A 72089-nucleotide genomic window follows, 5' to 3' on the forward strand; every position below is an offset into this window, starting at 1 on the left:
TGCTCACGCTGTCTCTCTCTCTCTCCTAGAAATAAAAAAAAAAAAAGAAAAGAAAAGAAATAACAAAATTAAATTCTGGAAACATCTACCTGTTCATTAATAGGTGATTATGGATATAGATTAAGATGCATTTATACAATGAAATACCTTGAGCCATTTAAAATAATGTGCTACAATTATGTAAAAGGTATAGTATGTACCAGTATGAAAACTTCCACTATATATTATTAAGATAAAAGAAATGGGGGGCAGAGAACAGTGTTTATAGAGTTCTTTCATCTGTGTGAATGTATCAGATGGGAAGATAGGGCTGTAAGTGTGAGTGTCTGCATTCTTTTTTTTTTTTAATGTTTTATTTATTTCTAGGAGAGAGAGAGAGACAGCGTGAGCAGGGGAGGGTCAGAGAGAGAGGGAGTCACAGACTGAAACAGGCTCCAGGCTCTGAGCTGGCAGTCAGCACAGAGCCCGACGCGGGGCTCGAACCCACGAACCGCAAGATCATGACCTAAGCGAAAGTTGGACGCTTAACCAACTAAGCCACCCAGGTGCCCCTGAGTGCCTGCATTGTAATATTTGCATAGGAATCATGCATAAATTTCCATTTCATTTTGTCTATTTTCTATCAATTGTGTGAATTTCATATCTTGAAATCTGCAGACTTTTACCTGACTAATTTGCTTTGGGATCATTACATACTTGTAGACTATTTTGTTTTCTCTAAAGCATCTTATTTTTTAATTCTTATTCCATATTTTTATACCCTCACATCTTAATCTGACTCTCAAACATACTACACTCCCAATTCTTTCTGGAATAATCCAGAAAGTTGTTCAATTTGTGATTTATTTTCATTTAAATGAAAGACTTTTGTGTTTGGAATTATTGAGTCCAAGGGCTGGATGTCCTGACAGAGAGAAACATAAAGATGCCCTTGGGTCTTTCCCCAGGGCCAGAGAGGTCAGTACTTCCTTTGAGAAAGAGAACTCTAATCCACTTACTCTAATCCAAACTTTGTGCACAATACTCAATGAACAAAATCCCTAAAGTTGCATTTCCTCTGTTGGGTTTGATTTTTTTTCTGATAACCACATCCAGGGGACAAAGAAAAATGGTTGGCCATCAGGTGTGAGCAGGTCTTTGCAGCCCTAGAAAAATACTTACCAGAAATCAGAAAAAAAAAGCATCCTGAAATGTCCAGAAAGAATATCACACTCCATTTGTTCTTCCTCAATGTCAGCTCGGCTTCCCAGGTTCAAGTGTCAGTTTCCCAGTTCACACCATTTACATGGGACATCGCAGAACAATTATTTCAGAAGTTAGGGAGCTCCCCAGAGGCTGTCAGTCCTGATGGGAAGACAGAGCAGCTGGCAAGGGGCTGGTGTCCAACAGCCTTCAGAGAACCAGTAGACAGAGACTCAAGCACCGGAACCACAGAGATGTTTTCTGAATTAGTGCTGGAAGTCATGACTGCAAATTACATGTTAGCACTCTCCTTCTAAATCGTGCTCTTACGAACAGCTACAAAACATTAGAGCAGTCACCCTGCATCACCAAAAAGTCTTGTGAAAGACATTATTAGCCCACAGAGCAGACAGTTGTCTAATTAGAAACATAACATCCCAGCTCAGCTGAAATTTTGGAAATCACAGTGGCAGGGAGCAGCCCACCAAGCAGCATGTCCTGGGAACCATGCATAGGACACAGCCATCCTGGAGGTTCATGATGCCTTTTCTGGTGGAAGAGAGGACTCTGCCACAGGTCATATATTGGATAATAAAAAATAATAACAGCGACAAGCACATATGTTATGTTCCCTGTGTGACAGACTCTATTCTAAGTGTTTTTATGTGATGCTCTTTTAATCTCACAATAACTCTATAATCCCTGTCTCCATTAACACCGCATGTCAGGCAGGAAGCCAAGGCCAAGAGAGACAGAGTCACATGGCGAGGACACACCGCTGGTCAGTGTGTGAAGGTAGGTGACATTGGAGCTCCAGGGGATGGTCACCCTGACCACTAGGCTCTATTACCTCTCTATAACTTAACTACACAGCTCAATCAAGGCCCCTTTCCTCCTCATTTCAAAGCAAGTACAATGAGCACTGATTGAGATTTTATCTATTGCCTCCATCACTTTTTTATTAAGTAGAAAGATCACAGGCTGTGAAATTAGGCCTCTGTTTGGAATTTTTTCAGCCACTTGCTCACTGTGGGACCCTGAGCTGGGTATCTGTTATCTTTGACTCAAGTTCCTCCATCTGGAAAGTGAGAATAGGAGCACTCACCATACATGGTGTCAGAATTAAGTGAGATGTTTGCAATGCTGCTCAGTGCATACTGGTTCCCTCCTCTGTCTTAGCTCTTCCTTCTTCATAACACCATCTCTTATTCACCTCAGAATAGAGATAGTAATAGAAAACCTCCTTATTTTTTCAATAGCACCAGGCACTCCTTGGCTTGAAATGTCAGCATCTCAGTCTCTGCCTCCATGGTCACATGGCGTTCTCTCTCCCCTGTGTGGCTCTCTCCTCATGTGGTGTTCCTCTTTTTTTTATAAGAATGCCAGTCACAACTGGAGTAAGGCCCGTGCTAATGACCTCACCTAAATTTTATTACATGTGCAAAGACCCTATTTTCAAATAAGGTAACATTCATAAGTGCTAGGGTTCAAGAATTCAACATATTTTTAGAGAACACAGTTCGGCCCAAAAGAGGGATGTAAACATGGCAAGTAGAGAGTAGCACAGCATTATCCTAGGGTAAACAGACTGAAAACTAAAGCACATCCTTGGAACTTTTGGTAGATTTTCTTCTCTCTCTCTTTTTTTTTTTAAATATTTTTATTTATTTCTAGGGGAGAGAGAGAGAGAGACAGCATGAGCAGGGGAGGGTCAGAGAGAGAGGGAGATACAGACTCTGAAATAGGCTCCAGGCTCTGAGCTGGCAGTCAGCACAGAGCCTGACGCGGGGCTCGAACCCACGAACCGCAAGATCATGACCTAAGTGAAAATTGGACGCTTAACTGACTAAGCCATCACGGCGACCCTAGATTTTCTTCTCTCAATCAGGAAGCATGAATCAGCAACCAACACACTTTGTGGGGATGGTAACAGTGGATCAAGAGGCTGGAAATATTCAGAAAACTCCCTTTCTTATAAGAACAGGAGTAAACTTGCTCCCCTAATATTTACCATATACTGTTTCCACTCAACACCACCTTATTTAATCCCTCCAACACTCCTAAGAGGCAGTAAGTAAGGGAAGTAAACTGACAGTCATAAATGATTAAGCAACTTGCTCAAGATGAGACCACTGGTAAACTTGGGCACTAGAATGTGAACCCAGCTCTGTCTGGCTCCAGAGCCTGAGAACTTGAGAAAGCCATTGAAGGAAAAATCCATCACAGCTATTCAGTGTTGTATACACATAAGGGATTAAGATTATTATAATATCATTGTGGGACTGTCATTACTATTGCCACATGGAGATGGCAATCATGAGGCATGGATAAGCTCACCAAGGGGATCTAAGGTAATTTATTTCATTGACCTGATTTCTCTAACCATCCTTCATCTTCCTTCCTTATCTTCAGATCCCATCTTATCTCTGGGTCCAGATGGGGTAATCTCTGAGGTGTTTGTGCAGTTGTATCTCATTGAGACTTCCATAAATTGGCCACAGGGTGGAGTGCTAAGATGTTATGCAGAGTCTGAGTCTACCACACCCGAGTTGACAACTCTGCAGTCCTTAACTAGCTCTGTGACCTTAGGCAAATGACCTAATATCATTGAGTGTTTATTTCCCCATTTGTAAAATAAGTACAATTATGTCTAGTCATAGGGTTGTTGCGAAGATTAAATTAAATGTGGCAATATATGAAAGACACCTAGAGTAGCACCTAGGATAGTACGTATTCAACTAATTATAGTTGATATGATGATTTTCTTACCTTGATAAACCAATGGGCTCTCCCACATTTCAGTTCATTGCACTAGACTCCTGTAATCTGATCCAAATGGAAGAGTGGAATGAAAGAGCACTGGAACCATAAAACACAAACACAATGGGATTTTGCCCAAGGGCAGTCTTACTTTGAACCAGGTGGTGCAGGGTACAAGAAAACACAGGGGTCATTAGTTTCCTAGGGCAGCCATAACAAAGTGCCACAGACTGAGAGAGTTAAAACAACAGAAATGTTTTGTTTTTTTTTTCACAGTTCTGGAGGTTAGGAGCCTAAAATCAAGGTGTTGGCAGGACCATGTTCCCTCTGAAACCCCTAGGACACAATCCATTCTTGGTTCTTTCAGTTTCTAGTAACCTCAGGAGGAGTTCCTGAGCCAGTAAATGCATCACTACAATGTCTGCCTCCATCTTCACATAACATTCTCCCTATGTCTCTGTGTCTTCACATGACTGTCTTCTATATAAGACCACCACTCACATTGGATTCGAGGCCCACCCTACTCTAGTATGATCTCATCTTAACTATTCACCTCTATAATGACTCCATTTCCAAATAAGATAACATTCTGAGGTCCTGGAGGTTAGGAAATTAGTATGTCTTTTGCAGGGACACAATTCAACCCAAACAGACCGTGCAAACCAAACCCCGAGAAGATGGAGTTTCTACTCTCTCCTCCAGGGTATAGGTTGCAGTCTGGCTAATGAGACCACTGAACCCTCGAATTTAAGGGGCTCGTTGTGTACATCTCTTTCCAACTTGGCATTCAGCCAAGACTGAGAGCGTGAAACCAGCCATGGTGGGAGTATTCACACTGTGATGACCAGCAAACACTGCTCAGAGAGCCTGTTGTTCAGCCTGTACCAGCTCACAGCTGTCTGAGGGCGTCCCTCAGTCCCTGTGGTATAGAAAAGAGCCAGGACCCACGGGTTTCATATTAAAGTGGACAGAACTGAAAAGGATTCTCCCATAGGAACTGAGAAAGTCAGTTCACTTCTCCAAGGAAGTGTGTAGTGGAGGTCAGAATGTTTTCCATGTTACCCCATAGCCCTATGGTAAAGATTATAGGATTACCGCGTTGTACTTTTCTGGCAGAGATTTGTTTTATTCACCTTTAAAATACAAATAAGCCTTGGGCATGGCACACGGTGTGTGCTCAGTATTTGTTAAATAGAAATCCTATCATCCCAGTCAGAAAAGCGGGTTTTCTGCACCTTGCTCCAATTTAGCTTTGGTAAAAAAAAAAACAAAAAAAAGTAAGTCTAGGATACTGGCCAGCTGCTAAGCCAGAATAATTTCTTTTTTTTTTTTAAATTTTTTAATGTTTTATTTATTTCTAGGAGAGAGAGAGAGACAGCGTGAGCAGGGGAGGGTCAGAGAGAGAGGGAGTCACAGACTGAAACAGGCTCCAGGCTCTGAGCTGGCAGTCAGCACAGAGCCCGATGCGGGGCTCGAACCCATGAACCGTGAGATCATGACCTAAGTGAAAGTCGGACGCTTAACCGACTAAGCCACCCAGGCGCCCCCAGAATAATTTCTTCTATAAAGACCTTATCAACAATTCACCTAGACAACAATTCACACAGCAGTGGCCAGTGCTTTCTCATCTATCTCCAGTTGGAACCTGGAATGGAGTATCAGTCCCTTGTGGTTTCTCCTTCATCCATTCACACTCCCAGCAACCTTGTGCACAGTGCTCTGTTCTACGGCCTTACTTGGACTGTGGCTTTATGACATTAGTGTCACAATGGGTCTTCCAGGCTTCTATCTGCTCCACTTACTCAACCATCTTTCTACCATATGCCTGAGGTGCCCTTTCTAAACATACATCTGGCCATTTCATCTTCTTACTGAAAACCTGAAAATGTTTTCTGCCACCCTCAGATGCAACCCAAACTCCCTGGTGTTGGATTCAAGGCTTTGGGACTATTATTTGGTTTGGGTATGACAGGATTCTTTCATCTCCTTTTGTAAACAGACGCTGACCCCACCATACATAAGGCTGGCAAGTTGAGCCAATCAGATTTCCCATCTCTTAGTCACTGTGATTGGTGATCCAGGAAGATCACACTGACCCGAACAAAGCCAACTGGTTTTCCCTGGGACTTAATTCTTTTTTAATAGAGGAGTTCCCTTTATTTAGAGTCATTAAGTTGCAAAGAAGTAAACCTAAACTTATATATGACCATGTTCCTTATCACATGGGGAAATTCTATCTTGGTAATGAGATGTCTTTAACCTTGGGTCCAGTTTCTCTGGGGCCAAGCCCTTTCTTGCCCATACCCAAGCTATGGCACACAAACCCACCCACATTTCACTTCTCTGGTTGGGTTTCTGTGATGAAAAAGAATCCTGACTAGTAGGACAGCCCTTGGCACTCTGTCCCAGCTTGTCTCTCCAGCCTCACCCATCTCCCTACCCTGTGATTTATGTTGTCATATCACCAGCAGACTCTTGGTCTCAGCATTCCAATGTTCTCCATACTTTCTTCCTTCTGCACAATCTGAGGTCTCTTTCTGGAATTCTCTTGTTCACTGGTTGAACATCTGCTTTTTTTCTCTTGGTTATTTTGTTTTCTTTGTGTGCTTTTTATCTATCTTTCCCAGTGTAGATAAACTTCAAAAAATAAAAGTATAAATTCACTGCTCTGTCCCTGCCACCTACCTGGGGCTTGGTACAGAGTACATGCACAACACTTTGTTGAAAATATGAATGCATTTGTCCTCAAGATGGGAGAGAATGTGGTCATAATAGAAGATCACAGACTTTGAGGCCATAACCTTGTTAAACCTTGAACTTGCCGAGGATAGTCCCCAAGTATTACCATTTCTAATGCCCTAGCCCTGGAGACAGTGCCTAGCATATGGTGGGTATCTAGTAAAAATAGACTGACTTAGCTTGTAAGCTTTTGTGGACTGAGCCAAGCCTCAGAGGCTCCTAAAGACTTGAAGGCACTCACTAAAGCTGTGTTTAGACATAGGTGACAATTAGTGTCACTTTCCTTCTCTAGTTTCTCACCTTTTTGTAAGGAATAATAAATTCCTTATTGTTGATAAAAGTAACTTACATTTATTTATGTCTTACTAAATTCAATATTTTATCACTTAATCCTTATAAGAACACTGTATCATAGGTCCTATGCTTTTTCCCTTTTTACAGATTATGAAACTGAATGTCACAGTTGTCAGGCAATGTGCTCAGAAGTCCATGGCTATAAGTGTCAGAGCAGGACTGAAGCCCCAGGTACATCTGACAACACCCCTGTGTCCTTGGCCATTCTACCATCATCTTCACTTAACTGAGACTTTGTGGAAGGTTCCATGCTCACATTAGAGACAGAAACATCAATGGGCCACCACCCTGATCTTCAAAGAGCTGGGGACTCCTGGAAGAGCAGAAAATGGCATGAAGGTAGACCTATAAAAGTAAAGTATAGGAAACAGAGTTAATCAACACTGAGGGAAGACTGAGGGAGCCAGAGGGATCAGAAAATGCCATTGGGACTGAATTATAAAGATGAGTGTGTGTTAGACAGAAAAGGAAGCATAAAGGAATAGAGAAAAAGGGAGGAGAGCATACTCCAATGAGGAAGCAAGTGCAAAGGGCTGAAAACATAACAGAACATAATAGACAGAACTCAAAGAAGATCAACATTTGGGGCAACGAGTGGGGAGGGGAAAGGACCTGATGATGAAGACACCAAAGGCATGGGCTTCCCACCAGGAAGTTAGACTATCTTGAAGATTCATACATAGAACCATTATAACTCAGTGTCCTGGGCATGGGCTTTAGAATCAGACAGATCTGGGCTGACACAGACTGTGTTCCATAGAAAGAAGAGCCAAAAGTAAGGGTATACATGATATTTCTTTATTATGATCTAACAGAGCAGAGTGAAAGAAAAGGGAGAAAATAGGAGGGTGGACCAATTAAAAATACTTTGTTAGGTTGGCTTCCACAAAGTACAACTAGTTGTCTGACACTGAGAGATTGTCCTCCAAGAAAATATAAAATATGAGCACTGCACAGCCTGTCCCAGGGAGTAAAAGGGGTGGGGGAGAATCAACCCATCTGATTCCCTCTCCCACAGGTCAAAGGTTTGCCCTATGTGACATTAAGTCCCCAGTTCTTCTGAGCTATGTATGCCCAGGTGATGAGGGGTACCTTGGAATCAAATCCACAAAGAGGTCCCAGGATAGTACAGGACACGCACACTACAGAAGGTGCCCAGTGTGAGGTTCTGGTAGATCCCGCCTGCCGGAAATTGGTGGAAGAGGTACTGAGCTGGTTACTATAGTAATCCCTGGACCAAACCTCAGGTGAGGCCTAGAGGATATGAAGAAGTACACACATTGAATACAGACTTTTTCATCACTTAGTGGCTGTTGTATCTTATTTGCTGGCTAAATACCACTCTGTGCCTCAGTTTTCTCTGATGAAATGGGAATAATAACTATCTAGCCCATGAGAAAATTCAGGTGCTTGGGATTGTGTTTGGTATCTATACATGCTCAATAAGTGGCAGCTATTCTTCCTATTACTGCCATCACCACCAAAAACAACCACTTTACTGAATGCACTTTCTTTGAGATTTCTACTTTGAATCACTGTGGGTTTTTAACCTAATATAATATACACAACAATTCACCATAAAAAAAAGGAAGAGTACCCTTGATTTTTAAAAATAAAAAGCAACACTTTATTTTAAATCCTTTTGATCTCTGTCCCTGGAATCAAATTGATCCTTCTTCTCTCTAGAAACCTGACTAGAAAGCACTGTTTGGTGACGTCCCAGAAGATATGGGCCCTGGTTCCATCCTTGCGCACGAGCTTTGTGTTCTTGGGCAATTCCATTTGCTCCAGCCCACTAAGTGCAGTGATTCTGGGCAAACCCTGGGCTTTGCCCCAGGGATAACAGACCCATTTGGCTCAGCCTTCTGAAATCTCACAGTCTAGCAGGCAGATACAGACCCTAAACCAGCTGACAGGCAATAAAGTCATTACAAGCATAACAGAGTGCCAAGGGGCAAACAGAGAATCACACTGGGCCTCTGGGAAATTGGTTTTCTCATTGATCAAAAGAATGCACCAGTGTGTCCCAAAATGTAGATCATAGGCTTCTAGTAAATTGAGATGAGTCAGGCGGTACACAGGATATTAAATTATATTGAATAGTATAATGAGAAAGTTACTCTCTTTGCAATCCTTCTGTTTCATTAAGGAAAGATCCATAATCTGTGGCTTGCCAATCTTCATTTTTTTAACTTTATTTTTTAAAGAGAAAGAGATCAAGGGAGAAGAGTAGAGAGAGAGGCAGAGAATTTTAAGCAGGATCCATACTCAGTGCAGAGCTTGACCTGGGGCTCAATCCCACAACCCCAGTATCAAAACCTAAGCTGAAATCAAGAGTTGTACCCTCAACCAACCAAGCCACCCTGGCACCCCTGAAATTTTTATTTCTAAATATACATATTTAAGTTTTAAAAAGTAAGTTGATTTAAAAACACGTTATGTAAAAATAGTATAGATGGTATGTAAATGTATGGAAATAACTTTTTCACTACATGATTGACTATGAAGTAATCGCTTGAATGGATGACATTGAAGTAAAGCAAAAATCATGAAAGAGGAATCAAAATGTATAAATGTTGGGAAACAATAGAGTAAATGACCTACAAGNGAGAAACAGCGTGAGCAGGGGAGGGTCAGAGAGACAGGGAGTCACAGACTGAAACAGGCTCCAGGCTCCGAGCAGGCAGTCAGCACATAGCCCGACGCGGGGCTCGAACCCACGAACCGCGAGATCATGACCTAAGCGAAAGTCGGACGCTTAACCGACTAAGCCACCCAGGCGCCCCGGTCTTCTACTTTTTAAATACCCTATGGTCCACTACACAAATAACCTATAGAAAACTTAAAAAGCTCTTCAAACGTAGCTGACTCAGCTAAGATGACTTACTTGTTTCATCCTTCTGTGACTTGGAATAAGGATATGACACACAGAGCTAAAATAACTATTTTGGACCATGAGGTGGTCTTGATGATGGATGCCAAGGTCTTAGAGCAGAAAGGAGCTTGGGACACTGATGAATACAGAACCACTAAAGTTGTCCTAGGCTAGCTACTGCTAGACTGCTTTTATTTGAAATTAAAATAAACTTCTTTCTTGTGTATGCCACTGTGATCTTGGAATTTATTTTTTTATTTTTTTTATTTTTTTATTTTTTTAATAGTTTATTGTCAAATTAGTTTCCACATAACACCCAGTGCTCATCCCCACAAGTGCCCTCCTCCATGCCCATCCCCCCCTCCCCCCACATCCATCAGTCCTCAGTTTTTGTCAGCATTCAAGAGTCTCTCATGGTTTGCCTCTCTCCCTTTCCCCCACCATTTCCCCTCTTCTTCTTCCCCATGGTCCTCCGTCAAGTTCCTCCTAATCCTCCTATACATGCAAACATACGATATTTGTCCTTCTCTGCCTGACTTATTTCGCTCAGCATAACACCCTCAAGGTCCATCCATGTTGCTACACATGGCCAGAGATCTTGGAATTTCTGTTAGATGTAACAGGACCTATCTTAAATGATGCAAAATTTAGTTCCTGTGGGAGAGGTACTATAAAAAATAGAATCTAAAGCATGGTACTAGATAAGGCACCAGAGGCAAACAGTCCTTCTCATGCTACTTCATTATTGGTGTATAGAAATGCAACAGATTCCTGTACATTTATTTTGTATCCTGCAACTTTACTGAATTCATTTATCAAAGGATATTGCAGCCAAGCTTGGTGCCCCATGCTATGTGGCGGCAAAGCATTTGGCCAACTTATTTGCCCACTGGTAGTTGGAACACAGACCATACACTCACTGGAGTAGTGTAACATTTAAAATAGAAAAAGGGAAAATTCCAGAATATTAATGTACTAATTCTATATTGCTGCATAATAATTACCCACAAAATCTAGCAGTTTAAAACAGCAAATGTTTATTATCCCATAGCTTTTTGTGGGTTAAGAACACAAGCACAGTTGAGCTTGGTCCCTTCTGATCAAGGATTCTTTTAGGATTGCAGTCAAGGTATCATCTGGGACTTCAGTATCATTGAAAGGCTCTGTTGAGATCCATTACATTTCCCAGCCCTCCTGGCAGCTTGGTAAAACAAGGTGACTAAGTTCTTTTCAATGAGATATAAGTTTAAATCGTGTGGAGAGCCTCTGGGAAAACTCCTTAAGGTGAGCTGACTCACCTGGAAGGTACATCCCTTTCCCCCAACACCATGTCTTTCTCCTGATGCCTCAGATAGGGATATGATCGTTAGAGCATCATGGAACATGAGGTGACCTGGAGTATAGAAACTAGTACTTAAATAATGAAGCACTTGAATTGAAGGAGCCTAAGCCTCTGATGACCACAGACAAAGAAACTTCCACCTCGTCTAAGGTGCTGGTGTTTTTGCTGTTACTGTTACATGCTGCAAAACTAATGCAAGTGTCCAGTTCATGCCCATTCTTATGAACAGAGAAGCTCTTAGAACAGTGCCTGGCACACAGTAAGTGCTTAATATGTACAAGATGGCATTCACTCAAATGCCATACAATAGTGGATCCATTTGGCCATCCCAACAACCCTAGAGCACATGGACTTTCAAACATCTTCCCTTTACATATGTGAATTCTGAGGCACATTAACCTCAGTCAACCAATAAATAACAGAGTAGAGATTCAACCTAGGCATTTAGACAGCAGAATCCATGCTCTTAAGCATTGCCCTCTGATGTCTCCTAATCAAGATGAGCTGTCACTGTGTTCACAATTTATATGCCCATAGATCATAGTGATGTTAATTTGTAGTCAGGGCTATTTCAACATGCTGATTGTACTATAAATGGTTAACAAAATATGAATTGTAGGAATGTGGTTCCTGCTATGGTTGATGACACCTTTCTGCACACATTCCTTTTCCTATTTCTGGTAAAAAAAGGTACTCAGCTTTCCTTTTGACCAGTCAAGAGCTGGCTGCAGGGAGCTGACCTCTCCTTTCCCACCCTGACCGGACCTTTGGCTATTAGAAAACCAGCGGCAGGAAAGGATAGGGAGTGGGTGTTAGACGGCTACTAATCTAATCAGGTGTCAGGGTGGAGACCATGTTAGTATTGTTGTAAAAGAAGGGGGACACACAGTCCAAACAGTAGAGGCTCCAAGAACTCCTCCTTGGGGGCTGCCACATCATTTACACTTTTGTGTCACCTGTTCTTCTTGGTGACTCCCCTTGCACACAGCTAAAAGGGCTGCGTTGTGGAGGCAGCTGGAGTAAAGCAGGAATTACTGGAGATCAGAGAAGGAGATGGAAGCTTAGGACGGCTAACTCAAAAGCCCTGGGTGAGCAGCTTCCAAAGAGATTTGAAAAGGTTAAATGGACACACTCTGCCCACTTTGTGGTATTTTTGATTCTTAACAATAGTCAGGAAAGTGAGGGTTCAGGTTAAAATTTCAGGACTCATTTTTAAGTTGGGAAACTAGGTTCCCTCAGGTTGAGGCCATAAGTCTGTTGTTGGAGAGGAAAACCAGAAATAAGAACCTGAAAGTAAAACCATAGAAGGAGTGAGCAATCCTCAGCACAGCCTGATAATTCAAAAAGTAGGATAATGATTGTGACTATAACTCTGATTATGTTTGAGGACTGTTATAAGCTCTTCACACATGCCACTGATCACTTAACCTTCTCAACAAAGGACACCAGGCATCCCCAATTTACAAATGAAGAAATTGAAGCATGGGTAAGTTAAATAACTTGCCCAAGGTCACATAGCCAGGATGCCGATCAAGGCATTCAGTCTCTAGGGACCATGTGCTTCATAACTGGTTCCTTCAAACCAAAGTTTTTAAGTCAGCAAGATGGGAGGAGATGAATCAATTAATGAATGACCAAATTAATGAGTAAGTAAATTACTGAATGAATCAATTTACAGACAAATGAACTGAATAAGTGAATAAATATATGCCACCACTTTTGTATGAATTACATTGGATTTGTTAGGTCCTTAGTTTTTAGCTTGGGGATACAATTTCCAAGAAATCTTTGAATCTGAATCTCATCAAAATTTCCATGAAGAGAATACAGGCTGTTATGGTGTCTCTGTAGGTACAGTAGGGAAGGGTGATCCAGCGTAGGAGAGAGAAGGGAGGCCATCAACACAGCTTTATCTTTTCCTCCGGGCCCAGCACTGGTGTCTCCCATTTCTCAGAAGCCAAGTTACCTGTCAGTTACCTCCCAAACAGATTATATTTTTCTCCTCCCAAATACCATTATAATGAGATTCATCTGAGTTTCACAAAACAACTCAGGCTGGAAGTGTGCTATCATCATTCGTACTTAATCATTCATTTATTTATTCATTAATTCATTTGTTTAAGATTTATTAAGTCCACCTATATGTTTTTGTGGACCCAGCCCTGCACTGAGAGGAGAGGAGAGGAGAGGAGAGACATTGTCCTAGCTTTGATTCCCCCAGAACCCAACTCTGAGGCCCTGGATGGGTATACAAGAGGTTTATTTGGAGGGGATCCCAGGACAACTGGTAGAGGGGAAGGGGAGTGACACTGGCCAGAGAAGGAAGGTAATATAGGCCTTTATATGCTGATAAATGCTAGGCCTTTATATACTTTGCTATGCTGGTAAATGCTAGGCTCAGCCCCACCTGAGAACTCAGACATGTGTTACAAAACTTGCCTTCAAGTGATCCTACCAAGCAGTGATAAAGTTGGGCTATTTATCACTCCTATGCATTAATATTTGTAGGAAAGTTCAAGGCAGCTAAGATTTTTCCTCATGTTGATAACATAGTTGTCTATGTGTAAAAGTATCAATTTATTTCCTAACAATTTCTTGGTATTCCTTCTTTGTTGATTCCCACGCACATACTTGGTCTCCTCACTGGGTAGTTTCTACACTCATCCCAAGACTTAGGTAAGCATCACAAGGAAGAGAGGGACCTTACTATCTACTTTAAAATCAGTAGTATCCTCAAGACCTGGTAACGTCAGGCACAAATTAGGAAGTCATCAATACTTGGATGGATGGGTGGATGGTTGGATGAGTAGTGGGTGAGTTCTATTTGGATAGAGAGAAGTCCCAGGACATGCCAGAGGCTTGAAAGAAGAAAAATGTGAACCCAATCTTGGAGGATGGCAAGTGGAAGACTTCAGACAGAGATTCAGGGTGGGGAACAAGCATATCTTGACACTTATACTCCAAGTGTCATGAGCCATCATTTAACTTAACTTAGCTCTGCTCACAGGTTAGAATCCATCAAGTCCTGGGGTTAGAACCTCTCAGGTCCTTCTAGTCAGCTTGACATGGAAAGACCTCATGGGTGGTCTCTGAAGTTGTCAGCAGCTTTGGCCACTGCCACAAATAATTTATTCCTTCTGCTTGGGCTTTTGCTACTGAGAGGGACAGGCTAATTGGGTCTTCCTGGCAATTCACGTCAGCTAGAAGCTTCCTGCTAAGATCCCTCTACCTCTTTTCCAACCTTCCTCGGTGCCAAGGCATAAAGAGGAGGAACATTTATAAAGCACATGCCTGCTGAGAATACCCTCTAGTGATTGTTTTCCCCAACCCAAGCATTCCCTGCCAGTTACTTCAAAGGCTTTTGAAGTCACTGCTAATTTAAAAGCAATAATAAGATTGACACTGAAATGCTTCCCAGCTGGTTTTTCTGGGCAATAATGCTCACCAGTTCCTTTACAACCTGCTTTCTGTTACAATTTGGGGTTTGCAAAACATGACTTTTAAAACACATTCAAACAGAGCAGAACAAGTTTCTAAAACAAAGAAGTAATATGGTCCTAGCATGGATGTAAACATGTTCTTCTCAATTTAGGACATATTTCTTAATAATGAACCTCAGTCAATGCAGGTTTTAGAGTCAGTGAATTCTAGGTTCAAAACCAACTCTTCCATTTATTAATCATACGAGTTATTTAACCTCTCTGAAACCCCAAGTCCTTCTCCAAAAATAAGGAATGAAAGTACCTCTCTTGAAAGCTGGCCAGGAAAATAGAAGCCCTGGGGATGGAAAATGCAGGTATAGGATGCAGATCAAACCTGGGGTCAAATATCAGCTCTGGCACTTTTCAGATGGTATCTTAGGTTTGGTTAATTCACCCAATCGCTCTGAGAATCAGCTTCTTTATCCATCAAATGGAAATGATAAGATATATCTCATGTGGTAGGAGTAAGGATTAAATTTTATGACATGTAAAACATTGCTGAATAAATGTTCAATAAGATGGTAGGTTTTGTGGATGGGGAGATGAAAAAGAAAAAGTATGCAAGATGCTGGTACATGGCATTGCACAGCAAGCTCAGTGAGCATCATCTATTACAAAAGCTGTTGTCATTGGAGTGTATCAGCCCTTGCTTCATAATCAATCACCCAGAGCTCAGTGATTGATTTTATTACTCTTTTTATTCGTTTTACAGTGTTTCACTGTAAACACTTTATCAATGTTTAAGCACAGGCTTAAAATAATAACAGTTAGGTATGCTTGTGATTCCACGCTTCACCTGCAGGTTGGCAGTTCCTCTGTTCTAGAATGGCCTCAGTTGCAATGGTTTGTCTCCACTAAACATGGCTTCTCATCCCCTGGCAGGCCAGCCTCAGCTTGTTTACACAGGGGCTGGGCAAGTTCCCAAAAGAGAGTGAGTAAAAGCTTGGAACTGGTGCTCCATAACTTCTGCTACATTCATTGGCCAAAGCACATCACCAGGCCAGCCCAGATACAAAGACTGGGGGAAAGAGTGCACCTCTTAATGGAAGGAGTTGTAAAATTGCATGCCAAAGAAGAGGAAAGCACGCCCATTTTTAAAGTCTACCTCACCTCCCCAAAATAAATTATAGTGGACATTTTATGATGAGTTTATCATGAGAATTCATAAGCTCTGTCTTCAGGCATAGGTTCATAATCAGTCTTTCAGAAATGATCAGTTACAAGATTTCCATTTGAAAAAAACTTGTTAAGCAGGTAGCTTGCATCATATGTCCTTGGGAGAATTAACTTGGCTTAACTCACATGCTGTCAGTAATATGGTTTACCATCTAATGGCACCTTCCCATTCCCCTGGTAGGACGGTGCTGAGTGACAGTCTATAGATTGTCATTGTGCAGCAGCTGCAAAGCTCATAACAGAGCTAGGAGAGAATAATGGGCAGGATGCACTCCTGAATGCCAACCTTGTTACAGACCATGCAATTCAGGGTGGGTAGCTTTGCTCAAGACCTAGAACTTGTTGGGGCAACAAGAAAAGGTAGAGCCAGTGCCTTATGATGGGAGAGGATCAGTCATAGAAAGGGTAGAAATTCCAACTTATTCAAGGAGGGAGAGGAAATTGTTCTTAACGTCTTGTCTCATTTCCAAGGTTTTATAGAGAATTTATTTTTCAAGAGCACAAAATTAAAATTAGAACTTGGTATGAATCCCAGTTCTACTGTTTATTCACTCTGTGACCTTGGACAAATTGCTTACCACTTCTGGTTTCTATTCTTCCCAGCTCTTATATGGAGATGATACTTAATTTACAGTGGTGCTATAAGGAGTATATTAAGGAAATACCATAAAGGGCTTGATATAAGGTGGGCTTTCAGCAAATGTTTGGCCCATATTCCATCAAACAAGCAGCCTCCCAAAATTAAACATTAGTAGCAAAAATCAGAGTGAGATCTTTCAATGTGAGTTTTCCATATCTTCTTTCTGACATAATATATTAGACTGACTGTGCACTAACTAGAGATAGTGAAGAAGAAAGTGACCTAACTTAAGCCTTCAAAAAACTGGACTCCTAAAAAATACCACCCTACCTTTCAACCCATTAATCCTCACCTGTGACTTCTTATTCATCAATTTTTCTCTTCTAAGTTGATCTGGGTAGCCAGCTTAGCCAGAATTACCTGTACAACCATGAAGCCAGAGAATAATGGGACACATGGGATTCTGAATCCTAGCCTTCTGCTTTTATATCTAGCCATTCAGGATAGAGTGAGGACTCAAAGCCACCTCTCATGCATACCAGATCTTAGAAGTTGATCTATCACAGGCCCAGCCACAATCATCCAGGGCAGGACTTACACTGACAAAGGCTACCAGGCTACCAGACTATCTCTTACTACCTCCATTAGGAACAAACTCAGCCCAGGCTTACCCTGGAACATAAACTGCATTTAATACAACTCTCAATAATTTACTGAATATGTAAAATGTGCAAAACTAGGTGATATTACAGTACTAATAACTAGTACTTATTTGGTGTCTACCATGTATCACAAATATGAAATATATAGATACATATTTAGATATAGGTATATCTAATTCTTATCAGCACTCTCAACAATAGCCAAAACATGGAAAGAACCTAAGTGTCCATCAACGGATGAATGGATCAAGAAGATGTGGTATATGTATACAATGGAATACTACATGGCAATGAGAAAGGATGAAATCTGGCCATTTGTAGCAACATGGATGGAACTAGAGGGTGTTATGCTGAGTGAAATAAATCAGGCAGAGAAGGACAAATACCATATGTTTGCACATATAGGTGGAAAAATAGTTGGGTAGAGGGAGGGAGGCAAACCATGAGAGACTCTTGAATGCTGAGAACAAACTGAGGGCTGAGGGTTGGTGGGGGAGAGAGGAAGGGGGGTGATGAGCATGGAGAAGGGCACTTGTGAGGATGAGCACGGGGTGTTATATGTAAACCAACTTGACAATAAACTATAAAAGAAAAAAAATAGAGTCATGCAAAAAAAAAACAAAACAGAAAAGAAAAGAAAAGTAAAGAAAAGAAAAAGTTAGTGTGAGGTTTGGCTAAAAGTAAGGGAGACCAAAAACTAAGCATAGCTTAAGAAAAAGCTTATTCCTCTTTAATCATAAATTCTACGACAGAAAGTGGTAAAATACGTTGACTTTGCTCTAAAAATTTCTCAAGAACCCAGGCTCCTCTGGGTCTTCCTCCATTGGTCCAAAATGTCTGCTTTAGCTCCAGTCATTATGCCTGCATTCCACCCAACAATGAGGAGAAAGGCAAAACTAAGGCCAAAGAGTATACACCTAGATGTTTCAAAAAAAACTTGCAAGTAGAGACCAATGACATATTAGCATATATTGTATATCATTGGACAATACTTAGTCAAAAGTTGTGAGAGTTGCTGGGAAATACGGAAAATATAGTCTGTAATCTGGGTGATGATTATTTCTAAGGAGGAAGGGGAGAATGGATATTGGAGGAAAAATCTAGCAAGTCCATGCCATTGTTATTAAAACCCCTTTATACAGAGAAGGAAATACCCTCGGAATGGTGTCACTTGCTGAACTGGTAAATAGCTAACCCATATTTGAGCACAAGATTGTGTGACTTTCTATATCCCATTCCTTATGCTAAATTATATTGTCAAATTCTATTATTTCTAGGGGAATCAAGACCATAGATCATGTTATTAATGAGGAGGTTAGTGTAGTGGAGTTCCAGAAATGCCCCATCCCAGACTGTACCTCTTCCTTCCACTGCTGTACAGCAAAGATTGTGTTTAAGGATTATTGCTTTATGCTGGTGAAACGATCTACTAGTTGAACAATCACAGAAATGGAGAAAATCACAAAAATGCATTGCTTTTTAAAGTTTCCTCATCTGTAAAATTGATATAATAATACCTATCTACTAACGTAAAAATCCAGGGCTTTAATATATGTAAAAGCAGTATACAAATGAAAACTACAAATAGATATTAGCACTTTTTTATATAAGACATTGGATATGTTATTTTATTTAAGTGTGGTCTCAGAAGCGGGGAAGATTTACTCCTGCTTGAGCCAAATTTTTTGGAAGTAGTGGAGTTTTTATTTATTTGGCAGTCAGGGACTAGAGAAGAAGGTACTCTAAGCAGAGGCTGCCCATGATATAGGGACATAGAGTGAGGCAGGCAGAACATGTTGTTTGAGGAAGAGTAGGAAATGAAAGGAGAATGAACCTCCATAGATCTTTGGTGAAGGTCAGTTATCCTTGCAATTACGTGGCCACACTGTGGATGACCATCATTCTCAAAGCCACCTTGCGGTCATGGTATTAGGCAGCTGCTCTAGCCACCTGGTCACCATTGTTTTGTCCAGGGATCTTTTGGAAGGAGAGAAGGCAAGAGGAAGTTGGCAGAGGTTGTGGTAACTCTGGACCCCATTCTCAGAAGAACATCTAAGAGATAGGCCAATGAGGGGATTTAGAAAAGACCCTGGAAAGAGGACATCTCACTCCATTTCCAAATAAACAAGAGCCAGGATTATGCAATAGATGTTCTTAAATTAGCTCATACCCTGAAGATCCCAGATTTTGATATTATGATTCTTTTTTCTTAAATCTATCAATAAAAAATCAAAAGAATGCCTGTGCTTTAACAACATGATAGTAGAAGGAGCAGCCATGTCAGCATCCACAGCAGCCGGAACAGTCAGAGTACCACCTGGGACATGAAGGAGGGGAAGTAACAGGTAGGGGTAGGCAGGCCGCTCGCAGAAGCCAAAGGATAAGTTCACAAGCGTCACAGTGGGTTTCCCAGTGCTGGATCCCCTGAATTAGTCCTTGACCTTTCCCTTAGCTTAAAGCTAAGATTCATAGTCCAGTCAAATACATGTCTACACTTCTTTCCCAATGCAGAGAGTAGGCTCTTGGCTGTGTAGGGCTTGAGGGTTATGCAATTCAGGAACCCTCTGTGAGAAATAGAATACAGATTTAGGATCACTGACTTAATTTTGCAATAGACCTGTGCATAGGGAGTGAAGGGGGAAATAAGGTAAAGAGAACACCAGTCGATAAGGAAATATCAACTGGGACTCAAGTGATTGGATTTTAGATGTGGCTCTAGAATCATTAACCAGCCATGGGGCAATAGATGGATTACTTTCTTCTGAGAGACTCTGCTTTCCTTCTGGAAAATGAAAATGTCCCCCAACCTCACCACTCCATCAGGTAGGGTCATGGCAGGAAACAAATGACTCTTTCACAATAGGTCATAGCAGAAGGATTCAGTTGGTAGAGCAGCCAGGCTTTGCACAGCAGACAGCTTCCACCAACACTAGATCCAGAAAGACAGGACCTGAGCTACAGAAAAGGTAAGTAACTGCATGGAGACAACCTCTCAACAATGTCCTCAGAGATGCAGCCCACACTGAGTAACCTTCAGGAAAGGGACTGGGAGAATAAATACCTCATCATCATTCACCTCCCACATCCCATCTTCTTCCAGGGATCCTTGCTGGAGAAACCCACCCAGAACTCAGAAAGTAAGGGAACCCATCAATGTGGTCCAAACAGGTCAGTCTTCTGAGGCACAGAGGAGAAAGAATGATGGGCATGGTCTAGAGGAGAGAAGACACCTGCAAGAGTTACTGGTCTCCTCAGATCTAACATTCTGGCGGGCTGTCTGTACACAAGATCTCCAAAAGTTTGCTGGCTTAAAACAGAGTCTAAAAGCTTTATCTCTGGATTTTCACTCTCCACCACAAAAATGCTCTGCCCAAAGATAATAAAGGCATCTATAGTATTGTGTCCCATATCCCCTGAAAATGGGATGTATGAGCTAGACTTTAAATTCTGGCTTTGGGCCCCTCATGCCATTTCTCAGAGCCTCAGTCTCCTCATCTGCTTCACAAGATCATTGCAATAACCAATTCAGATCATAAGATTGGTTCTTTGTAACCTATAAATCAGCATGCTTGGTCTTTCCATCTGGTCCTACTTCCTGCTGTGGTCTTATCCTCTGCTTATATCAAAGGGCCCACCTTCCCTGAAATTGGCATTTGACTGCCCCATTCCCTCTGCTTGGCTTATACTCTTAATCTCTCAAGATCAAACTCAAACACTGTAAGCCAGTCCCAATGCCCCTGCTCTCCCCCCAGACACAGCCAGTGTTCCACTGCCCCAGAACTCTCTACAACCTCTATTACAGAGTGTCAGTGGGTGACCACTTACCTGTGTCCCTCTCTCTGCTCTAGATTCTGAGCCCGTGTCACATACCTCCTGGGCTTAATCCATGTCCTTGCAATATGAAGAAGGGATACTAAGGGTTTAACAAAAGCTAAACAGGAAGCAAAGGAAGGAAGAAAAGAGAGGAACAAAGGAAGGGGAGAGAAGAGTTAGATCACCTTGTGCTGCTGTGGATCTGGGTTTCTGGAGCTACAGAGTTGGTTCACATTAACCCCCTGATACAAAGATTCTACCTTTTTAGATTTTGTCTCCAAAAGTTTGTGAAAACACAATTTTCCTGGTCATTTGAGCTGAGCCCATATACTTCCCCACTGAAGTGAGGTTGTATTGTAGGCTTGCAGATGGTGATGTAAGTCAATAATGTTTATTATCCTCATATAAGTTCTGGAAGGCCTTTGTCACCTTTCAAGCCACCAGGCAAAAGATTGTTTCTGAGCAAAAGTGCCTTCTGAACAGCAACCAAACTTCTAGGATTGGCTTCCCTAATATTGCAAGTGGAGAGGCTGTGGAGGAATACAAGACAGGGGCAATCTCTAGGTCCAATTTGGGGAGTACATTTTTACCTATAAAGTATGAGTTCACTTCATTTGAATCACGAATGACACCTTCTATGTCCCTGTGTGTCTGTGGAGCTATAATAGCCTGTCGCTGTGGCTTTACATGTGACATTGATGAGATTTTGTGAACCAAGAGAAGTTAGTGCTGAAACAATGTGAAGAATGAGTACCTACCACTTCTCTATCACAGAGATAGGTACTGTTGACATTGTCATTCTGGGTAGGCAGTTGAAGGGTCTAGGCCCCACCTATAAGTGGTTCCTGAACAAAGACAGATCCATGACCTCACCTCCAGAACCTGTGAAAGTGACTTCACATGGAAAAGTGTCTTTGCAAATGTGATTTTAAGTCGAAGATCTTGAGATGAGGAGGTCTTTGAAACTATTTGAGTGGCCTCAAGATCAAGTGACAAGTGTCCATATCAGAGTCACAGAGAAGACACACAGAGGAGAGAGCAATGTGAGGACTGATCAGAGAGAGAAGTGGGAACAAACCAAGGAAAGCCAACAGCAGCCATAGATAGTAAAAGGTAAGGGAAGAATTCTCCCTTAGAGCCTCCAGAGAGAGTGTAGACCTACTGATTCCTTGATTTCAGACTTCTGACATCCAGAACTGTGAGAGAATAAGTTTCTATTGTTTGAAGCCACCAGGCTTACAGTCTTTTGTTATAGTGGTTTCAGGAAACTAATATAGTGTTGAAGCCAGGACCCAGACCCTAGTCTGCCTGGCCCTGCTCCGTAACTTGGGGTTTACATTTCAGAGACTTCACTTCCTAAACTGTAAAAGGAAGCTACAGCAAAGATTAAGTGAGGTAATGTGCTCATATTAAGTACCTGACACACTGTTTATGAGGGAGACCTCAGCCATACCTTAGTGGAAATGTTTGGAGCCAGTAGAGCACAGAAGGAGATGAAACTCAAGAAGCCTCAAAGCTTGGGTTCAAAAGACCTGACAATGTTTTCTGCCATTTCCTGGCTGTGTGACTTTTATCAATTTCCTTAACATCTCTGAGCCTGAGTTTCCTCACTAGCAAAATGGATATAATATCTACCTCCAAGACTTTTCCAGATACTAAATACGATCAACTTGAAAAGTAGCATAATAAAGATTAGCATAGTGCATTTTCCTTTCTTCCTTCTTGGTTGCTCAGAATTAGTAACATAAGCCAGTTTCTCTGCTTAGGACATGTTAGATATGTATAAGACAAGTGATGCCTACATTGTTCTCGAATATGCATTGAAAAGTCTAGCTCTTCCAACCTCAGATTGAGTCCACACTAAGCTAATCGCTGGAAATACAGAGTTGAATACGGATGAGCAGAACTCATTTCACTAACTTAAAATTCTCTCAGAATTCATGATTTGAGCACTCTGAACTGAACTTGAACCCTTTGGCATTCGAATTGGCTTATACAGTTTTGATTGCAAGAAAAGAGAATTTTAAAAAGTCATTAAACAAGGTGAAAAGCCTTATTGGACACGAATTGGCTCTTAAAGAATATTACAATGATATAAAGCTCAAATGGGTCAGAAATTTATGAAAGTCATTTCCCTTAAATAAAACATGATTTTAAATATTCAAGGGAGAACACTTTGCAAAATGTACTTGGTGTTTAAAACATCTGAAGAACTGCAAGAGTTTTTGCTCATTCCAAAGATATTGTGCTGGATGTCAGGACAGCTGCATCAGAACTGGGGCTCTACTGGCCCATCGCCCATGAACTGAGCAGCCTGCACAGTCCGGCTGGTCTCAGGAGAACCACAGTAAGCACTCCTGGTCTGCCCAACCCAGAAAGACACTTAAAAACTGGGCACTGGACAGACAGATTGGAGCCCCCGTTAGTACTGGATATACTACATTGGAACTGCCTGCCTGTCAAATAGAATGTGAACTTCTTAAGAATAATTATGAGCAAAATAAGTCAGGCAGACAAGGACAAATATCATATGTTTGCACGTATAGGAGGATTAGGAGGAACTTAACGGAGGACCGTGGGGGAGAAGAAGGGGGGAAATAGTGGGGGAGAGGGAGGGAGGCAAACCATGAGAGACTCTTGAATGCTGAGAACAAACTGAGGACTGATGGGTGTGGAGGGGAGGGGGGAGATGGGCATGGAGGAAGGCACTTGTGGGGATGAGTACTGGGTGTTATATGGAAACCAACTTGACAATAAACTATTTGTAAAAAAATAAAAAAAGAATAATTAATAGGCCTTTTTCACTGTTACATTTTCCAACACTGAACATAATGAGGTAATCAATTAGTGAGGGATAGATGGCTGAGTAGATGAGTAATTAAAAGAAACCCTCCTTTCTTCAACCCACAAGGATGAAAAACAGTGATAGATGGATCCATCCATCCATCCATACATACATATATTCATATATCCAAGTATGGATGGAGGAATGGATAGATAGATAGATGATACATACATACATACATACATGTATACATACTTGGATGTATGAATGGATAGATAGAGTAGATGTACAGAAGGATGTATGAATAAAAAGACGACAGAATGGATGATGAATGGAGGAAAGGAAGAAGGAGGGAAAGATGGGTGAATGACTGGCCAAACAGATAGATGAAGATAGTGCCCCAGGAATTGCTGCTGAAATGAATTAACAATACCACAGTTGAAGATTCTAGTCCCAAATTTTTATTTCTCTTCCAAAAGATCACATTTATCATTTAAGATGGTGGTCTCTAATTCCTTAATCCCTAGATAATACATGACATCTTCTAGTTGTTCTTTCCAGTTAACGAAGAAATTAGAAGTGGCAATGAAGAAAAGCAATTTGGGGTCAGAGAATCTATGTTCCAATCTGGAACCTGGCACTCTCAAGCCAGGTAGCCTTGGCTAGGTCACTTTACTTCTCTGAATTCTGTGCCATTATCTCTAAAATAAAGATGAATCCAATACTATTAGTTGACTATCAAACATCCCCCTTTTGGGGCGCCTGGGGGGCTCAGTCCGTTAAGCGTCCGACTTCGGCTCAGGTCATGATCTGGCGGTTAGTGGGTTTGAGGCCCGCGTCAGGCTCTGTGCTGACAGCCAGCTCAGAGCCTGGACCCTATTTCAGATTCTGTGTCTCCCTCTCTCTGACCGCCCCCCCCTCCCCCCCCGCTCACGCGCGCTCTCTCTCTCTCAGAAATAAATAAAACATTTTTTAAAAAGATCCTTTTTACTTCCTAACAATATTTTCATTTGATTCAGAAGCAATTCACCCAATCCTAGAGGGTAAATCATGACTGGTTTATGTCATAGAGTCTCATTCACATTTGCCAATTACCCAATTCTGGCCAATGAGAAATAAGGGGAAGCCTAGAATTTGGGAGGATTTAAAAACAAACAACGGACGCCTGGTTGGTTCAGTTGATTAAGCATCTGACTTCCGCTCGGGTCATGATCTCACGGTTCGTGGGTTAAAGCCCCGCTTCCGGCTCTGTGCTGACAGCTAGCTCAGAGACTGGAACCTGCTTTGGATTCTTTGTTTCCCTCTCTCTCTCTCTCAGAAATAAATAAAACATTATTTATTTATTTTTTTATTTATAAAAATAAAAGAAATAAAAACAAAAATCAGCTGACTGAGGAGAAAGCCACTGGACCATCCTACTTCCCTTCCCTTCCCTACTTGTTATGGGTTGTGTTGTATGAAGCCTTGAAGCTTGGAGCTCAAGCACCAGCTATCTTATAACCATGAAAAAAAAAGACAAGGAATTTCAACAATTCTAACATATATATGTATACACACACACATACATATACATATATGTACATACTGCATGTGCAGGAGCAGGGGAGAGGGCAGAGGGAGAGAGAGAATCTTAAGGAGACTCTGCGCTCAGCATGAAGCCCAACGGGCTCGATCCCACAACCCTGGGGATCATGACCTGAGCCAAAATCAAGAGACAGAAGCTCAACCAACTGAGCTACCCAGGCGCCCTCTGGCCCATAGTCTTGAAATTGTTGTAGCTGATGATTCAAATTCAGAATCTAGGTATGTTCACCTTCTTGCTGTCCTAGACATATTAAAAATAGGTATCAGATATACTTTCCACATGTCCGCTGGTACTGTACATAATAATTAACTTATTTACCTCTTACAACTACACCTATTATTACATCTGTTTCACAGATGAAAATAACAAGACACAAAGAGGTTAAGAAACTGGCCTAAGATGACAGCTAGGAAATGGCAGAAGTCAGATTTGAGTGAAGATAATGATCATAATGTGAACATCCCATCATACTGTTTTCTCTTGTTTGCTGTGTTTAAGTTTAGAAGCAGCCAAAGCTATACCAAGTTATACAATGCCTCTCTTTCTATCTTGCATGATTATTGTGTGCCAGTGTACAGTGTAATCTTCAAAGCAACTTTAAGACATATTTAATATTATTCTCAAATGTATAAATTAGGACAATGGTGAACACAAAAGTTGAATCATCTGCTGAAGCCCACACAGCAGGTAAATGGCAGAGCTGAGATGGAAGGAGCCCTGGCTCCCCTGGCTTTGAAGCTGATTCACTTTCTATTTCTGTGCCCTGCCTTCCTATGAGATGCTCATTTCTTTACACAGTGATAAGGAGGCCCAAAGGAGTCCTCAGTGATGCTAATGAAACCTGAGGCCTAGGTTGAAAATAGTGCAGCAGGCCAGTGAGGGGATTGGGGAGCAAATCCCAAAGGAGTGTTTAATACTCTCAAATGCTCCTATAGTCTACACTCCTCTGGTCCAGCTCCTTAAAGGTCACTTCTTCCTCCTAGCTCTATAATTTAGAAAGACATGTTCATCCTTGGGGACATAGCACTTACAATTTCAGAAGCCGTGGTCCTTCCTCAGCATGGGTCATTTCAGTCTTAATGCTGAGAAACACTACCAGAACCCATGTCATCTACAAACCAAGTATGTCCTCACAGTGCCCTGTGAGTGTTTGCAAGGGGCTGTGATGGAGTTAGAGAGGGAATAAGTCAAAGAAGGAATGAAGGCATGATAAGTGGCCAAGAATTAGAGACCTTGTGACCTAAAAAGAGCCAAAGATCATTTGGTCTAACACCTTCGATTTACAGACAGTGAACATGAGATTTGGAGACATTCATTAATAATTGCAACTATCATCCACACACCATCCACTGTGATGTCTGAATTCATTTAATCCCTACAAAAATCTGAGCAATAGGTGATATCTCTAAAATAAAACTGATGCTCAGAAAGAATAGGTGATTTAGTCAAGGTCACAGAACTTATAAGTGGCATAAGCATTATGATGCAAGCAAGATTTCTGTCTTCAGACAACTGCTCTTTGCAGTTACTGAGCTTGTCGAAGCCCGTAAGGAGGGGCTGACATTCACAAAAGAAATCAAGGAGTGACAAGGGGAGAGTCTAAAAGGACACTGAGAATGGAGGAGGGACTCACGGCTGGGCTTACTGGGATGTGTGGCTCCTGAGAAATGCATGCAAAGATGTATGCCAGTGTCCATGGCTGGAAAGGAGGAAAGGCATGAAATCTTTAGCTTTAGCAGATTCTCACAGCTGGCTATTAAAGTCTGTTAAGCACACTGGTTTGTTGGGATTGGGGGTGGGGGGGGTGGGGCTAGCAATTAGAGAATCTCTCCAAATAAAGGACAGAGAGTGATAAATGAAGTTACCACTGTGTTTGTGTGTGTGCATATGTGTATCCTTGCTTTTCTAATACACAGTCTGTGTTTTTTCTAGTAGGTGGGGTCTTCCTCACAGTGTTAGAAATGTTCTGAAAAATTATCTGAGAAAAGAATGGAAAGAGAAATTACAAACAGAAATATGGCCGCCATGAAGTTCCTGTGCATTAGTCATGTGTGGCAAGTGAACAGTCTGAAGGAAACACCACTTAGCTCTTTATACATGCATGCTTTTGGTGCCTTTTGGTGCTGATATTACAAAATAGTCAACCGACCCACCGTCCACCCAATAGTCAATCCTTCCTACTGAAATTAAAAGCTAACCAACAGCATCTCAGCCAGCTTTTTCTTCTTGCTAAGACAAGTTTGGCACGGAGGAAGACATCAGTGTGACCAAGTTTGAGAGTTAATTATAACTTTTATACTGTTCTTCTACTCCCTTGTGGTGATATTGGTAAGCCATGTCCTGCTCTGAAGTCGTGTCTCATCTCTAAAATAGAGACAGATGATAACCATATCTGCAGCCTTTCTCTCCTCTGTCCTTCAGCCATGCTGGTTTTCCAGCATGCTCAAGCACGCCCTTTGACTTCAGCCACAGGACCTTGGCAAGCACTACTCCTTCAGCCCGGAATACTCTCCCTAACACTTCCTTTATCATACAGTTTCCTAGATATGTGTCTTGACCCTCATAGACCCATACAAGTTGTCCTTTTACATTTATCACAGGAGCTTCTTGATGGCATCTCTCACCCATAAAGACTGAAACTTCCCCCAAGGTAAGGGTGTCATGTCTGGTTTTGCTTGTCATTATAGCCTAGAGCCCACGCCCGGGGCCCATGAAGGGTACTTCATGGAGTGGGCACTCAAAAATGTATGTGAAATTACTGAGTCTCTTTCAAAGAGTTGTCTTAAGGATCAAAGGATTTAATGCATCTGAAGGAGCAGTGTGAAACTCTTCATTTTCTTATTTTTAGCACCAAACAAATGTGGAATTTTGATAACTATCTTGGAGAGAACATGGATACAAATGCAGAATCATATGGGGTGGGGTTTTGCCATGAGCACGCCACTTTCTCCTCCCATGCCTGGACTCAGATGTGGAACATTCCAGTCCTGCCTCTTTGACCTTGAGCAGATGAGGCAACCTGAGAGAGTGCATGGAAAGCATTCACTCATTGCCTGAGAAACTGTGGACTCTCCATGATAGTTCTCTTTTTGTCCATTTGGTTTATCGGATCATTATGAAGAAAACTTCAGATGATGATGACACAAATTGTTTAGAGAAGCGGTGTCATTTGACATGACTTATTTTCTGAGTACATGCCAGATTCCCTTTCCCTGATTTCACATGATTTAACAGAGATTGTGCACCTCCTTCAGCAGATAGAAAGACCTCTTCACACTCTGGTTTCTGGTTCCACCTTTACTTCTCTCACCTAGTTGCTGGCACTAGTCCATTGGCTTATTGGGTGGAACTAATCTACAATACCCTCAAGCCCTAGGGATTTGGTATCTCTCTTCCCTTCCCAATCTGAACCAGTGAGAATAGTAATTTAAATTAGGGGGTCCAGCTTATAGACGCAAACCTCACCAGGCGGTGCTACCCTAAGGCCAAGAAAGGAGCTAGGAGGTAGCAAGACCATTTTCAACCTCCCTTTAACACAGGTTATTCTGCACAGACTATCAATAATAAATCTAACATTTTGGCTCTCTATATGCTGATTATTTTGCCTTTTTCTCAACTGTTTCAAAACTCAGCAAAGGGTGCTGGTTCTGGACAAACTCATAGACCACCATCACTGCCCCTACCCTTTGTATNTGTCTGGTTTTGCTTGTCATTATAGCCTAGAGCCCACGCCCGGGGCCCATGAAGGGTACTTCATGGAGTGGGCACTCAAAAATGTATGTGAAATTACTGAGTCTCTTTCAAAGAGTTGTCTTAAGGATCAAAGGATTTAATGCATCTGAAGGAGCAGTGTGAAACTCTTCATTTTCTTATTTTTAGCACCAAACAAATGTGGAATTTTGATAACTATCTTGGAGAGAACATGGATACAAATGCAGAATCATATGGGGTGGGGTTTTGCCATGAGCACGCCACTTTCTCCTCCCATGCCTGGACTCAGATGTGGAACATTCCATCTGCCTTGAGCAGATGAGGCAACCTGAGAGAGTGCATGTAAAGCATTCACTCATTGCCTGAGAAACTGTGGACTCTCCATGATAGTTCTCTTTTTGTCCATTTGGTTTATCGGATCATTATGAAGAAAACTTCAGATGATGATGACACAAATTGTTTAGAGAAGCGGTGTCATTTGACATGACTTATTTTCTGAGTACATGCCAGATTCCCTTTCCCTGATTTCACATGATTTAACAGAGATTGTGCACCTCCTTCAGCAGATAGAAAGACCTCTTCACACTCTGGTTTCTGGTTCCACCTTTACTTCTCTCACCTAGTTGCTGGCACTAGTCCATTGGCTTATTGGGTGGAACTAATCTACAATACCCTCAAGCCCTAGGGATTTGGTATCTCTCTTCCCTTCCCAATCTGAACCAGTGAGAATAGTAATTTAAATTAGGGGGTCCAGCTTATAGACGCAAACCTCACCAGGCGGTGCTACCCTAAGGCCAAGAAAGGAGCTAGGAGGTAGCAAGACCATTTTCAACCTCCCTTTAACACAGGTTATTCTGCACAGACTATCAATAATAAATCTAACATTTTGGCTCTCTATATGCTGATTATTTTGCCTTTTTCTCAACTGTTTCAAAACTCAGCAAAGGGTGCTGGTTCTGGACAAACTCATAGACCACCATCACTGCCCCTACCCTTTGTATCTCAGTGTCTAATACAATGCTGGGCACATACTAAGTGTTCACTTGGGGAATGAATAATAGTACATAACATTTACTGAAGTATTTTTTAAAAATTTTTAAATGTTTTATTTATTTCTAAGAGAGAGAGAGACACACACACAGCATGGTCAGGGGAGGGTCAGAGAGAGAGGGAGATATAGAATCTGAAACAGGCTCCAGGCTCTGAGCTAACTGTCAGCACAGAGCCCAGTGCAGGGCTCGAACCCATGGACCATGAGATCATGACCTGAGCTGAAGTCAAATGCTTAACTGACTGAGCCAACCAGGCACCCCAACATTTACTGAAGTCTTATCAGGTGCTAGGCACTGTTCTAAGTGCTTTACATACTTTGCTTTGTTCTGGTTTTCATTTAATCTTCATAGTAACTCCTTGAGGTTGATTTTAGTATTAGCATTCTCATTATATAGAGCAGTAAATGGAGGAAAAGAGAGTTTATATGACTTGCCCAAAGCCATATCACCAGTAAGTGGCAAGTGTGGGATTTGGGTCTTGTCAGAGTGACTCCACTGAATGCACACTTAGCCACTATACTCCTGAGTGTTTGGTTAAAGAGGACATCTACAAATGTCATTTGCATTCCATTATAGTGCAAAAAATATGTAAAAGTGCTCAAGAAAAAGAAATGTTCGATTTTTTGAAGAATCACAAACTTGATGACTCAGGAATGGGGGGTGAGAGTGGGGTATCCAGTCATTTATTTTTTTAAATATTTATTTATTTAATTATTTTTAAAAAANCTTTATTGTCAACTTGGTTTCCATTTAACACCCAGTGCTCATGGAGGAGAGCCCTTGTGGGTATCCAGTCGTTTAGTATACATTTAATTACTTAGCCCAACGTCATGAAAAAATGGAGTAGTTGAGAGAATAGTCTCTGCTTTACACTCTTTTATTTAAAAGTCATAGGTAGAAATAATGAGAAGTATTAGGACAAGTATAAGTATCCTCATATCTCAGAATAACTGAGACCAACAGAAGTGGCTTGCCTGAGATCATCNAGCATCCTTTGGCTCTGCTCCTCTGTAAGCCTGCTTGCTTTGAGTCTCACCCAAAGTTTGTCCTGTGCTTCAGCACATCCATGCTGAAAACCCCAAATATGGGCCTGATAAGTCTTAGACAAGGGAACCGTAGATGACCAGACAAGTTGTCAGCCATGCTTTGTCTTCTTGTTCTCCCAGGGCTTTTTATCTCCCTAGGACTCACTCATTTATACCACACCTGGTTCAGATCAATCTTTTAAAACAATCTAATGTAGTGGACCTACTGTTTTATTATAGGATTTAAAAATTAGAGCCACCTGGGTGGCTCAGTTGGTTAAGCATCCAACTTCAGCTCAAGATCTCACAGTTTGTGGGTTTGAGCCCCACATAGGGCTCTGTACTGATGGCTCAGAGCCTGGAGTCTGCTTTGGATTCTGTGTCTCCCTCTGTCTCTGCCTCTCCCCACTCACACTCTGTGTCTCTGTCAAAAATGAATTTAAAAAACATTTAAAAAGTTTAAAGATTAATAGGTATCTAAAGCCTCTTATAGCTTCAAGATTAAAACAAGCCATTTACTGATAAATACCTACTACATGCCAGGTATCTAGAATATATTCATTTTACTTCATCATCATCATCATCATCATCATCACAATGTATTATTATTCTAATTAAGCAACTGAGAAAACAAAATCTCTGGACAGTCATGTGACTTGTCCAAATTAACACAGCTGCTGAGCCGCAAAGGCAGGATTTGAACCCAGATCCTTTCCTTACCCTATGTCCCTTCAACAGTATGCATTGTTGACTAGATATGCAATGACTTGTGTTCTGATTCAATGACCAAGGGTAACCCTGCAGTTGCTAAAACAATAAATGACACAATCATTTCACTTCAGACAAGGCTTGTGACCCACAATGTTATCACTGCCTAGCATCTGGCTTGTTGGTTAAAAGAACAGTTGCATGACTGTCATTAAACTTCATCTAGGATACCCCGCTGCCTATTTTCCAAGAATGGGGCTGTAGTCAACTCCAACTGATAGTCAAACAAGACTCAGCACCAGTTGCTCTTCTCGTCGTTAAGCCCTTGTGATTTCAGTTCACAAGTCTCATCAACTCAGAAGCATGTGGCCCTGGCTGACGGAGAGTTCCAGCTACTGAAGCACTGGATGATTGAGAGCTGATTGCACCCTGTAGACATGAAAAGTATACAGACAAAGAAAATTGATACTCTTAGTGCCGCTGGGAGCATAAGAACAGTATGGTCAAACTGAGCCAAATTATAAATATACAAACACTTTGATCCATGGGACTCCTCGTTCAAGAATTTACCTTATGGCTAACCCACACGGGCAGGGAATCATGTACACATTCATATTGCTTGTAAGAACAAACATTGGAAACAATGAAAATGTCCATCAATAGGGGCAGTTTAAATGAAATAATACATGTCTACAGTCTCTTACCCAGAACCCTTAGGCTCAGTTTTGACTCAGAATACAGATTTTCTTTTATTTTAATAAAGTAATACAACCCAAGTATGATATATACTCCCATTTCCAGCAGACTCTGAGCAGCACCCAGCTATCAAATATACTCATCCTTCTGAAGCATACCCCATGAAGCTAAGTGGAATTGCCAAAACAATAAATATTTTCATATCAGCTTAAGTTAGTTTTGCTGCTGGATAAGTTTGGGTGTCAAATATGGGGTAAAACTAAGTTTTCAGGGCTTTGGGGATTTGAGAATTAGAGGTAAGTGTATTCTATACCTGTGCTGGCATATTGTAAAACCAGATAAAAATAAGTAGGGCAAGTCTATTACTGATACAGAAAGTTCTCCAAGAAATATTGTAAAGTGAAAAAGGTAACAGTGTATACAGTATGATATCACCAGTGGTTTTACACACAGACACACAGGATCAGAGAATATCTCTGCAAAACTACACAAAGGAATCAATTTTGGTTTTTGTCTGTGGAAAGGAAACTGGGGAATAGGAGTCAAAGAGAGACTCCCTTTTCCTTTACTTACACACTTTGGAATATTATACAGTTTATGGGGAGTGTCTGTATTACCAAGTCAAATTAAATGCACACATTAAAATTCTCTTGGCCATCTCTTTGAAAAGCTTTCAATGAACAACCCCCTCTCCTGCCCCGCCCCTTATTATTCTCGGTCACATTCCTGTGTTGTGTTTTCTTCCTAGCACTTTCTACAGGTCACAATTTTTTCTTCACTTGCTCATCTTTGTATTGTGGGGATCTCTCTGTAAAAGGCAGGTTTTTTATCCACCTCATTCCCAGGATCTAGACAGTGGCCCCCGTTGAGGAATTATGAGGAACTATGAATCCTGCACCAAGGGGCCGGCTGAGGTTTGAAGTTCAGGGTAAATTATGCAAGGCTGAATAGCAAAACCTGCCTTTGGTATGCAGACAAATGTGGCCTTTCTGGTTGTCCTTAAAGGACACTTTTTGAATGATTTTCCTGTAGAGATGGAGTCTGGAAGGCTAGGCACGTTCTCACCTATGACACCATTGTAACACAAATTTTGAACAGGTGTCTGGTAAGGCTAAGAGGTTCTAAGCACATCCCTCCAACTTTCCCCGTCCTCACAGAAGGAGAGTTCACACACCAGAACCTGCCTACAAACTTCCATGCAGCCCTTCTGCCAAGAGGTCCCTTCACAAAACTCTTTGCCCTGAAAAACTCCACAGCCCCAATTTGTACAATGTGGGTATTCTCCCTGCCCCTTCTGCTCCTGAGCCATCTGCCCAGAAGGTCCTTCCTAACCACTGTCTGCTGAACAGAACCTGATCTTCCTTTTAAGGTTCAACTTGGGGTGCCTGGGTGACTCAGTCAGTTGAGTGTCTGACTTCAGCTCAGGTCATGATCTCACAGTTAGTGGGTTCGAGCCCCACATTGGGCTCTGTGCTGACAGCTAGCTCAGAGCCTGGAGCCTGCTTCAAATTCTGTGTCTCCCTCTCTCTCTGACCCTCCCCTGCTCACGCTGTCTCTCTCTCTCTCTCTCTCTCTCTCTCTCTCAGAAATAAATAAAAACATTAAAAAATTTAAAAAAGAAGGTACAACTAAAAATACCATTTCCACCATGAAGTCCTCCTAAGTCCCTAAGAACAAACCAGTGACTTCTTCCACTGTCCCCCCAGGCACTCAGGCGAGCAGCTCAGTTTAGCTCATCTGACCTGGCATTAAAGTCAGCTATTCCCAGGGCATGTGGATGGCTCAGTCAGTTAAGCATCCAACTCTTGGCTTCAGCTCAGGGCGTGATCTCCTGGTTCGTGAGACCGAGCCCCAAGTCTGGCTCTGTGCTGCTGGCACGAAGCCTGTTTGCAATTCTCTATCTCTCCCTGCTCCTCTCCTGCTAGTGTGCTCTCTCTTTCTCTCAAAATAAATAAATAAACAGTAAAAAAAAAAAAAAGTCAGCTGTTCCCATGTTAACATCCCCAGAAGAGTCCCAGAATGCAAAAACCCTACTTGAAGGGACAGTCTTTTCTTTATTCCCAGTGCTCACATTGGAAATCAGCACATTCTTAGAACATCATTTGTTTTAACTTTTATGTCAGGGAACACAGCACAGACAATAAGAATATTCAAAAGCAATAAAGAGTCCATGCTGTGAAAAAGAGTAAATGCTTGGAATTCATTAAACCTGGTTTTCAATCTTAGCCCTGACACAATTCTGTAACCTCAGCTGTTCTCTTAACCTCTCTACACCTCAGTTTCCTTGGCTCTAAAATGGGCCAATATGACCTACTTTGCAGGAATGAGGCAGAGATTAAACGACAAAAAAGTAACAGGAGCTGCTTAGCCAAGGATGTAGCTCATAGTAGGCACTCATTAGAAGCTATTACTTTAGCTTTCTTTTTTCTTAAGTTTACTTAATTTGAGAGAGAGAGAAAGAGCACGCACAAATGAGCATAAGCAGAGGAGGGCAGGGAGAGAGCCTGACACAGGGCTCAAACTCATGAACTGTGAGATTATGACCTGAGCTGGAATCATGACCTAAGCCAAAGTCAAGAGTTGGGCACTTAACTGACTAAGCCACCCAGCCCCCCGCCCCCCAGTTTCCTTTATTATATGAAAGAAAGGATGGATAAGTAAATGAGCATCCATGGAAAACTAATAATCTTGATATTTCCTGTTATACCATGTTCATAACTGGGCCACATAGAGGTTAAACTTTTGGCCTCTTTCTCTAATCCCAGGTCCAGTTTCAGTTTGGTTAGGATAACTGCCATTTAAAGGGATCAAATGGATCTGGAGGGAGAGTAGATGGCCTCAGCTGCCTCGCACAGAACCATTGTTCCCACAGACGCAGCCACGATGCCTCCGAGCTTTCAGATCAAAAACACATCCTCTAAATTCCCAACCAGACAAACTTAACATGTCAAGATTTCTCCAACCCTTAAGGAAAACTAAAAGTGGGACAGTGAAGTGTCCCCACTTTTTGGGACGTTCTGTTCCATATTGTGATTCAGACTCTGTTCCAGATCCTGATTCTCTTTCCCACCAGAAATGGGTAAAAGTTCAAGAAAGACTAAAGAAAGAGCCCTGCCCCAGAGCAGCATCCATCAGCCTCGCTGGGAGGTTAGCATGTATTCCTTCTTTTTCTGTTGTGTTACAAGCTTGTCCACTGATCTGTCCCTTGGTCACCACTCTTTCTGCCTTCAGTTGATTCTGAGGGAATCAGGCCCTTTACAAATGAGAAGCAAGGCAATTAAATGACCTTACACTTGTCTACTCCTTCTTATTACCAATCCAAGAGTTGGCATGAGTTGCCACAGACATGAAGCATTGAGCTACATTCTATTAAGTCAGAAGTACCTGCCAGATACACAGATAAACTTGACTATGTGGGTCCAGAACTCTCCTTAGTTGTGAAATTTGTGACATTTCACAATGCCTACTTTGAAAACAACATGCAATTCTAGCCTGACCTTCTTTGGTCTCTTTCTCTGGGGGGAGGGAGGCATTATCCTCCGGAGCTCCTATACAGCATGCACCACTTTTTAACCTCTAGAGGATCTTAGACACTCTTATTTTCAGAGCCCCCCTGCACACTTCATTAAAATAAAACGTATCCACATCCCCAGGTAGCTATATTGATTCATCTAAGAAAATGCTAAGGAATATAAAACCACTTCTGAATTTGTTTTAGTATAAATTATTGGCTTTTTTCCTTGTGGTTTAGTTTTAATAGAATATTTATAATGTGTGTGTATATACACACATATGTATACATACCATATCTATAAGCATAAATGTTTTATATGTGTATAGGCATATGTGTGCTGAATCGCACTAGGCCAGCTGATATAACATAAAGTTTTATAAATAGTTAACTTAGCATTTATTCATTTTTTATTTTTGAAGTTTTCTTTTTTTTACCCTTTGGAGCTTCTTTTTTTTTTTTTTTTTCAAATATCAGATATTTGTATTTAAGTCCATGAAAAACTCACAGGTCCCAGACTGTCTGCTCTAAGCATCTAACGAATGAACTGGGTCAGACCACAGCCCTTTCTCCCTGGTATGTTGGAGGAAAGTCCATTTATGGGACGGCTCTCCATTTGACTGTAAATCTCTCAGGACAGGACTCTCTGTTATATCTGCAGTATCTGTAGATCCAGGGCGCCTCCACAGAGTGGGAGGCCTTAGGAAACTGTTGCAGAACGGAGATTCACCCAGAGTGTTCCTCTCTCATTCTCTATTTGAGATCCTTTCTAGTTTTCATCAGATAGGAAGCATCACAAACTTTGCTGCTTGCACCTTTTTTCTCCTTCACCAAAAACTTCATCCACTCAAATGCCACTTCATGGTAGACTTAAAATATTCCTTTAAATAGGGCTGGAATGTGAAGGTTGATACAGAACTTCAAACTTGGAATGTTATTTTCTGGGGCTGTACCTCAGCCATGAAATTTTGCTGCAGGCAGATTTCAACATGCTAGGTCTGAGCTGAAAGATGAATGTTTCATGACTTTATTTCACTTTAAAACCAGAAGCTTTTTTTAAATATTATTGTTTTGCACATAAAAGCTGGGCAAAGACTGTTCTACAAGATTCTCTCTTAATATTGGGTCCAATGGAGCAGTCTAGAATCCTTTTTTTTTTTTTTTGTGGGAAAAAATAGACTTTTTAAAGGACTATTACGTATTAGGCACTGTGCTGAAAGCTTTTCATGTATGTTAGTGCCTTTTAAACCTTGTCGCAACCTTGAGCAGGGTAGATAGTATTGTTCCCACTGTACAGATAAGAAAGCTGGAGTTCAGAAAGGTTAAAATCTTGACCAGAATCAAACATCAAAGACTCATCAGAGCCCACATTTGAAATCAATTCTCACCACTCCACAATTATACAAAGCTGCCTTAAGAGCTGATTGAGGAAAACAGGACATTAAAAGGAAAAATATTCTGTATATTATACCTGCCGGTTGTATCACTTCTAAGAGAATTTTCCCATCAGGAGAATGAAGACCCGTAGGAGGTACTGCAGATGGTGACCTCACTGTCTGCGTTCATGCCGGAGAGATTAATTCTCCTGATTGCCATTGCAAATCCTTCTCAACTGTCCCTCCCTTTCCACTCCTACCCTTATTTCTAGGTTTGATTTTTGGAATTCCTAGATTTTTACCATAGCCTTATGGTTGACCTCTTTGATTCCCAGTACTTTTTCCTTCCTCCGTCTTATGTTTTTCTTAAGTGTCAGTGTTGGATTGGTCTCCCTATGAGGCGGACACTGCCCAGATGCCCCTCGATGGAAGTCTTGCTAACCCAGCCCGAAAGTGCTGAGGGCATATGCCCGTATCCCTCAGACCCCTCAGGGGTACCTCAGCTGCGGAGATCCTCCCTCAATCAAGTCTGCATCCCTTCCTGGGAGCACCATGTTCGGTGACAGATTAAGGACAGATTACAAAACATCCCAGCCATGTTGGCCTAATTCAGAGCAACTCTGAAGAGTCATTCTAGCTCCAGAGCAGCTTTTGAGGGGTGGGATGAGAGTGTCACATAGCACAGGTCAGCTCGTCTCCATGCCCAGTCCTAATCCCTTCCTTCTCCCCTCTCCCCCCCGCCCCCCGCCGTGCTCGTCCCAGGAGAACTCTTCAATAATCACGGTGTATTGAACTGTCCTTCAGAGTCAGCGGCCCAGAGAACCCAACCTGAAACGCCTTAGCAGAGGAGAGAGGGAAAGGGAGAATTGAAGTAAGCAGGATCACTCATTCTCATGAACTACATTTTTTCTTCTTTCAGGACTCCCAGCAACTCTGCTGCTGCCACTGTTTCTAGTGATATTCCACATCTTCTTTATCCATTCATCAGTCAGTGGATATTTGGACTCTTTCCATAGCTTGGCTAATTTTTTTAATAGTTTATTCATTTTTGAGACAGAGAGAAACAGAGCAGGAGCAGGGGAGGGACAGAGAGAGAGGGAGACACAGAATCTGAAACAGGCTCCAGGCTCTGAGCTGCCAGAAAGAGGAGTATCTGTTCTGACCCAGACTGTTGACCATTCCAAGTTCTGTGCCCTTCTGTGTACTCATTCTCCCATTTCCTTCCACCCTGTGATGTCCTTTCCTTGTTTCAAGGCCCATCCTCCCAGTTTGGTTCCAACATTAGTTCATGAGTCATCGTAAACAACTGTGTTAGATAATGTTGGTCTGCGTCTGTCCAACAGATGAACTTCTGCCCATGTCGGTCCCTTAGGCGGAGAATGGCCTTGCAGTCCACTGAATGCATCTGTCTCTTTGATCTGAGCATTCTGTATTCTGAGCGCTCTCTGTGCTGCATGCCACACCTTTGACTTCTACACACACACTACACACATTGAAGTGACTCACTGATGGAGGTCGGAGCTCATTACGAGTCCTCTATAGATAGAGATAGATGGCATGACACTTTCTGGAGTTTCAACACTTGCATTCCCTGGCTGTTAAACTGGGGATTAACTTAGTTGGGGATGCTGACATTTAGGAACTCACACTCATGATCATGCAGGGTATACTGGTTTGCTTTTCCCACTGATCATCCCAAAGCACATTGACTCTGTTTTTGCTTTCCTAATTTCTCAGCATGAATCTTCTGTTCTTCAGACACTAGGACCCCTGTTATTCATTGACTCATGCTTTTCTACTCAATTTAAATGTGATCCTACTCGGGTTCTCTAAAATGGCTCAATAAATAGCTACCCTCATTCTTATTTAAGTTTCAAATCAATGGATAAATAAAACAAAGGAGGCAGGCAGATGGGGCCAAGGTTTGATCATTATTAAGTTAATATTAGAGAATTGGGCTTATATCCACAGTCATTTGAACCTTCTAACACTGATTTCAGAATCAGCATCATCCATGCAGCTCTGAGCCAGAGCACACCTGAATCTGGAGGAGCTGAGTCACACACCTGTCCTCCAGCTACCCTCTAAGAAGAGAAGCCTCTGTGCACAACCAGCTTCTCCCTCTAAACTCTACAATGAGGGGTTACTCCTCGGCTCTGGCGGAAGTCAGGTGTGATACAGCAATCGATGTTCCTCCACATAGATTAAAAATATTAAGAACAGCTAACACTAGTATCTAATAACTGCCCCATAGATGTATCCTACCTGACAGGCACTATTCTAAGCCCATTACATATTTCAGCTTATTTAATCCTTGTAATAACCCTGTCAATTAGGGATTATTTCTAACCTCCACTTCAAAACATGAGAAACCTGAGGTGCAGAGGCTAATAAGGTTGCCTGGGGGTCACTCCGACAGTAAAAGGTAGAGCCAGGATTTGAACCCGAGAAGTCAGATTCTACAACCAAAACTCCTAACCACTGAGCTGTGGTGGGATCAAGATGCACTAGGCATGCAAAATTGCTCTTTCCTAACCCTTCCCTTCTTTAGTGTCCAACTCTGCCCACCTTCAGGGCAAGGCAGGAGCCCAGGTGCCTCCAAAAGCCTTCCCAATAAAGCAGCTCCTGAGAGCTTCTATTAGGCCTGCAGGGCTTTGGGGCCACNCCCACTGAGCACCCAGGCGCCCTGACTTAAGAACCTGTTTAGAGGGTCTACCTCCAAATACAATCACATGGTGGGGAAGCGTTAGGGCTTCAACATATGAATTTGTTGGGGGGGGGGGCGCACAATCCAATCCATAGTGCTCCTGATGTGTAGAGAGCCACTGGAAGATTTTAAGGGAGAAAATAATACAATCAAACTATTAATTTAGAAAAGTCACAATGGTAACTGGGTTGAAACTAGATCAGAGCAAAGATAAGATCTGGGGCAGGGGGAGAAATTGTGACAGTATTTCATCTTATAGGCAAAAAATGAAGAGGACATGGGGATGGAGAAGGGAAGCCAAGTTGCAAGATTGCTAAGGAGGTGTCCTCAGCAGGAACTGGTGACTCCCAGGTTTCTGGCTGCTGAGATTGGACGAAAGTGGTGCCCCTCACTGAGATTAGTAGCACCTGATAAGCAGATCTGGGGACAGCAGGTAAGGAGTTCAGGCCTGGGAATATTGACTTTAAAGCAAAGGCAGATATGTGTAACATTGTAAGCATCCATTCTGATGTCAAGATTATTACTGAGTATAAAGTAATTTTTTTAAGAAAAATGGGAATTTTGTTGGTCAATTGAGAAGTAAGCTTGAAATTCATAAGGGATAGAGACTTTTAAAACTACATTTCTACCAAGAATATCTCAGCCCTTAGGCTGGATCTTGATTCTCGGTTCAGCATGATCCCTTCCTATCAAATTTCCACCCCCGAAAAATTGAAGCTTTTACTATAGGGCACTGTATTAACACTGATTGTATTTCTTTCTAAGGAGCTTCAGTGGTTTGGTTTGGAGAAACAAAACTGTAGTCAGCCTGGGTACCTGTGCCTTTGGAGAAGAGTTTAGTCACCATTTACTGTGTCCCCAGCACCAGACACTTCTCTTCGATTAGACATACATGCCCAGAACAACTCTGTCATTAGCTAACATATGAACTCCAAGATAACCAGTAGGATTATGGGCATTATTTTTATTATTATTAATCAGACAGCCTGGATATGGCATTTTATAGATGAGGAATCTGAGACTCAGAGGAATTAATTAACTAACCTGCCCAGATCACAGAGCTGAAATAATGGAGTCAGGTTTCAAAACTGCATGGCGTGGTTCAAAACCCATGCTCTTCCCCTTTCCCAAAGGAACCATTCCAGTAGGATTTTCACTCTGTTTTAGAAAATATTTGTTACCACTTTCCCAGTTTGGACTGTTTTCCTGTGTTTGGATGGGGCCTTGGAACAGGGCCACCTTTACATGATCCACTCTCCCAGTTCTTGCCCCTCCCCGCACCCATGCACTACCAAGCATGTTGGTTTCCTATGGCTACCGTAACAAATTATCACAAACTTAGGGGCTTTCAGAAACACACATTTATTATGCCAGAGGCTAGAGACCCAGAACCTGTCTCACTGGCTAACATCAAGGAGTCAGCAGGGCTGCAGTTCTGGAGGCTGTAGGGGAGAATCTGTCTCCTCACCATCAGCTTCCTCTGCCTCCCTGCAGGGTTCCTCCATCTTCAAAGCCAGCAAATCAGGTTGAGTGCTTCTCACAGAGCCAGTCTCCTCCACTTTTAAGGACCCTTATGAATATCTTGAGCGCCTGTGGCTAATCCAGCCTACTCTCTCTCATGTAAAGCCTGCCGATTAGCAGGCTCAGTTCTATCTGCCACCTTAATGGCATCTTGTCGTGTAAGCTAACGTTTGTACAGGTTCTGTCATGGACATCTCCAGGAGCTCTATTCTGCAGGCACACCAAGTATCTCCAGGTTCTCTGTTGGCTGAGGCTATGTCTGAGGATAGGGACCATGGAAATTAATTTATTAGAGAAAAAATGGGTGGGAGAAGGCTTCCTAAGGCATATAGAATGGGCATTGTAGACAGGAAGGGAGGATTGCCATTAATAAGAAATCACTGAATTCCTGAGACCAACCAGGCTCTTTTAGAGCCTCTCCTTAGCCCTATCAAACCAGTTTTGGTTCTCCTTCCCAGAAACCCCTGCTTGGGTTTCTGAATGTGATTTTGGGAAGGTGCCCGTCTGCCACAAAGAAGAGCAGAGGCTTACTGCTGGATAAAGTGTCTCTCATATCTCATCAAATGCCTCAGGGGGATGGTGGTTGGATGAAGAGATCTCAGGGTGTCATCACAACCCCTGATCATCCCGTGCTGCTCCTTCTTACTCTCCAATGCCCACGTTGTTTACCCTAAAATCTTCCCCAACATGTTTGTCACAGTGATTAGGGGTCACTGTGAGCACAGGCGAACACACAAGCACAGACATCCCAGGCTCTTCCTGTATGGAATCTTTCCTCCATTACAAGTTCCCCCTGTTTCCTTTTAACTCAATTTCACTCAGCTGTATGTGCTGTGGAGGGAGAAAGGCGATTGCAGCCAAGCTGACTTAATGAATTCAGCCTCTACCCACACCCCTCTTTCTGACCTTTAACCTCCCAGGGCCTCAGTTTCCTCATCTGTAAAGTAGAAATAACAATACCTAATTCATACATTTATAATAAATATTAAATGAAATTCTACATATGTGATTGTTCAACCCAGCACCCAGCGCATATTTGGTGTCAATGTCTTTAGCCTATGTTCTCATCCCCTACAAGATTCATGAGCTGATAATAATTACAAGATAACTCAATAGAAGCAAACACTGATTATGTGTTTCTATGTGCCAGACACCACTCTACATGCTTGACATGAATCATCACATGTATGTAAGCTTACATGTATTGCACAACTATCCAACAAGGTACAAACCTGTTATACCCACCTAGATAAAGAAACTAAAACCCAGAGAAGCTGAGTAACTTCTCCAAGGTCCCAGGGGAAGGAAGGTGGAGGGGGATTTTAAACCCAGATGGGTCAAACAATGAAGACAATGTTCTTGACTTGTTTAGAAATAGCCTGGCTTACAAATATGACAAAGGAAAAAAGACTTAAAAAAAAAAAAAACTTTCAAACTTTCCATGCCTTTTCTGGCCTTCTGTCTATAATTAGCACTCCAGCTTCTGGCCACCAACCAGATTTTTTCCCCTGTTTTTCTACCACCTGGATTCCAAAGCCCAGAAAAAGAGGAAGCATGCTGGCCTGAGTAATCTGTATGGTCCCTGAGCCTTCTCCCATCAAAAGGCTGGCTTTCCAGGAAGCAATTAACACCTAATTCACAATTGCTGGTATCTCTGTATCTGTTCTCGAGACCTGCTGACAGTTCTTCCAAACAGAGCATTTTATTGTACACATCTTCTTTGGAGGCCTTTCAGAGTCTATATTCAGCTGGAAAGAGCAGAGCACCTCTGAGCTAACAGGCAGAGAAGACAAGCCCTCAGGAGTTCTGTCTAAACTCACTCTGGCAGAAGCCATGGGAAGGTTCTTCAACCTGGGAAGGAAAGTGTATAATTGATAAGAACCCAAGATTGGCAGAGCAGGTGGGCCCCCAGTGACGTTGAGCACCAATAGTCTTTGGCTTGGCTGCATATTAGAATGATCTAGAAAGGTTAAAAAAAAATACTGACATCTGGGTCCCAACTCAGAGAACTGAATCAGCATCCCTGAGGGTGGGCCCAGCCATCAGCAGTAGTTTTTGAAATTTCCCTAGGCGACTTGTGTGTTGCTAGAGTTAAAAGCCACTTTCCTACTGACTCTTTCACAGATGAAGAAACTGAGGCCCAGAAGAGTAATCCTTCCTCAAAGTGACAATTGTCACCAATTGAATTGTAGCTCCTGCTCACTAATGTGTAACCAACCTCAGGAGTCAATATATGATGGGAAAAAAATAAAGTTAAGTATGAAAATTAGAGGAACCAAGGTGCCCTCTATAAGAAGATACATTTGCAAATGAAAGTACTCTAGAACTGCCTGCATTTAAATTTTTTTAATGTTTATTTATTTTTGAGAGAGAGAGTTACAGAGACAGAGAGAGAGAGAGAGGAGAGACAACATGAGCAGGGGAGGGGCAGAGAAAGAGGGAGACACAGAATCTGAAGCAGGCTCCAGGCTCTGAGCTGTCAGCACAGAGCCTGATCTGGAGCTCGAACTCATGAACTGTGAGATCATGACTTGAGCTGAAGTCAGATGCTCAACCAACTGAGCCATCCAAGCATCTCTAGAACTGATTGCATTTATAGTCTCTTCATCTGCTCATCCCTCTGAATCATCCCACTAACCCCTAAACTGTGATTGGCTCCAAAGCAAGGCCATGCCTCCTTCATCTCTGCACCCTTGCTTCTGGCATGGTGCCTGACCCAGTGTGACTGGGTACACTGTGTCCCCAAAATAAATATGCTCAAATCCTAACCCCTGGTAAATGCAGACATGACCTTATTTGAGTCTTTGCAGATGTAATCAAGTTAAGATGAGCTCATACTGGATTAAGGTGTATTCTTAATCCAATATAACTGGCATCTTTGTAAGAGGAGTAGAGAAACAGAGGCACACAGGGAGAACATCTTATAAAGGTGGAGGCAGAGATTGGAGTGATCCATCTAGAAACCAAAGAATACCAAAGACTGATGGCCACCACCAGAGGCCAGGATGAAGCAAGGAAAGAATCTTCCCTAGAGCGTTTGGAGGGAGCATGGTCCTGCTGACACCTTGATTTGGATGTCTAACTTTCAGAACATTTCTATTGTCCTAAGCCATCTGGTGTGTGGTGCTTTGTTATGGGCAGCCCTAGTGAGCCAATATGGTCATTGACTCAACAACATTCCTGAATTTATCTTTGAAAGTGAATTCTGGAGACAGAATGCTGGGATTCACAAGACATCCCCATTCTTAGAGCTATGCAACCTTGAACAAATTGTGTAAGTTCCTAAGCCTCAGTTTAACTACCTGTAAAATGAGAATAAAATAGCACCTACCTCACAGAGTTGTGAGGATTAATTGAGTTAATACATCTGAAGTGCTTAGCACAGTACTTGTTCTATAATAAGTGTTTAATAAATGGTAGCTAATATTGTATTAGTGACATCCCAGATCTCCAACACAATAGTTTCCTGCTAATACCTCTCAATACCTTGTGACATTGCTATCATAGTTAGCCAGGGCCTCTGAACCACGTGAAGTATGATTTCACTTTTTAAGAGGGTCACACTTTATCCCACCACTAGATAGGAAGCTCTTCGTAATAGATGCTGCTGGTGCCTCACTCAGGTCCCCTTAGCCCACCCTCAAAGCCACTTGTAGACAGTTCAGCACACACTGAAGGGTTGTATGCCTTTATGCCTGAGGGTGTTCTCTGGCCACTAGGCATGTCCAACACTCCTAGCACAGGTTGGATAGGCTTAAGTTTGACCAGAGGGAACCAAGCTGCTAAACACTGAGGGAAGGGATTTGTCAGATAAACAGGTCAGCTCTTTTGTTTCTCAATAGGGCAGATGGAAAGGCGTATTTCTAATGATGCTCCAATATGACTGAGCTTTATTTGCCCACAGGAGGGACCTTCTAATCAGGGGTCCTCAAGCCATGGGTTATAGCTCCAATTCAACCAATACCTATTTCTATAAATAAAGTTTTATTGTAACACATGTATGCTCTTTTATCTATATGTCATCTATGGCTGCCTTCATGCTACAAGACCAGAGCTGAGGAGTTGCAACAGAGATTGTATGGCCCACAAAGCCTAAAACAGTATCTGGTCCTGTACAGAAGTTTGCCGACCCCTGCTAAGATGAAATATACTTCATTGGTTTCCTTCCCTTCCCCAACTCACTTCCCCACTTTCCTGCATTGCTTACTGGGCTCACCTCCCAAGTAACTTGTGCCAAAATCCTTGTGCAATGGTTATCTTTGGAACAACTCAACCCAGGACACTCTGTTAGAATAACTTCCCCATCTCAACTCTTAACTCCGTGCCTGGCACAGAGCTCTAAAAACGTTGTTGTATAAATAAATGGGATGGAAAGTGGAAAGAGCCTGCAAGGTCACCAAATTAAAGAAGCCTATGAAAGGGAGCAACTATATGCCAGGTGTCCCTTCCCTATTCAATTACCACCCTTGGCTTCCAAAACCCCAACATCTCTACATCATAAGTAAACTTGACCCTTGGAGCACATTCTCTGATAGGGTAAATAAATACTCCTTCCAATATTAGGCATATGGTGCAGAAACCCTAAGTCTGGGCCTCAGGGCAGGCGCTCTGATAAATTCATTGCCTAAGCAAATGACAGTGACTGGAAGTAAAGTGGGGAGGGTACAGAAAGAAGAAAGGCCAAGGCCAAGAGACATCACAGGCTCAGTCCTCACTATGACTGGTATTGATGTCTTATCAATTCTCTTAGTAGATAAAAATATTTTTGAACACTTGCCAAAAGGAATGTCATACGACTAGGATTTGAGGGCAGATATGCTCTTTCTGTCATACTTGAGCCCCTTCTAAAGTTTCCCAAGTGTCTTCCACATGTCACTGCACTCAGCACCTTCTCATACTTCGCCAATGTGAGGGCTTTGTTGCTTCTGTTTGGTGTAGAGGGATCCGGCTTCCAAAGTTTGGGGGATGGTATATCACCTCATATCCAACTGCTGGAGAGTCACTTCTGTGCTGGGAACTGTGTAAGACACTATGGTGCCATGAGGACATACTCACATACCTCCTGAAGCTAAAGTTGCTGCACCTGAAGTCCCCTTCATTGACACTGAAGCCATGTCGCTCACAGGTCACCTCTCCACTATGACAGAGCATTGTGGGGACTCTATGCCTGACCCTTTTCTGGGGACATGGGTTCTGAGATTCCTTTCTGGACCAGCTTAGGTGCAGGACTTCCCTGTGGCTTAGTCAACCCTCCCTTAGACCAAACAGTGGTCTGGGATACTTCCATACAGCCTCCTTTCCCCCTCCCCTTTATATCTGAGGCTCTCCCAGCCTTCCCAAACTCCCTCCCTATTTCCTTTCACACGGGAATTTCTCCTAATAAAATCTTTGCATGTTTAATCTTGTCCTGGCATCTGGGTCATGAAGGACCTGAACCAACTGGGTTGGCTCATTTAAGTCTCATGATTTCTATCTCTAGTTTTTATAAAGTCCTGATAAATTAACTAGCCTACAGTCAAGTGGTCAACCAGGAAAGGCTTAGTGCTTAAACTCAGTTTCTCCCAACTCCAAAACATCACTGTCTATACCGTTCACCTTCCAAAATGGCTTCCTTCCTGCCCAGAAATATTCATGGAGATTGGTAGAAGACATCAGGCACTTCCTGCATTACTCATGATAAACATAGAAGATAAGAAGAAAATACACAGAGTTTTGAAATAATGGACAATGAGAGGAAAAGGACAAGATGAGGAATTTACCATGTATCAGGCAGGATTCTATGACAGAGGGAAAGAAGACAACCAACATACCCACTAATGCAAATGACACAGTGACTGAGATGCTCAAAACTGTTTCAGAGATTCTGTTTAACAAGAAAGTATAAAGAAATACCTATACATTTGGTGGAAAAGACACCCTTAAAATGCGACTTTTTGTGATAAATGAGATACATAATAAATTAGAGGCCTCCAATGCACGGATTGAAGAGGCAGAAAGGAGAATAAGTGATTTAAAGANAAATAAAAAACGTGCTTTTTAAAAAGCAAGAAAGGGGAAAATATAGTTGGATTCAGATCCTGGTGAGGAATTTAGGATTTTTGTAAACCTGGTAACTTTGTCCTAAACTTCATGAACAGGTGAAATAATAAGCAAGTGGCAAGGCTGGATGATAAAATTCAGAAAGCCTCCATGGAGCTGGTAAATAGTCAATACCTCAAATGACTGTGCTCACACATTCCTTTCCTGTCTCATCCTCCAAGGCCCCTGGAAGCAGCAATGGAAGGGTTAATGCATGGCAAAACTAATCTCTAGGAATCTCCAGCATCTGGACCAGAACCTACTCTGATTTTTCCAGCATAAATAGGAATTTGTCTATTGGATCATCTTCTCCAGACAACCTTCTTGATCCCCTAAATAGCATCAGCTGCTCATCTCTCTGCCCTCTGCCATAACTCCTCTGTTAATTTCAATCACAGTCTATGCTACCCTGTATTGCCTACACACTAAGAGCACACACACACAAACACATACACACAAACACATGCACATGTGGCAGGATCTGTATCTATGGTTCACTTGCCTCATGTTTGGCACATAGTAGGAGCTCCATTTAGCCTAGCTGCATGGTTAAATGCATAGGTGGAAGGAAGTCTTGATGTATCACTGGAAATGGTACTATTTTTGTTTTTATCTTGGCCAGTATAACGACGGCATTTTCTAAAGTGGTTACTATACATTGGATGCATCTTTCCCACTTGTTAAATATATAACTCTTGCCAATACACCCATTTATGACCATACCCATACTAGTTTTGTATCTTAGAGCCAATGACTTAACCTGTCCACATGTCACAGGGGCCATGGTATGATCCAGACTTTACAAGGTAGCTCACATGCATGGCCACTGACAAAGCCACAGCGCAGCCACAAAAGACAAGACACAGCTAAAATGCCACTACACTGGTTTAGGATGAGAAGTAGCATTTTCTGAGGGCCTGCATTGTGTCAGAGACTTTTCACTTATCACATTACCTTAACCTCATAACAATGCTATGAGGCAGTTATTATTATCCCCGTTTTATAGGTGAATAAAATGGGAGATTGATAAATCTTACCCAAGGATACACGGATAAAGAAGCATGACCAGGATCCTGATCCAGGACTGCTGAACTCAATTAAGTGGTGTTCCACCTAAACTCCAAACCAGGTCTTCTGACTCAAGGCCCTAGTCTGGTCTTCTCTGTGGCAAATAGGTGGCCATGGAACTCAGACTCTCCTGAATATTTCCTGAGGGGTATAGAGTTTCAGTTGTGAGTGTGCAGAAAGAATAGGAGAGCATAGGATGAATCTAGGAGATACAACCCAAACACACTGGGCTGGAGACTAGCTGCTTACATCTGCTTGATGTCCAAGAAATGCCCCCAAAATGTTTTGCCTACAGCCCAGAGGTATGCAGAGTTCGGAGATGCAAGCCTGTGCACTCCCTGAAGACTAGGACCATGCCTTGCATCCCTCTATCATTAGCACCAGGTTCAAAAATTATACATGGATTGCAACCAAACTATATTTTAAAGCCAGTACTTTTAAATGTAAGAGCATTTTTTAAGAATCAAAGAAATGGGAGGAGGGTAAAAAACAAAAACTATGAAAATTGGAGAGAGTCCAAAGTGAGTATGAAGAGATTTATTTAAGAGAGAAAAATTAAAGGAACCAAAATGCATGACTTCACTAGCAGACAAAACATAAAGAGTGTAAGAGTCTAGTAACATTGGAAAGACAAAAACAAGAAGAGTACCATTTCATATTTTGTATTCAAGCACAATTAACATAGTGTTCTATTAGTTTCATGTGTACAATCATATGGTGTTTAATGTTGTGGACAGGTGGGAGTAACTAGGGTAAATGGTCTGGGACATGCCGGCAGGGTCTGGGAACAGAGAAGTAGTTTGCAATGGTGAATTTAGAATCCCAAGCTTCCTGATTTCATTCTCAACATGATCTTGGCAAGCCACTGCCCTCATTCCTTCATCCATCTAACAGTATTCATTGAGCAGCTGCTATGTACCCAGAGCTCTGCACATAGCAGCTTGGCTACCAGCCCAGTGAAGCTTGCCATCTTCCAGAGAAGTGATGCATTAACATATAGCAGCTGTGGAGAGAGGAGAGTTCACCATGGGAGCTGTAGGAACACGTACAGGGTTTACAAGACACAGAGGTCTCCCTGGGGAAGAGATGGTTAAACTGAGAGTACATGAAGAGGAGACATTTGTCAGTGCAGATAGAGGTAGAAAGAATTCCAGAAAGGAGGTGTGTGTGAGAAGGTGCTACAGATGGCATATTTATATCCTCCCAAAATTCATATATTGAAGTCCTAACCCCCAACATGGTGGTACTTGGAGGTGGGCCTTTGGGATGTAATTAGAGTTGGATGAGGTCATGATGGGAGCTGCATAAGAAAAGGAAGAGACCAGAGCTCCCTTTCTCTTGCTGCCATGTAAGGACACAGCCAGAAGGTGGCCATCTGAAAGCCAGGAAGAGGGCTCTCACTAGTATCCAACCATGCTGATACCTTGATCTCGGACTTCCAGCCTCCAAAACTGAAAGATAAATCTCTTGTTTAAGCCACCCAGTCTATGACATTTTGTTGCAGCAGCTGAGCTGGCTAAGACAGAAAGGAAGGAGGTGAGAGAGCGAGTTGCTTCCAGAGAATTAAAAGTTTAGCATTGTGGGTAGGAGGGGCTGGGGAGGTGGGATTCAAGAGAGGGACAGGCAAGGTCCAGGACTAGCCTTTTGTGCCAGGTATCTTAAGACCAAAAGGGAGCTGCTAAAGGGTGATGAGCCAGGGAGCTGTAGGATTAGATTTATATTCTAGCAAGTTCTTTGGGGCAGAAGTGTGAAGAAAAGATTGGATCAGCACTAATGGATCCAGGAAGAACAGACTAGAAGCTGTTCACTAGTCTGTGAAAAATAATTTAAAAAGTTTCCCTATGACAGTGACACATGAACTGAGTGCCAACAGGTGAGTAGAAAATTATCAAGGGAAATCCTGGCAGCCGCACAACCCAGGCAAGGCAGGAATGCATAAGGGACAGAGACCATCAGGACAGTGAGAACGTCTTGTGAATGCAGAGTGGCATGAGTGAGCAGGAGTGATGGGCCAAGAAACGAAACACCTTGTGTATTAAACCAGGGTGTAGAGACTTTCTACCATAGGCCAGGAGGAAGGAGCAGTCAATAGCAGAAATTTAGAGTCAGAAATACCAGGTATTTCTGTGCCACAGCTGTGCCAGAACCTGTGTGCTCATGACCAAGTGACTAATGCCCGGGCCTCAGCTTCTTCACCTGTAAAATGGGAACCTCTGTAAGCAAAGGTTAGGTGCTCAGGGACACCTAAGGACATGACTGGATCTCTGTGGGGTGTGGAGGACCAGTATAAGCAGAGGACCATATTCTGGGTATTCTCTGGACATCACATGAAGACACTTTTGCTTGTCTTCTCCAGAGAGCCCGAGAAGTTAACCTTGGACCTATGCAAGGTGGTTGATTAGCCAAAGCCCCCAAGGGCTCATGTCATGTTAAAATGTAGTTTTTCATAAAACACAGAGCTAAGCAATGTGGAAGCTCTTCAGGGTCTCTGATTCTCTGTCCAATGTCTTCCTGAACTCAGAGGCCTCTAGGTCTCTACCTGGTGACAGCATGCCTGTTCATACCCAAGTACCGTCCTATGGCCTGACCAACACATGTCATGGCCTACATGAGAATGTCAGCAAGGAGACTGATGATGACTGAGTGTGCCTTTTCAGCAGTAAGTTCCTCTTCCCCTCTCCTGGGTCTCCTGCAGACAGTGCTCTTATCTGACCCACCAAGCTCCAAGCAGGGTGGGCCAGCTATGGCCCAGGAATACATAACATCTATCCTTGGCCTTCAGCAGGTGTGGGATGGACCCAAGACCACTCCAGTGTGCCTACCCCCCCAGACTGCCCCACTTCTTCACTGCATGTCCTATAGCTTGCGACCTGATGATTTACTGGCTTGCCAGGTAGGGCCTGTGGAGAAGAGGTAACCTTGGAATTCTAACCATTGTGATCAAAGCCCATTTCACTGCACAGGTGTGTGATAACCCCCCACTCCCCACCAGTTACTTTCTCTGTGTCTGGTTTCCTCATCAGCAACATGGGAATAATAATCTACCTCATGGGGTGCATGTGAAGGTCACACAAATTAATATGTGTAAAGGATTTAATAAATGTTGACTATATGATGACAATGGTGATGATGATGGTGAATTTGGGGCTGCTAAAGGTTGAAGAAACCTGGTTCTCCTTCTTTGGAAGAAATATTGCTTGGTTGTACAGGGACCCCCTGCCTCCCCATGTTTCACTAGCGTTCACACACTAGAATATCCTGCCTAGGACCCCAACCATCTAAAGTTGAGCTAGTGCAAAAGGCAAATCTCTAGAAGACAGTCATCCATCGTAAGTTTTCCTGATCTTCTGGGAAGCCAAAATATCTGAGCAGAAACAGTGAACCCATGCTGATGTCCTGATCTTAGAGGAAGGACATCAAAGGCCAGAGAGGGCAGTAACAGACCTGAGGTCACACATCTGGTACAGATTCAGGTCTATAATCCAGAACTCTTGACAATTAGCCTCATGGCTACACAATAAGTCTATAGTGCCAGGACCCATAAAGTTACCAGCATTCACTGAGGACCTACTATGCACCAAATCCAGGGAAGAGGACTTGACGTTCATGATTTCATCATATCCTTGTAATGAAACTAAAGGTGGATGTCATTATCCCCATTTTTGTGTAAGGAAATTACAACCAAAGTCATAAACCCATACAAATGTGCACTATGGGCAAGTCCTCTTCGTGTGTGTGTGTGTGTGTGCGTGTGTGTGTATGTGTGTGTGTCTGTATGTGTACTCATTTGTTCATTGGATGTTCATAACACCTTGAAGAAGCACAATATTTTTCTCTTTCTACATAAACTGGGGCACAGAACATTAAGTAGTGTGCTCATATAGCAGAGCCTATAAGTGACAGATTTCAAAAGTGAATCCTGGAAGCTGGTCCCCAGAGATCATCTCTCAACTGAAGGGGGACAAAGTCCTTTACCTCGCCTGTGTGGAGTCATGAATCAACCCAAGCCCAGATGGTTCTGAGAACCTGGGTCTCCCATCCCTCCACACAGATTCCTAGCCCCTCCTTGTGTTTGACTGTATCCAAGGCTCTGAGATCATCTAGTGGCATTGCTAGGGCTTTCCCTGAGCTGTCCAGCCCGAGCCCGGCAGAGGAGCCCTGAGAAATCTCCAGGGCTGGGGGCCTGCCGAATCCAGTGGGAACCGCATTGGGGATTAAGAAAAGAGAACGTGATTTTGTTCCTGCCTGGCCCCTGGCCAGGATCCTGAGATTAGCAGAATAACTGCCAGATGGGTTCCTGAATTTCTGTGCGTTCCAATTACCAACATCTCAAAGCCCATTTCCCATTCCAAGCCCAGAGCAACTTGCGGAAAATGTCATCCTTGCTCCGAGAATGTTCCTCCGGCAGGTCACTTCAATTTCCGAGCTGGCACATTAGCATGGTGGGCACTTTCTTTCTCCTCTTCTGGCTCTTTATCTTTCTGTTTTCACTGAGCTGAGCTCTGTGAGATGAGTGGCTGCTCCCAACCCTGCCCGTAGCCCCAAACACCCTGCCCGCCACACAATGGACAAGGAACAACGGGTCCCCTATGGGCAGAGCAGGCAGGCTGGCAGGGACAGGAAACTTCTGCAGTAGACCCACACGCCAGCTCCTGCCGCTGGCCAGCTCCCCAGCGTGCCAGCTGGGGCTTTTCACTAATGTCAAAGCACAGCACCTCTTTATAAAGCAGAACCCCGCCCAGTCTGCAGGCCCCCCTCAAACCTCAGAAAAGCTTTCTTCTCCTATGGCGCCAGGCCCACACCACTGCATTGGGGGCCTTCAGACACTGGAATATGGGCCTGAAATGAGGGGGGAGTCTTTTTCATTTCATTGCAACAGACACTTAGAATACATCTACTAGGACTTGTGTTTGGATCTCCAGAGAAGAAAAGCCAAGGAAAACAATGACTTCAAAATACCCACTATCTGGGAAAGGAAGGGTAAGGCAGGGAAGGGAGGAGGGGCCTCACAGAAAGAGACAGAACAGAACAGCCTGAAGTTTGTTTAAATAAAAAAAGTAGTGAGAATCATAATCTATTACAAGGGACCACAAAGCTCAGTCCTGCAGGTGGGGGTGGGGTGCAAATCCAGTCTGACACTTGTCTTTATAAATAAAGTTTTATTGGAACATAGCCACACTCATTTATTTACATATCTTGCATGGCCATTTTTGCCCTACAATGGCAAAGCTGAGAGATTGTATATATACTCTAAGCTCAAGTTATTTACTGTCTGGTCTCTAATAGAAGAATTCTTCTGATCCTCAGTCTTTCTGGGAACTTTCCATGTTTAATTCCATGTGAGAGTTACAACAACTCCAATTTGCAGATAGAGGCAAAGAGAAGTAAGTGAGCAATTGCTCAACGTCACATAGAAATGAAGAGAAGTACCCATACTCGACCCAAAGGCATTGGTTTTCCTCTACACATGTGGGGTGAGACTTATGCTCAGTCTCTAGATTAGCATAAGACTCTGATCAATGGCAAGGAGTTGGAGAAAACATACCAGTGAGGAGGAATGGTCTGAGGGACAGCAGAGTGGCAGGAATGAACACAGCAGTAACAGGAGAGAACTTGAGAAGGAACATGAGAATTGCAGAGCCAGAAGGAGCCTTCAAGGTCAAGCTCATAAAAGTCTGTGTCTGAATCAGCTTGAGCTGCTATAACAAAATACCAGAAGCACTGGTGCTTAAGTAACAGACACTTCTTTCTCACAGCTCTACAGGCTCAAAGTCCAAGATCAAGGTGTGAGCAGAGTCAGTTTCTGGTGAAAGCTCGGTTCCTTCCCTCTCACTGTGTCCTCCCACCCACAGTATAGAGAGAGAGACAGCTCTCATTTCTTTTTCTTTTCTTCTGAAGACACTAATTCCATCACAGGGGCTCCACCCTCAAGACCTCATCTAAACCCAATTACCTCTCAAAGAGGCCCACCTGCAAGTATCCTCACATTCTGGGTTAGGGCTTCAACATGTGAATTTGGGTTGGGGTGGAGGTACACATTCAGTCCATATACCTCAAACTGCAAAGGAGACTAGACACCAGAGAAGTAAAGCAATGTACCCAAGGTCACACAGGGGGAAAAAAGGCCATGCTGTAAACAAAACACTCTTAGAACTTCACAGCCTGGCCCTTTTCTGGACCAAGCATGCCTCTCTATCAGAAGCCCTGTCCTTACTCTGAGCTGATCACAGTCCCTGTGAGCCCTGGAGCCACATGCTCCTTCATGCTGTTTGGAGTCATAATCAAATCGGTTGCAGACTTGGTGTTTGTTTTCACTGTATGCCCTCAGGTGACTGTGATTTCTGTTTGACCAGGCACAGAGAAAGGACTGGAAACCAGCCGACCTGGCATCCTGTTTGCCACTGGCTTCATGTGTGACCATGGACTAGTCATTTAAACACTCTGGCCCTTGTCTCCTACTATGGAAAATGTGGGGGCTGGGACAGACAAATTTTTCCCTTGAGCTCACATTGTTCCTACTGAATGAGATTGGTTAACACAGAAGTCATTAAGGAACCCAAAGACAACACACCAGGTGCGTGGCTGGCCTTGTTTATTGATGACACCAAATTAAGAATCAAGATTGTTTAATTTAAATTTGTGAGACATAAAATATCTGTAACCAGAATTCAGGCATTCATTCCACCAAAAAAGTATTTATTGAGCTTAACTTTCATCAGGATTTTCATTATGTGCTAGGATGTAGCTGTGAATAAAACAGGGGCAATGGCGCAGTGCCAGGTGGTGTGACAAATGCCACACACGAGCGGCAGTTGAGAGTCTCTGTACCAAGTGACTCCAGAGCCAGACAACCTGGGTTCAAAATCTGACCACACCTACTTACCCGTATGGCCACAGACAGGTTACTTAACTTCTCTGAGGCAGAGTCCTCATGTGTAAAACAGAGATCAAAATGGTGTCTTGCGTCAGGGTTGTTGAGGAAGATGAACTGAATTCTTATAAAATTCTTCAAGCAGTGCCTGCCTAGGTGAAGCCCCTATGAACATGAACGATGATTGATGATGATGATGATGATGATGAAGATGATGATGATGGAGATGCAGTAAATGACAAAGGAGTAAAAAGGAAAGACACCTACATGATCCAGGACAGGAGTGGAGCTATGTAAGCAGTGAAGGCTCCCCATTAAAACTAAAGCCCAAAGGATGAGTCGGAGTAGAGTTGGGGGTGAGGTGCAGATGAGAAGTCTTCTGGGAAGTGGCAGTGGGGTGTGCAAAGGCCCTGAGGCAGGAAGAATGGGAGTTTTGGGGAAACGACAAGAGCACTGACAGGTAAGGATCGGGTAATGAGCCCACATTTGATCATGAAAGCTTTATAGCCACCCTCTCCCATTCCCACTCTGGAACTAGAGATGTATAACCCATCACACAATTTATCTGTTTAGTCATGTGGAAATCTCTGGGGGAATTCCATCCCTGCCTTAGGGGCCAAGCCAGCTCTGGGAGTTGGGACTCAAGTTGGAATTTGGTCAGGCAGGACATTTGCCAGAAGCTGCCGGGAACAGAAGAGCCCAGGGTGGGTGAGTGCTGGCTGCACGCAGTGAGGCTCAGGGTGGAAAGCCAAGGGTCCACTGTTGGGGCTGAAAACAAAGGCAAGAAGGCCAGAGGGCAGGAGGGAAACAGATTGGGGTGGAGAAGCAATAGGATTTGAGACAAATGCCCAAAGACAGCCCAAACTCCAGCAGCCTGTTTGCATGGGCCTGCTCACAGGGTATGGGGGGGCGGAGGGGGAGGGCAGCCTGGTTTGACTGCCCAGGCTCAGGATGGATACCAGACATCCTGACACACTAACAGGCTGAAAACTGAGGAGCAGTTTAGGTGAGGCAAGCAGAGAGAAGATCTCCATTTAGACTCATGACCTTGTCCAAATACTGCCCTCCCTCATCCAGGGCTGAGGTGAGGGGCATCCCATGGGATCATTTCCTCCTCCTGCATCAGTGTATCTAGAAGGGAGGTACTGGGAGAAATACAACTTTCAGCAGTCTCTGCTCTAAAGAAGGAAGGTGTATAATCACGACTGTACTTCCATCTCATTTACATGTAAGTAAAATAAGAATAGAGCTATCAGATTATATTTTATGAGGGCTACATGAATTAATATAGGCAAAGCACTTAAAACAGTGCTTGAAATGGAGTAAGTGCTCTGTCTTATTACTTGATTTGGTTTCACTCTCCTCATTCATTTAAGAAAATATATCAGCGCCTACATTCTAGGTTCTGTGGTGGCTGCTCAGAATACAAAGAAGAATAAGGCATGGTCCTACACTCAAAGAGCTTACCATCTAATGAGTAGGCCAGTCAAGTGAGTGGATGAGTAAAGGTCAGGGGTATAGTGTCTGTGATGGAGAAAAGCCAACGATGAAACCGAAGACAGTAAAAGCAGAATGATATGCCCTGATTGTTCCCACTTCTAAACATGACTCAAGAAGGGAAGAAGAGTAAACTACAACAAAAAACAACTGTGGAAATAAAGTGGTGGCCATGCCCTGAGAAGGTATAGGGCTGCCATATTACCAACTCATTGGCCACCTACTGAAGAAGATACTGCTCTCCGTTATTACAGAGAAAAGGATGCTGATGTCAAAGAACTCTTGTGACTCAAAATAAATATGTATTTCAAAGACTTATCAACAACTTGTGACCAAGTCTCCTTTCCTTCCTGATTTTCAGGCTTCTGGGTTTTATTGTTCCAAATTGATTTATAGATGCAATAAAAATAAATATAAGAAGCAGTGGATTTGGCCTATGTAAAAAAGAAAGCATCAGCGAGTTTCAAATACATTCAGGGCTTTTATTTCTATTTGAAGTTCCATGTTTTGAAAATTAAATATGTTAAGGATTAGGGCAACTATAATTCTTAGTAGCTCCAACATCAAAATATTTAAAGCAAGAAAAATGGTCTTCGCCTATAAAGTAAAATGAGAATGGAAGTGGTTACCGGGATAAGTCAAGGATCCCTAATATCCTTTTTTTTCATTTTCTGCCAGTTTTTGGTAACTATGACAATTCGATTCAAATTGTGTCTTTATAGATTCACTTTTGTCTCTCAGAAAGACATTGGAGTATAAATGTGTATGTTTTCTTCTGACTAGAATACACCAAAGTAGTGTAGGGACAAATTATTTCTTTTATAAATCTGATTTTATTTATTTATTTATTTATTTTGATGGGTTTTTTTTTTTTTTTTTTGAGAGAGAGAAAGAGACAGAGTGTGAATAGGGAAGGGGCAGAGAGAGAGGGAGACACAGAAGATGAAGCAGGCTCCAAGCTCTGAGCTGTCAGCACAGAGCCGGATGCGGGGCTAGAACTCACGAACTGTGAGATCACGACCTGAGCCAAAGTCGGATGCTTAACCGACTGAGTTTAAACGTCATATATAAATCTGGTATTAAAACCAGACACGTTTTTGGCAGGGAAAATTTGCAAGTATAGAAAAACTTTGAAAAAAAAAAAGTAAATGTAATATAGAAATCCAATTCCGGGGCGCCTGGGTGGCTTAGTCGGTTAAGCGTCCGACTTTCGCTTAGGTCATGATCTCGCGGTTCGTGGGTTCGAGCCCCGCGTCGGGCTCTGTGCTGACTGCCAGCTCAGAGCCTGGAGCCTGTTTCAGTCTGTGACTCCCTCTCTCTCTGACCCTCCCCTGCTCACGCTGTCTCTCTCTCTCTCAGAAATAAAAAAAAAAAAAAAAATTATAAAAAAAAATAAAAAAATAAAAAGAAATCCAATTCCTTGTGGCAATCACCATGAACTTTGGAGTATTTCCTCCCTGATGCCTTGTTTTGATGCGTATTTTGTTGTTTGTCTATTGTTTGTTTTAAATAGGTAAGGCTATGCTGCTTATCCATGTTTGTGCCCAGCCTGTTTACTCACTGTAATTCTGGACGCATTTTTGAGGATGTTTTTATACATTATCCCCACATGTCTGATGACCGCCCTACATCATTTTCTCCAAAAGGCAATTCAGTTTTTTCTTTTGTTCTCCTTGAACCAAGCAGAAGTGGAAAAGGTGAGGAAAAGCAGGCTTTAAGTTTTATTCAGAAGAACTGGGTTCTGGGATGGGGATCGCTTGAAACCTTAAAAATCCTGACTCCTCTCCAGCTACGGCAAGGGCTAGACCTGAAAAAGCAGCAGGCCCAGCCCAGGCGGCAGTTACATGGGTGGAGTGACATGGTTTAAAACACAAGACACAGTCAACAGTCCCTGGGAGTCAGCTGATGTCAGATCCTCTGACAACACCTCCAATGGCTCCGTCCTTGTCCAGCCTGACAAGCAAGTCTGGTGTTTCCTCTGCAGCCACTGTAAGGACGTGGCAGGCAGCAACCCAACCTCACCACCCCCGCTGCACTGAAGATGAAGAGGGCCCTACTTCAAAAATCCAGCAAAGGCTTTCTATTAATCGACCAAGAGAGGAGGTGGCAAATATTTTCTCTAAAAGACCAGAGAGTAAATATTTGAAACATTTTATTTAAGTGTGTTGATTTATTCTGAGAGAGAGAGAGAGAAAGCGCAATAGTGGGAGAGGAACAGAGACAGAGGGAGAAAAAGAGAAGCTCAATCAGGCTCAAAGCTGTCAGTGCAGAGCCCAATGCTGGGCTCGAACTCAGCAACTCTGAGATCATTCCCTGAGCTGAAATCAAGACTCTGAGGCTTAACTGACTGAGCCACCCAGGCACCCCCAGCGAGTAAATATTTTAGACTTTGCAAACCACTTACAATCCCTATCATATACTCTTCTTCGATTTTTGTTTGTTTGTTTTTGTTTTTTTAATGACCACTTGAAATGGAAAAAAAAATTTAAAAGCTTCTTAGCTCAGGCTGTATAAAGCCTTCTTAGCACAGGCTAGAGTGTGTGGACCCCTGGACAGAATCTCTTTCCTTTCTTATTAAAAACGAATAAAATAAAATGAGCAGAAATCCTAAGAATTATTCCCAAATTTCTGAGAAATGTTAGAGCAAGCCTTGTCCAATCTTTTTTTTTAAGCTTTTTTAAAAATGTTTTATTTATTTCTAAGAAAGAGAGAGAGAGGCAGCGTGAACAGGGGAGGGGCAGAGAGAAAGGGAGACACAGAATCTGAAACAGGCTCCGGGCTCTGAGCTGGCTGTCAGCACAGAGCCCGACGCGGGGCTCGAACCCACGAACCATGAGATCATGACCTGAGCCGAAGTCGGATGCTCAACCGACTGAGCCACCCAGGGGCCCCAAGCCTTGTCCAATCTTAACTGATACCTTGAGAAGTAATCAGCATGAGGAATTAAATCTCTGTGACCATGCCTCCAGTTCCCATGGGAGTGATAGAGAATGCTCAAGAATTCTGGGCCATAGACATCAAAATGTTCTTTATATCTTTGGAAACTTATAACTCATAAGGGTTTAGAAAATGTCTTTTCCAGAATCAGAAAATGCTGGGGCACGTGGGTGGTTCAGTCAGTTAAGTGCCCAACTCTTTTTTTAAGATTTTTAAAAAATGTTTATTTATTTTTGAGAGAGAGAGAGAAATAGAGTCCGAGTGGGAGAAGGGCAAAGAGAGAGGGAGACACAGATTACGAAGCAGGCTCTAAGCTCTGAGCTATCAGCACAGACCCCAACTCAGGGCTTGAACTCACCAACCATGAGATTATGACCTGAGCTGAAGCCAGGTGCCCCAAGTGTCTGACTCTTGATTTCAGCTCAGGTCATGATCTCACAGTTCATGAGATCAAGTCCTGCACTGGGCTCTAAGCTGACATTTTGGGGACTCCTTGGGATTCTTTTGTTTCTCTCTCTCTGCCCCTCCCCAACTCATTCTCTCTCTCTCCTCTCTCTCCTCTCTCTCTCTGTCTCTCAAAATAAATAAACTTTAAAAAAATAAACAAACAAAAAAGAAAATGCTAGCTATTTCATCTAACAAATGGTTTGTAATACTCATCAACTACCAGAAAATAAATCTGGAAATATCTGTAGTTCTATCTGTTGTCGTCTTTATTAAAAACACAAATCATAATTCTGTACATACTCTCTTGACTTGGAAAACTTTTGAGTTGAGTTGAATTGAGAATTTTACACAAGTAGTTAATGAGGATAAAAGACTAAATGTGTAAACAGACAATAGCCAGACCATACATAAAAATAGAATTCTGAGCCCAAACCTGCATGACTGGCCCAGGAAACCAAATTCTAATCTATGGCAACCTGCCCAGGAGGCCAGCCTGCTGTAAGTCACACTTGTAGGAACTCAGACTGCTATCTCTAGGAATACTCTAGGAAGACAAACTGCTAACAGTCAACCCCAAATGATCAATATTTCATTAATAACTAACAGATTAACTAATTTTTGTCCCTGTTTCCAACTTAGGACAAACCAGAAAAATCCATACATGTACCCCAACCAATCACATAGGATATTTCACTTCTAGTTATCTCCTCCACCGTTTCCTCATGCCAACAGCCTCCAATCAGGACATACCTGAAGTCTTCTCTGTTTTCTATTCTAAAGGTTTCCACTTTGCCTGCCTTTGACTCTGCCAAACACAATGGGCTGATCCCCATTCTATAGCAGGTTCTGAATAAATAGTCTTTGTTTTTCTTATATGGTTAGTCTTCTTTTATTTCAACAAGGTTATATTCCCTCCCTTCTATTTTGCCATATTTATATAATGAAATGTCAACAACTTTAATGCCCCTAATTCATTGTCAGAAAAATGTAGAAAATAATTTTGGTGCTCTTTTTGAAATTTTTTAAATGTTCATTTATTTTTGAGAAAGAGAGAGACAGAGCATGAGTGGGGGAGGGGCAGAGAGAGAAGGAGACAAAGAGTCCGAAGCAGACTCCAGGCTCTGAGCTGTCAGCTCAGAGCCTGACGTGGGGCTTGAACTTACAGACTATGAGATCATGGCCTGAGCTGAAGTCGGACGATCAACCAACTGAGCCACCCAGGTGCCCCTGTAAGTGCTCTTTAACTTGAGACACCAAGTTATGCAAGGAAAGTAAGCCACAGAGATTTTTGATCCACTGTTTCCTTCATGACATCATATTCCTTGCCTAAAGGTGGGCTCATTTCACACAAGGCTGGGCAGAAGGGCTCTTTCTGTGAAACAGAATACAGAACCCAGTGAATGGGTTGAGCAATGTTAGTTTTGCTAAGTACTTACTATGTGTCCAGTGCTATGGATATTAAGAGTCATATACAATATGATCAAGAAACTTGAAAATTAACAGAAGATGCTCCCACACAGAGAATTAGGAAATTATATGAGATGCACAAAGAGTGAGAAAATTGTATACGACGCCATTTCCAAAGTGTATTCCAAAGAATGTTAATAACTACTAAGTGAAGAAAGGAACTTCTATATCAAAAGCATTTGGATATTATAATTCCAGCAAGTTATTTTGTGCGTATCAATAAATTAAGTCTAAAGTTATACAGAGAAGGAAAAACCTCAGAACAGTTGATGCAGTATTGAACCAGAAGAACAATGTTGGAAGACTAATACTACACAACTTGAGGAGTTACCATAAAATTGTATTAATCCAGACAGCATGATAATGGTGAAAGAATAGGCAAATAGATCAATGGGACATACTTGAAAGCTCAGACCCCTAAATATAGTTAATGGATCTTTGACCAAAAAGTAAATTCAATACAATGGAACAGAGATCAGATTTTCAACAATGGTGCTAGAATAACAGGACAACCACAGGCAAAAAATAAATTTAAACACAGATCTTACACCTTTCACAAAAATTGAGTCAAGATGGATCATAGACCTAAATGTAAAGCACAAAACTGTAAAATTCCTAGAAGACAGCATAGGAGAAAAGCTAGATGATGTTACATGTGGTGATGCCTTTGTAGATACAACACCAAATGCATAATCCATGAAAGAAATCCTTGTAAACTGAACCTCATTATAATTGAAAAATTCTCCTCTGTGAAAGACAATGTCAAAAGAATGAGAAGAAAGACTGGGAGAAAATACTTGGAAAAGACACATCCGATAAAGGACCATTATCCAAAATACACCAAAAACTCGTAAAACTCAACAGTGGGAAAACAAACAACCCAATTGAAAATGGAACAAAGACCTTAGACACCCCATTAAAAAAGATATACAGATGGCAAATAAGCATATGATAAAATACTTTACATCATATGTCGTCAGGGAAGTGAAAATTAAAACAACAATGAGATACAGCCAAAATCCAAGACAATGACAATACCAAATGCTGGTGAGGATGTGGAGCAACAGGAAATACCATTCACTGCTGTTGGAAATGCAAGATGAAGCAGTCGCTTTGGAAAACTGTTTGGCGTTTTCTGATAAAACTAAACATACTCTTACCAGACAAACCAGAAATCACACTTCTTGGTATTTACCCAAAGGAGTTGAAAACTTATGTCTACACGAAAACCTGTACTCGGATGTCATAGTTACCAAAGTGTGGAAGCTACCAGATGTCCTTCAGCAGGTAAATGGATAAATAAACTATGGTACATCCAGGCAGTGGAATGTTATTCAGCAGTAAAAATAAATGAGCTATTTGGGGAAAGAAGCCAACTTGAACACCCTAAATACTGTAGGATTTCAACTACATGACATTGTGAAAAAGGCAAAATATGAAGACAGTAAAAAAAAAATCATTGGTGTCCAGTGATTGTGGGGGTGGGGAAGAGGGAGGAATAGGTTGAGAGCACAGAGGATTTGTAGAATGAAAATACCCTGAGATAATTCTATAGTGGTGGATACATGTCATTGCACATTTATTCCAAGCCCATAGAATATACCACACCTAGAGTGAATCCAAAGATAAAGTAATGGATTTGTGGTATTTATGTTGTGTTAATGTAGATCCATCAACTATAATAAATGCAATACTCTGATAGGAGCTGTTGATTATGGGGGAGGCTATGTATGTGTGGGAGCAGGGGGTATATAAGAGATTTCTGTGCCTCCTTCTTACTTTTGCAGTGAACCTAAAACTGCTCTAAAAAATAAAGTCTTAAAACTTTTTAGTTATTTATTTTAAAAAGGCATTCAGAAGATGCTGTGTGAAACCAAGTTTAACAAAGTTTTTATTACAAAACTCTCAGAGCATCTAATTTTCAAAAAGGAAGAAATTTAAATGTATTTCTAAAACACAATGGATCCTAGAACTTGTTCCAAGTTAAGCATTTTGGCCTCAAAATATAAGGAACGAACACATCTTGGGAAATGTGATTGTAGGAGATTGTCTAAGATGTTTGTGGCATCTTAAAGATTGAAGTCTCATTGAAAGGGAAGTAACTTATGCGAAAGAAAATGCCCCTCACTTCCCTGGTAACATTTAAGAGTTTGTTGAGGGCTTACCAAAATCTAGGCATTGTGCTAAGTTATTTACATATATTATCTCATTTAGGTGTTACAACATCTCCATGAGTTGGGTATTTTTAATATGTTTCACCGAGGAGAAAAGAGGGGAACTGAGAAGTTAAGTAACTGACCCATGGGTTGCTTCCCCCAGGAAGAGATCACCAGTTACCCTGTCATTTCTGCACCAGCTTCAAGGGGCATTGCTCCCCTTCATACTGTGACTCAGGGAAGGACAGAGGGCCCATTCCCCTCTGTTTGTACATGTGAGGCAGAACTCAAATGTTTCTTTTAAAAGACTTTACCAAAGGAAAGCTAGCATCAGCAAGATACAGATTCTAAATACTCCGGTTGGGGCGCCTCGGTGGTTTAGTCAGCTGAGTGTCTGACTCTTGATTTCTGCTCAGCTCATGATCCCAGGGTCATGGGATTGAGCCCCGTGTCAAGCTCCTTGCTGAATGTAGAGCCTGCTTAGGATTCTCTCTCTCTCTCTCTCTCTCCTTCTCCTCTGCCCCTTCCCCCACTAGTGCACACTCTCTCTCCCTAAAATTATATAAATAAATACATAAATACAGACAGACATACTCTGGCTTGTTTAAAAACTGCTAACAGTATGATTTGGGGGTCAAAATCACAGGATTCAAATCCCATTACATCTACTTACTAAATGCGTGAGCTTGGAAAAATTTAATTCTTTTGAGCCTCAATGTTCTTATCTGTAAAATCCGGGTAACTAGAGCACCTACTGATCTTTGGGAGTTGCTGTGAAAGTTGATGAGATCACTCACTGACCAGGGTGCCTGGCATACAGTGTGTGTTCAATCAGAGTGAGCCACCATTACTATTAGCATCAATCTGCCCCCAGGTGACAAAGCCTGTCTTCAACTCCCATTACTCGAGAGTGACCTCATAGTTCCCTGGATGCTTCAAGTGCAAGTCAAGAATGAAAAACAAGAGCAAACCCATTGTCCATGCAAGTCTCCCACCCCTTTCTTAGTTCCTCACTAGGGAGCCAACCCAGGTGGTTGACACTAGGGAATGCCAAAATGTTCCCTACCATCAGGGTGTATTTAACCTTGACCATATAGCCTGCATGTATCATACAGGCCACACCAAGAGAAAAAATACTCACACTTGGTACAAGGTACGGAAGTGGTTGGTTTCCTCTTTAAGATAATAAAAAATCACTTTTGTTCATTAAGGTAGGCAGAACTGGCAGTTAGTAACATTTTTTTTAAATGTACTGTATATTAAGCTACTGCAATTTCTCTCTGGAATGCTAGGATTTTAATCTGCTACCTGACAGTTGAAAGACAAATGGAGACAGTTCCTCTGGAGGTGTTAGCATGTTCCTAGTGTCTTTCTGGCATGCTTCAGGCATGGAAGCTCTGTGTCTGGCTCCTTTATATCATCACTGAAAGTAAAACTGGGCCCAGAAGGATGTTTCACCTCAGTCACAACCATGGAGTAAACACCCACTGGCCAGTTTTGAGAAATGTCCTAATACATATCCAAAAGCCTAAATTTTCAAGCTATTATTGAGGTCCTAGAATTCTAGTTCTGTTAGTTCTCTTGAGAGACTTTCAAAGTAGGTTAACATCTCATTTTATGAAGCCATGTTTACTCCTGTTGTGGCAGTGTGTTTATGGGAGGCCAAAACCCTAATAGAATAATTTTCATCTTATTAGTGATGGCTAACACCTTCATGCATACTATTTGCTAGACAAGGTTTATCATTCATGCAATAAATATTTATTGAATAGCAGTTATGTGCTAGACAACAAGTCAGAATAAATATTCAGCTCTTGAGGTGCCTGGATGGTTTAGTTGGTTAAGTGTCCAACTTCAGTTCAGGTCATGAACTCACAGTTCATGAGTTTGAGCCCCCCTTGGGGCTCTGTGCTGAGAGCTCGGAGTCTGGAGCCTGCTTCAGATTCTGTCTCTCTCCCTCTGTCCCTCCCCTTCTCTGTCTCTCAAAAAATAAATAAACATTAAAAATATGTTCAGCTCTCATGGAGCCCATATTCCAATTAGGGAGATAGACAATAAACAAAAAAAATCATTGTTAAGTTTGAAGATGATAAAGGTTAGAGAAGGATAAATCATGTGAGGGGAATAATGAGTGGTGAGTCCAGGGGTAAAGGGGCAGTGATTTGAAATAGGGATCAGGAAAGTCCCCACTGAGAAGAGGACACTTGAACAAAGATCTGATGGAGAAAGTGAGGATGTTTATTTTATAGTCATTATCACAGTATCCTTCTACTGGATATCATGATTATTCCCATTACATAGAGGAAGGAAGTGAAGCAGAGAGTTTAAATGTCCTACTCAAAGTCAAAGATCTTAAAGTAGCTGGAAAAGTAAAATTGGAGCCCTGGAAGCTCTGGATTATTTTAAGGCCAGAACTCTTAACCTCCCCTATGAAAAAGTGCTTCCTAGAGATCAGAAGGCTGGATCCACTTATGTTTATGCCATTGTTCCTCGGCTCCAAACAGATCCTTTCATATTCTCCTTTCGCGGATATAAGGACTAGGACTCTGCAAACCACAGTTCTCCTCTGCCAGATGACTTATTTATGAGTCTGTCACACCAGAGATCTTGAGAGAAGCTAGAAGCCACAGAAGGAAGCAGGGACCACTGTCCACCTCCCACCAGCAACAGCCTTTCCCACAGCAGCAAGCAGCCTTTGTTAGTCTCCAACTGTGGAATAGTTCCAGAACCAATGTGTGCAGAAAATGCACTCTCCAGAAGAAAAAAAAAATTAAGTCTTGTTTTGTAGCATTTACCCCTTTCTGTGGTGTAAATACTCCCTTCGTGGATGCCTTCAAGCTACAAAAGCTTGAACAATTGGCTCAAAAAATTCCGGGAAATTTAATAGTTGGTTCTTTCAAGCCCCTGCTAGCCAGGCACTCCACCACACCCAGGTAGGGCACACTGGGCTCTCGATTACCCCTCAGAAAAGTCCGAGAAGCCCCCAGGCAACACCCTTCTTCAGCGTCTGAGTCCTAGATCCTCAGAAACATCTTTAAGCTTCTAACTCCTGATTATTCCAAATTCCACCCTTGCTCCCCAGCCCTCAGGGTGGTTGCTGCTTCCTGCACTTACCATCTCTGCTTGCATTTTGCTTTGTTAGCCCTCCAAAACCCACTTCAGCCACTCTTTCTCAGTGGATGCATGCCATTAAACTAATTGATGTGATTTCTGGTTTTCTGACTGGAACCTGATGGAGACTCCGCCCATTTTACCCTTTTCAGGATTTTTCACAAATGCACCCAACCAGATTCTGCCTTTTTGTCTCCTTACCTTTAACCTCCTTGGTCCTTCTGCCTAAAATCCTCTCCCTGCCCCGAAAGTGCCTTCTCATTCCTCAACAGCATTACATCTGCTGTGCTGTTAACTTTCTTCCCCGCACTGTTAGCTCCTTGAAAACAGGGACTTCTGCCTTCTTGTCTTTGCTGGGTCCCTGCATTGCCAAAGTGCTGAGCACAGTTCCTAGAATGTCAACATCATTGTGTTAAAGAAAGAGAGAAACAGAACTAAGAAGATATAGGAGATTTCTATATTATTAGGAACTGGCTCACACAATTATGGGGGCTGGCAAGTCTCAAGGCCTGCAGGGTGAGTCGGTGAGCTGAGGACCCAGAAGAGCTCATGGTGTAGATCCACTCTGAAGGTCCCTAGGTTCAAGACCCAGGGAGAGCTAATGTTGCAGTTCATGTCTACCAACAAGAAAAGCTATGTTTTATTTGAGGGAGGGTCAGGCTTTTTCCTCTATTCAGTCCTTCAACTCATTGGATGAGACTTGCCCACATTGGAGAGGTCAACCTGCTTTATTCAGGCTACTAATTTCAATGTTAAATTTATCCAATCCACCCTTCCAGAAACATCAAGAACAATGTTTGATCAAACTGGACTCATCAGTCCAGTCAGGATGACACACAAAATTAATTATCCCAAACGTACAAGCTCACTGCACAGTGATTAAAAGTTTAGGTGTGGTATGGAATAGTGTCATATGGTTTGGTCTGGCCAGAGAGACCCTCATGCAAACCTGACTCCCCCTACCACCTTTCTAGCTTGTGGGACTAAGGGACACAGCCATACTTTGTAACCTCTGTTTCCTCATCTGCAAAGTGGGTATGGCTGTGCCTGTCCTGCAGTCCTATCAGGAAAATTAAAAGAGTTCATGTGGAAAGTGCCTAACACATTTTTTTTATAACAGAGCAAAGGATAGACATGTTTGTTGAGTGCACTCCCACCAAGGGAGAAGGAATTGTGCTAGACGTGTCCCACATGTGGATTCATCGCACATGGCCTTCTCTAGGTCCTCTGGTCTAACGTGCACTTATTTCTTGACCAGGCTAATCAACCAGGTTTCTGAAGAGAGTTTTTCAGATTATTCTTCACTTTTTGGAGGCTAGGAAACACCGCAGCCCAAAGAAAAGAAAGATTCCTGCCTCATGGGTGGGGCAGGTGGAAAGTACCTGGTTCTCCACTTAGGATGGAGTCAGAGAAATGGGGCTCAGTCTTCACTTTCTGATCAACATAAGCTAAGGTTCTACTGGGATCTCATAAACAGCCCATGCTGAGTCAAAGGCTCTCAGTCCTGCTTTTGACCTAGTAAATGTCCCCAATTGCCACAGAGGTAAGATCTGCAACTCTCTTCTGTCCTCTCAACAATGAGGGCAGTGGGTGGATTCTTGGGCCCCAGGTACTCTTTCCCTCCAGCGGGGCAAAGACAAGTTCTTTTCTACTCACCTGCCAAGGATTCTTCCTCATCACACTGGAAGCCGACCCTGGGTGAGTCTTGGCTCAGCCACTGGGCTGTCTGACCTTATTGGGTAAGTTGTTTTACTTTCCAGGGCCTCAGTTCTTTCATTTATAAAATAGGATAAGTAATATATGTTTCTCAAAGGCTCATTAATACTGGGATTTGCTGCATTCTTATCATGTCCTAGGCCCAGCAATTATGCTAATGACTTGAGGAAAGACAACCTCACGTTGCCTAGGTCCTTGTGCCCTGAGAAGCCATCTTGAAATTCTCATTAACTTTTGGACAAGGAGCCCAAAATTTTCAATTCATACTAGGTCTTACAAATTTGACTCTAAAAATAGGAATTACCCTTATCCTCCTTTTACAGATGAGTAAATTATGGCATAGAAAGTTGTAGTCACTTGCCCAACGTCACACAGCTAGTTAGTGGCAGAACAAGGAAGTCTCCTTCTGACCCTTGCTTTTAACTACTTCTGGATAATATGTTAGGAAAGAATTCAATTAAAAGCCATTAGTTGATACTTTATAACTCTGACTGGCTTCCATCTCCTGCCATCCTCAGGCTAATAGCCCAGAAGCTATTAAGAAATGACCTTGTGTTGCAAATGCATTTATTCCTGAATACAGAGTCTGTGTCATGCTATGATTAGAGTGAGGAACCTGACACAATAAAGTCACTGCCCTGTAAGTTGGGTTGAGGCAGAATCTCTTCAAAGGGAAGCAGGGTGAGGGAATATCTGACATGAATACTCTAGGAAAGAGACAGGAAGTGAGAAGGTGGACAGAGCCTGGAACGGCCTCTTGTCCTGGATGACCCAGCTCTCTGGTTCTCGACCACAGAATAATCAAGACATCTCAGGCCTATCTCCCTCTTCCAGGGCAAGGGGGATGGGGAATGGGGGGTTGCCAGCAAACTATGAGATGGTGCCTTCCAGGAAGCAACAGTCCTGGAGAGCCACAAAAAAAAAAAAAAGTGGTCAGGACACAAAAGGGGCCTGATCTGCTATACCAGCCACTTGGGACCAGTAGGCAAGTCTCTCAAGGCAGAATTGGGGACGGATCAAGGATGATGAATCTGGAACCCAAGGGAAAGTGTTGTAGGAGGGGCAGGAAATTGTATCGTGCCTCCCACATGTGGTTTAATCTTCCTTTCTCTTTCTTTCTTTCTTTCTTTGCCTTCCTTCTTTCCTTCTCTCTCTCTCTCTCTTTCTTTCTTTCTTTCTTCCTCTTTCTTTTTTCTTTCTTTCTTTCTTTCTTTCTTTCTTTCTTTCTTTCTTTCTTTCCTTTCTTTGTCTTGCTTCTATATTTGGTTATGTTTTGTTTGCTTGCTTTAATTCTGGTAAGTTCAACTCTACTTAAAAGAATTAGGAAGAAGGGTTTGTGACCATGCACCATCCAGAGTAGAAAAGGCATAAGAGCAATACATGCCATTAAGTCTCTGCGGTGCACAGTGGTGGTGGCTAAATTAGGAAGTAATGGTAGCAGGAGGAAGAGACAGGTCCTTTAGATTAGCCTGGTGCCTCCCGGTTTAGCACGTCTCGCCCTTTCGTGCGTGTGCAATCACTAGGACATCTAATTAAAACACAGGCTCTGACTCAGGAGGGCTGAGTGGGGCCTGAGACCCAAGCTCCCAGGTGGTGCCGGGGCGGCTCATCTGCAGAGCACGCCTGCAGCAGCCAAGTCCCAGAAAACAGTCAGCCCGTGCGCCACTGTCACATATGTCTGGCTGTAGAAATGTGAAGAGGAGAAAACTGCCAGCCCGCTATTTCCAGGAGAGAGTGCATCCCTTAAAACAAAGCCTCAGGAAGCTCTGGAGGTTCTCACTGCAAAGAGAACACACTGGAGGAAAGAGAAGTAGTGTGTTTTTGTTGACAAGTTTTGTTTCTCTTTCATGAAGCTGAGTGTGTTTGTACAAGCCACCGAAAGCTGTAGCTGCGTCTAGTACCCCTCCTGCCTTTCCGTGGTCTCTGAAATCCCCACCAGGAAGAAAACCTACTGTATTTTATCAGGGCAACATTTCCTCAGGAATGTCCCCCTCAAAGCACCAGTTCCAAGGCGCTGATTGATGTTATGCAAAACTTGATGCTATGCAAAAAAAAAAAAAAAAAAAAAGTGTGTTCTGTGACCAAAAAAATTAGGAAAACACACTGATTCAACAAGAAAATTGAACATGTTACTTTCCTATGGGAATCTTCAGAGTGTGTCCACTGTGAATAACTAAGATAGGAACATGACACAGCATTTCCCAGACTTGTGTGAGTATATAAACATCTCTGTTTCTCTCTCTCTCTCTCTGGGTCTCTCCCTCTCTTCCTTTACTAGCAATTAAATGAACACCAATTACACCAATGAAATGCTGGGGGTGGAGAGTTTTCTTATTTTGTTTCAGCAGAGATTTTTTTTTTTTTTGACTATTCAATATTCGTGGCCAGGCAGTGAAATGAGCACTCATATACTACTGACGTGGGCTGAAATGGGTGTGAGGCCCTCACAAAATGCTTCGGAATAATGAAAGAAAAACAAAAATATTTATAAAATTTTTTATTTTATATGTTAGAGAGAGAGAGCACACAAGTCAGGGAGAGGGGCAGAGGGAGAGAGAAAGAATCCCAAGCAGGCTCCACACTCAGCACTGAGCTCAAGGCAGGGCTTGATTCCACAACCCTGGGATCATGACCTGAACCAAAATCAAGAGTTGGACGCTCAACTGACTGAGCCACTCAGGCGCACCCAAAATATTTATAAACTTTTAATTTCTGTCATTCTATATTAGGAATTTTTAAGTAAGCGTAAATAGAAAGGTTTTCTCCGCACAGAATTGTGTGCTGTATCCCAGAAAACAAAACGGAGAATCCAGAATGTCTTAAACTATGGAAAGGTTTAATTATCTGCGCTGGTGCCACTCAAGGTAACACTATAAAGTCACTAAAAAGTCTACAAGGTAATACAGAAGTGTGCTTCTGTTATTATGGGGGACTGACTGCAAACTCTACAAACAGTCCTTCACCACTCCCTCTATCTCTGACCATTGCAGATGAGGAAGGATCCTCTTCTCATGGAGCCATGGGGGCTACCTCCCCAGCCTTTGTGACCGGACTTGTATTAGCAGTAGCTGCATGTCTCATACCCTCCTCCCCCAGGAT

Source organism: Crocuta crocuta, unplaced genomic scaffold, assembly GCF_008692635.1.
Source record: "Crocuta crocuta isolate KB4526 unplaced genomic scaffold, BGI_CrCroc_1.0 scaffold179, whole genome shotgun sequence".
NCBI classification, from domain to species: Eukaryota; Metazoa; Chordata; class Mammalia; order Carnivora; family Hyaenidae; genus Crocuta; species Crocuta crocuta.